Genomic DNA, 72,089 nt, shown 5'->3' on the forward strand with positions numbered 1-72,089 from the left:
ATTAGGAAAATGAGACAGGTGTATTCTTAATGAAAACATTTGTGTGCTGGGTTTTGGGTAATACATGCTACATGCTACAAACAAGAATGCTGTTTTGTGGTAAAAGGAAAGCTAACTAATCACATGGCTTGCAAAACTTTTCCACATTTTGTCACCTTTCAACTACAAACTTAAATGTATTTTATTTAGATTTTAAGTGATAGACAAACACAAAGCATTGCTGGAAAGTGAATCTCCTTCCCAGTCTCAACAGGTTTTCTTCCAGGATTGAGGTATTTAGCTCCATCCATCTTCACATTAACTCTGTCTAGCTTCTCTGTCCCTGCTGAAGAAAAGCCTCTCTACACCATGATGCTGCCATCACCATGTTTCACAGTGGGATGTGTGTTCAGGGTGATGAGCAGTGTTACTTTTCCTTTCCATATAGTGCATTGCATTTATGCCAGAAAATTCAACATTGGTCTCATCTGACCACAGAACACATATTTGTTGCAACTGCAAACAGCAAGTCATATGTTTCTTTTAACAGTGGATTTCTTCTTGACACTCTTCCATAAAGGCCATATTTGTGGAGCGCATGACTTATTATAGTTGTCCTGTATACACATTCTCCCACCTGAGTTATGGATTTCTGCAGCTCCTCCAGAGTGACCATGGGTCTCTTGGATGTTCTTCTGACCAGTGTTCCCCTTGCTTGATCTGTCAGTTGTCAGTGAATGGCCATGACTTGGTAGGTTTGCAGGTGTAGAATACTTTTTCTAGTTTTGGATGATGGATTGTACAGTGCTCTTTGGGATGCTCAAAGCTTGGGATATGTTTTTATAACCTAACCCTGCTTTAAACTTCACAACTTTATCTCTGACCTGTCTGGTGAGGTCCTTAGTCTTCATGATGCTGTTTGTTCGCTAGTGTTCTCTAACAAACCACTGAGGTCTTCACAGAGCAGACTAAATTACACACAGCTGGACAGCTGGACCCCAATAACTCATAAAGTGACTTGTGGAGGAAGTTGATTGCACTGGATTTTATTTAGGTTTTTGAGTAAAGAGAGCTGAATATTTTTACACATTACATTTTGTTTTTGATAAACAAATTTGAGAACCATGTATCATTTTCATTCCACTTCTCACTTATGCAATACTTTGTGTTTGTCTATCACTTAAAATCTCAATAAAATACATTTGTGGTTATAAGGTGACAAAATGTGGAAAAGTTCAAGGGATATGAATACTTTTGCAAGCCACTGTATATAGATTCACACTGTTTCGCTTTAATAAGCTCCAGTAACTTCTTTTAAAATATATATTTTTAAATTTCTACATTAATAGAAATACCTGTTTATATATATATATATATATATATATATATATATATATATAAACACTTCACTTCCAGGTAGATCCATTCTTCTGTATGAACACTGAGGACAAATGTAATCCTAAAGAGACCACAGACTCACACGCGTTACATGTTTACATTAGTAAGCATGTATGAATCCTGAATTTGAACAGTGTCAAGATGTTTCTAAACAGTGATTTCAATCTTTTGTACAATTATCTTTTTTTTTTTAAAGTTTGAACAGTAACTTAAATGTTAAACGTTCATTCAATTTAAGCAAATATTTTAAACAGTGATCCAAAAGAACCATTGAGAACTAATAAAAAATAAAGTGTTTTAAAACTGCTGAAATATTTCATTTTTACAGCGGTTTTCTAAATCCAGACCATATATTCAGTCAGGCATATATATATATATATATATATATATATATATATATATATATATATATATATATATATATATATATATATATATATATATATATATATATACACTACCGTTCAAAAGTTTGGGGTCACTCAAACAATTTTGTGTTTTCCATGAAAAGTCACACTTATTCACCACCATACGTTGTGAAATGAATAGAAAATAGAGTCAAGACATTGCCAAGGTTAGAAATAATGATTTGTATTTGAAATAACATTGTTTTTACATCAAACTTTGCTTTCATCAAAGAATCCTCCATTTGCAGCAATTACCGCATTGCACACCTTTGGCATTCTAGCTGTTAATTTGTTGAGGTAAGCTGGAGAAATTGCACCCCACGCTTCTAGAAGCAGCTCCCACAAGTTGGATTGGTTGGATGGGCACTTCTGGTGTACCATACGGTCAAGCTGCTCCCACAACAGCTCAATGGGGTTCAGATCTGGTGACTGCGCTGGCCACTCCATTACCAATAGAATACCAGCTGCCTGCTTCTGCTGTAAATAGTTCTTGCACAATTCAGAGGTGTGTTTAGGGTCATTGTCCTGTTGTAGGACGAAATTGGCTCAGATCAGGCGCTATCCACTGGGTATGGCATGGCGTTGCAAAATGGAGTGATAGCCTTCCTTATTCAGAATCCCTTTTACCCTGTACAAATCTCCCACCTTACCAGCACCAAAGCAACCCCAGACCATCACATTACCTCCACCATGCTTAACAGATGGCGTCAGGCATTCTTCCAGCTTCTATTCATTTGTTCTGCGTCTCACAAACGTTCTTCTTTGTGATCCAAACACCTCAAACTTGGATTCATCCGTCCACAACACTTTTTTCCAGTCTTCCTCTGTCCAATGTCTGTGTTCTTTTGCCCATCTTAATCTTTTTCTTTTATTAGCCAGTCTCAGATATGGCTTTTTCTTTGCCACTCTGCCCTGAAGCCCAAAATCCCGCAGCCGCCTCTTCACTGTAGATGTTGACACTGGTGTTTTGCGGGTACTATTTAATGAAGATGCCAGTTGGGGACCTGTGAGGCGTCTGTTTCTCAAACTAGAGACTCTAATGTACTTATCTTCTTGCTTAGTTTTGCAACGCGGCCTCCCACTTCTTTTTCTACTCTGGTTAGAGCCTGTTTGTGCTGTCCTCTGAAGGGAGTAGTACACACCGTTGTAGGAAATCTTCAATTTCTTAGCAATTTCTCGCATGGAATAGCCTTCATTTCTAAGAACAAGAATAGACTGTCGAGTTTCAGATGAAGTTCTCTTTTTCTGGCCATTTTGAGCGTTTAATTGACCCCACAAATGTGATGCTCCAGAAACTCAATCTGCTCAAAGGAAGGTCAGTTTTGTAGCTTCTGTAATGAGCTAGACTGTTTTCAGGTGTGTGAACATGATTGCACAAGGGTTTTCTAATCATCAATTAGCCTTCTGAGCCAATGAGCAAACACATTGTACCATTAGAACACTGGAGTGATAGTTGCTGGAAATGGGCCTCTATACACCTACAGTGCCCTCCATAATTATTGGCACCCCTGGTTAAGATGTGTTCTTTAGCTTCTCATAAATTGAGTTTTGTAATAAACTAATAAACTAATAAAATAATATAGGACCACGATGGGAAAAAAAAGTAAAGTCCAACCTTTAACTCAAGTAAATTTTAAGGGGGAAATAAAATCCCTGACTAAGAAATAATTATTCTTCATAAAATCACCTGTTCCACAATTATTGGCACCCCTAACAATTCTTAGGAAATAAATTTAATAAAAGTATTTCTGTCACTTCTACAGTATACGAAGTTGATCAGAGTATGTAGGAACATTTAATTAGTAATTCACAACTTCCTGTTTCCCTGGGGTATAAATATGACGTGACACAGAGGCCATTTATCTTCAACATGGGAAAGACAAAGGAACATACCATTCAAGTGAGGCAGATGTGTGTTGACCTTCACAAGTCAGGCAATGGCTACAAGAAAATCGCTACTCGCCTACACCTGTCCATATCTACTGTCAGAGGAATTATTAAGAAGTTTAAAACAACTGGAACAGTGGTAAACAAGCCTGGACGAGGACGCAAGTTTATTTTGCCACCACGCACAGTGAGGAGGATGATAAGAGAAATAAAAAGTTCTCCAAAGCTCACTGTTACAGAATTGCAACAAATGGTAGCTTCTTGGGGTCACAAAGTCTCCAAAACAACCATCAGGCGCTATCTACATGCCAACAAGCTGTTTGGGAGGCATGCACGGAAGAAACCATTTCTCACTCACAATCATAAACGCAAACGTTTGGAGTTTGCTAAGCGGTACTGGGACTTCAACTGGGACCGTGTGCTTTGGTCAGATGAAACAAAGATAGAGCTTTTTGGCAACAAATGCTCTAAGTGGGTCTGGCGTAACACAAGAGCTGAGTATGCAGAAAAGCACCTCATGCCCACTGTGAAATACGGCAGGGGATCAGTGATGCTGTGGGCCTGTTTCTCTTCTAAAGGCCCTGGTAACCTTGTTAGGGTGCATGGCATCATGAATGCTCTAAAATACCAGGACATTTTAAAACAAAATCTGGTGGCTTCTGCCCGAAAGCTGAAGATGGGTCGTCACTGGGTCTTTCAGCAAGATAATGACCCTAAACATGTGGCCAAATCTACACAGAAATGGTTCACCGCACACAGAATCAAGCTCCTCCCATGGCCATCTCAGTCCCCAGACCTCAACCCCATTGAAAACCTGTGGGGTGAGCTGAAGAGGAGAGTGCAGAGGAGAGGACCCAGGTCGATGGATGATTTAGAGAGAATGTGCAAAGAGGAATGGTCAAAGATCCCTCTTTCTGTATTCTCCCATCTTGTGAAACATTACAGGAGAAGATTAGGTGCTGTTTTGTTGACAAAAGGGGGTTGTACAAAGTATTAACATCAGGGGTGCTAATAATTGTGGCACACATGATTTGATGTTAAATAATTATTTCTTAATGTGGGATTTTTTTCCTACTGAATAAATTCACTTGAGTTAAAGGTTGTATTTTACTCTTTTTTTCCATCGTGGTCCTATATTATTTTGAACAAAACTCAATTTATGAGAAGCTAAAGAACACATCTTAACCAGGGGTGCCAATAATTATGGAGGGCACTGTATGTAGATATTGCACCAAAACCAGACATTTGCAGCTAGAATAGTCATTTACCACATTAGCAATGTACAGAGTGTATTTGTCTAAAGTTAAGACTAGTTTAAAGTTATCTTCATTGAAAAGTACAGTGCTTTTCCTTCAAAAATAAGGATGTTTCAATGTGACCCCAAACTTTTGAACGGTAGTGTGTATATATATATATATATATATATATATATATATATATATATATATGCAGATTTAGAAGTTTCATCACTGCTTGTAAAGTCCCAGCCATAATTATTTTAAACAGTGATGTGAAACTTTTAAACAGCGATTTGATTACTTTGAAAAATAATAAAAATGTAAAAAAAAAAAAAGATTTAAAACTTTATATATTACAATTTATGGTGTGTATATGGCTTTTTTGATATAATGAACATATGATAGCCTGTTTCTTTCTTTTTCCTCAGGTCTTGTACTTAAAATCTGTTTTAGTATGTATTTTATTCTTCTTCTTTTTATTTAACTTTAATGTAATTTCAAACTCTTTACACTGAGCTCCATGGAAGTACAGTAAGTATTTGTGCACACCATGAAGCAACCAGCTAGTGAGCAGAAGTAATACATTTTTGCAGACAAAACAAAGTAAAAGTTACTTAAAAAGTGTAGTATCAAAGCTCCTATACTTTGTTACCCCCCATCCTTGGCAGAATGTACTAAATTTTGAGTACAACATTTCTGTTTACTGCCTTACTCTAATGAAAGGCCTATTTAATGTTCTTCAGGAACGTCAGCTAGCACATGTAGAGTTTATTGACAGTTATTTTTGCTGTGGCTAAGTAGAGGTTAACTTTAGTCTGTTATGAGGCACATTACCCATGAATTAATACCATTAAGTGTACAAATGATACAGAATAGAAGAGTCTGTTTAAAGATAAGAGGTTTCTTGAATAGGAAGATATGTACATTCAAGTTTAGTTTGATGTCTGGAATTTCTGTCATTCAGCATTGGATCACTTTTTTTTTACTAAGAAACAGTTATCAACTCATCCTGCATGGCTACTTCAGGGCAGTGAAGAGCAGGATGTAGTAACAGCATGTAGAGCATCCTTTTTTATGTCACTTACACAGTTGCAGTGGTATCAGTGTTGGTCTTTGCAGCGCTCAGTGCTATCCTTCAACCTTTGTAGGAAGTTAAACAACAAAACACTTTTTTTGAAGTAATGTTTTATATGATTGGTTCTTAGACATAAAGATCATACTTACATATTCAAGCACAGGGATGACTGCACCATGTCACACTTCTGAGGGTTCTTTGTTTTGCTGTATCATTTCCCCAAACTTTAGCTATACACTAGTTGACTGTGTGTGGATTTATTTCTGCAACATGTGTAAAAACTACAATTTGTTTTTACACATTTTAGGCTAAACTATTTTGAGCATTGTAAATTATATTGTACAATATTTTAAAGAATTTTGAATGTAATAGCATTCTGTGACTCAATTTGTTTCTCTTGGGTTACACGATTACTAGTAAAATATTTATACCTTTATACCTCAGCATAAGGATGTATTTAATTGATTTGTGGAAATCAGCTTCACAAATACACCATTAGTGATTTTGCAAACACCCTCACCACCAGCAAAACACTAAAGTACTTATCTGTTAATAAGATACAGTGAGGGATAACAAATGAGTGACTGAATGTTACTTTCCAAAGAATTGTGTAGACATATACAGAAACTATCAGTACAGGTCCATTATAATATTTTGAAAAATAACTTGAATTAGTCTCTTTCTTTCTGAAACACAAATTTGGTACAGGTTTACTATTGTTGTACTAAAATCTATAACAATAGTACTGGATCTTGCAATAGAAGCCTTTACTATACCCTAAATTATAATGACTTTTTACACATTAATAAAAACTCTCCTTTCATGTCGATAAGGCAAGTGCCACTGGTGACAACACAACCACAAAGCATGATAGGTCCACCCCCGTGTTTCACAGTTGGCAAGATGTTCTTTTCATGAAAAGTAAAGTTGTTTTTTTTTAAATGCACCTTTGCAAATTGTGCGATAGTTTTTTTTACTTTAATCATTGATTATTTTTAATGTATCTGACTTGTCTAGATGTTTTCAGACAAAAACGAAACATTTAGAGTATAAATCACAAAATGCGCTTTTTTCATGAAGATTCTGTTTGAGCAAGCACCACTTACCACTGTTACCTCAGCTAAAACTTCCTGAAAGTCTTTGACACTCATATGGGAGGTTTGATTTGCCTTTATTACCAGAATATGAACAGTTCCCCTTCTGAGAGCTTTCTTGGTTTCTCTTCTTAATTCCTGAACTGAATATGATTTCTTAATGTGATTCTGCACTACAACCACACACTATTTTGTTCTTGTTTTTCTATCTGGACACTGATTACTCTTCCCATTTTTATGTGACACTGATGATTTAGATTTTTCTTTTTTCCTGGTATGAAAGACAATTATTACATCACATAATTACTTGCTAAAAATAAGCTGAAGGGGGTGTTACTACTTCTGGTGGTAAAATGGCTAAATGTGTCATTTGGATATAGGTTCCATTAAGCAGGTGCTGTAGAAGATCACCTTTACCACAATATTATTCCCTAATTTCTCCACTTTTGGATTTAGTAGCTGATGTACCCAATTTACACACACACACACACACACTTACACACACACACAATAAATGCATGTGATATATAATAATTTTACACCATTATTAGATTAATAAAATATGTTTGTTTTTTTGTGGTAAACAAGTGTTTTATTACACATAGTGTTATTATGTTTTTTGGAAACTTTGGGAACTTATGTAATCAAAAATAAATGCTTCCAACTCTTTATGACACAAAACAAAAGAATTCATAACAATCCTTTCTTTTTATGTCTATGTATGTTTGTAAAAGTCAGAAATCAGTGATTTACCATGCATGTTCAGTATTTCGCATCACCAGGTCCATGCATGAAACCCAGAACAGAAGGGGAGACTTGAGTGATTACTGAACCACAGCACTGTTGTGACTGCAGAGACAAGAGCTCTTCAGCAGTCTGACCTGGGAAAACTTCCAGCACCCAAGTGCGCAGACCGAATGATTGACTGATTGTTTCATCCTTCCTTTACAAAGCAAGCCCTATTTAAAAAGAATTAGTCAGATGTGATTAGCATTTTAGGCCAGAAAATAAAGAGCAGAACAGCATACCTGCTACTGCAAAAGTTGGAGCATGTAAAATAGGCCTATCTCTAAAAATCAACTATGTGGTCTGAACTGTATGTTTTTTGTTTTTATTAAACTTCTACGTTCATTATGTTTAAAATGTATCTGTTGAAAATTAAAAACCTTGTGAGATTGTAAATCTCCTCTTGGGTGATGATTCGTGAGAAAGAAAAGTATTATTATTATTATTATTATTATTATTACTACTATCACTGCTTATCATTTAAAATTATCTAACATTACCAATATCATGTTGAAAGCTTAATGTTAAAGGAACAATAAGACCCTTCCTATATTCTTGGGTGCAGAAAAATAAGCAAAACTTGCTGCACAGAACAGAGTTGCTGCGTTTTAAATGATCAGTGTGACAAGAGCGCCACCTCACTCAGTAAAGGCGTTCTAACTGCGTGTTTACTTCTTTACTTCTCATATGTAGACAATCATCATGAAAAGCTTTCCCTACTGTAACCATACCCCAATGAGGCTCAAGTATAAACACAAACTGTGTGCGTAGGCTGTTTTAGTAGGACCATCGGGTACTATGAAAAGATTCTCCAAGCAATTCCCTTACAGCAGGAAAAACATTAAAATATGTGCAAATATTGTTTTTGAAGTAAGTGATATTTCTTTCCACGTGCCAATTGCGCCTCTCTGTGGATCTTCACTGCTAAGGTTCTATCCACCTCCACCTCACATTCTCCTCCTCAGTCATTGACACGGCCTTTACTCATTATAAATTTAACTTGGGTAACATTTTAACCCTAAAACTCATTCACCACTAAAGTACATTGTTCTCACTTAAATAGGCGCTGAAGACACGTTTTTGGCCTGAAAAAAAACCACAAGTCAGTCAATAAAAAGAACCGTACTTTGAGTGGCGTTGGGCCAGATCTCTCTTTGTGAAAGGCTTTGTCGCCATCTTGTGGTTCTTTACTTGATCATCTTCACAACCATAGAGGCCCACTGCAGCAGTGTGTTCAATCTCTCCTTCATGACGGTGGGGGAATCTAATCTGAATCTTCTGAGAGGCAATAAAAGACTAGATTACTTCCTTTAAATAAAAGTCCCTCTTATTATGGCACTGAGAACCCTCGTTATTTGGAGATGTTCACGATAAAAATGATTTATGCTGAGGTTCAAATGGGCACGATTACGGAGATCCATGGACTCCCAAGTGCACATTTCCTGAAAAATTCTATTTTGAGGCATGAAATGTTATTATCCACGGGGTAGTTGAGCTCATTCTCGATATTATTTGCTTGAATATTATGTGACTTTTTTTTTTTTTTTTTTTTTTTTTTTTTTTTTTACAAATTCGCTCTCAAATACTCTGTAAGCGAAACCAATTTCAGATAAATGAAATGTTTCCTAAGAGAAGACACGGAGGAGCTGGGCTGTTTTGTCCTTTACAATTGTGGTCGGTGATTCTCTAAATCAGACCTGTGCGCTGCCAGCTTACTTCAGAAAGTGTGTCTTTTTAATGACTACGTTAGATATTTCTAAAATAAATATATATAATGTGTGTGTACATTTATTTTCCTTACTCATTTTCATTTTCATTAATAAATCGGAAAACTTTGGTCATTTACTTTAAAGCGAGAGTGTTTTCGTTTATTTGACCACAAATTAAAAAAAATAATTTGATTGGTATCGATTTCGGACTCATTTGTGATTTCATAATTTTTATTTCGAATTACAATAAATGTAAATGAATCGTGAAAAACGAATAAGTTCGATCTCTATTTTCTTCTATGTCCTAGTATTAGTATTAATCCGAAAACTAAATTAAGATCAGGATCTAAAAGTAATTTCTTATTTTAAAATGTATCGTCTCGTTTACAATAGCGATTATCTGCGAGGACACATAAAAAGCCATACCATTTTGGCATCTTAAATAGTTGTGCAGCAGTTTCGCCACAGACTTTACAGGACAGACAATAATTATTCTCTTCCAACAAGCATAAAAGCGAGGGTAGAGAGAGGGAGAGAGAGAGGAAAGAAGGAAAGGCAATGAGAGAACTGTTGTTAGCACTGCTATATCAAGGAAGAAGGACTCCCTGTTATCTGTGAATGGGTCTGCCTCTTTCCAGAATAGATATAGCACGAATTTTTAATTCGTTTTTCTTTGAGAGACAACAATGCTGCATTTGAAAGCTGGACACAATTTGGGTTTTGTGAAGGATCCCTTTCTCTCCTCGTGGGCCCAGCTGTCCATATGGAATAGGACGTGTACAACAAGGACCACAATGGCACCAACAGACAGGCTCACAAAAAACCAAGGGTGTATCTCCCTGATTCGGGATGCACTGGCCGAGATAAAGGGACTGAATAGCACCAAGAAACTCTGAGAGAGACACGCACACAGAGAGACTCTCGCTCTATCTCTCGCACTCTCTCTCACTAGCCAACAAAGAATACACTCCCCGTGTTAAAATGCACGCCTCTAACACCCACAACCATCGACCCTATGCCATTGTGCTCGTTTTGTGTTGGATACAGTATATTGTGTAAAGATAGACTTCTCTATCACACTGCGTCACGCTGTCGATTATTAAAGCATATCAGCATTTCATACACTAATGCATAACCTAATAAATATATTTTTGCAAGCAAACTGTAGACTTTGCCAATAAAAAAACCTCTATAAAATCACATTTTGCCCTTGAACTTCGAAAACTGATTAAAACAATATAAATTGCGTTTTTTTTATCGAAATAAAAATTACAACACAAGTACATTTGTTTATCGCATTACTAATCACTCACTGATCATAATATTATGTTCACAAATTCAGATATATTCAGCTAGATTTAATTCTCTCTGTGGGCATATGCCAAAATAATAATAAAAAAGAGATAAAAATAAAAATAAATATGACTAAAATACAGCAACCTACTCATCGTAGTCATAGATTAAACTTTGTCTATCCGGATTAGGTCTGCTCCCCCGAGATGGAGTTCTGTAAATAATTAGCACCGTGTGTCAATTCTGAAGTTTGTTTAATGATAGTGGGGTCGCTTCAACATCTGTTGTTATTTGCGGGGGAAACACGAGCAATTTAAGATATTGCGAAGCGCAGTCCGTTGTACTACATATATAAATCTCTGTTGGGATAGGGACATTTCTATTGCACGGTCGATTTCTGCGTTTACCTTCTAAGTTTCTCTTTAGTCTACTCTAAACTGCCGGTCCAAAAACACGCACTGACAAAAATTACATGTGTACGTTATAAAAGCAGCATTTTTTTCCAGCCGTAATTCGTGTTAACCCTGCATTAAACACACTAAATCGAAATGAGGTATATAAGCAGACTGGCATGGACCCCTAAATGTGGCATTTTAGCATCCGACTTGTGGAGCACTCACTCCCGGACCTTGAAAAGACGAGAGCAGTCGAATGAAAGGCTGCTTAGCTGAAGAAGCTCTTATATTAAGTGAGTGGATTTTTACCCCCATCTCACAAAGTGACTATAGGCTTCTTATTCCTGAAGTGATCATACAGATAAATTCGGAAAATAGAATGCAGTTAATGCAGCTGATGAATGCAAAGCCGGAAAAATTAATCTAACAACGTTTGTGTTAAATAGCTTTATAACCATCGCATTATTTTAAAACTCATGCAGAGTTCTCTTCTGTGAAAATGTAAAAATCCAAATAAAACTGCCAGTATTTTGCCACATTCTCAGTCCGCCCTCCCCGTTAACACCAGACGCAATTCCAAGCGAAATTTCTGAAACACAGCATTTTATTAAAAGTCTTATAAAAATTGGGGTATTCTTTCATCAACGCGCTTTGCAACTGCTATCAACATATTTCTGAGGGATATTTATCTACAACTGCTGATCCATTTTTTCCCTGCCCTAAATATTGGGTGAACTATATCTTTATGACTAGCTGAGCGGCCAAATATATCTGCATTGCATACAGTTACCACATATATTTACAGAAAAAATAAAACAATTAAAATAAACTAAAAGTTGCCAATGTTTTATTCATGGCTATAAATATATTTGGAGAGAAAAAAAAACAAGAAATAAAATTCTATAATTATAAAGTGGTCTTGAACGTGCTTATAACACGAGGGACAAAAAAACATTTCTACAACACACAAACATATTTTACAAAATATCACAAGAGCTTTAACATTCTTAGATCTGGGGGATAGACTGGACCTGGTTTTCTGGACGAAAACATGTAAACACGGCGCACACATCAGCCCCGAAAATAAAACGGTGACAATGGGTCAAGTTGCGAAACCAGAAAGTCCTTTTCTTTTCTTTTTTCACTTTTTTCTCGTTTTTTCCTATTGTTGCTGTTGTTTTGTTTTGGAAAACTCCCTAACGAGGTCTTTAAAATGCAGCCCTGGCAGAGTCCATAACGGCTCACCAAGTCCACTGCTGCGTTTGCACCAGGTGGTGCGCCGTGGGGAACTGCGGCGTGGTGGCGGCGCTGTAATGTGCATTGTACTGCATGTGCTGGAGAGACTGGGCGCTGTACGCCGAGAAGGGGATGCCAGCCTGAAAGGTGGCCGCCAAGTCCTGAGCTTTTAGCGTGTGGCACGGCTTGCCATCCCTGACTAACACAGGTACGGCCACCCGCCGGGGGGAGGGTAGGTGGGTCACCTCCATACCTTTCTCCGCGCGAGCCCTCTTCATTTTGTACCGGTGGTTCTGGAACCAGATTTTCACTTGGGTTGGCGTCAGGCGGATCAGACTGGCGAGGTGCTCCCTCTCGGGGGCCGAGAGGTACCGCTGCTGCCTGAATCGGCGCTCGAGTTCGTACGTCTGCGCCTTGGAAAAGAGCACCCTCCTTTTTCGCTTCTTACCAGAGTCGCTGCCGCTGCTCGAAGTTTCCTTGTCGTTGTCAGGAGACTCGTCCGCGGAGGGCTCCGGGGACTTTGCAGAAGAGTCTTGGGAACTTGCGGAGAGCCCGTGCACTGTGTAGTGAAACAACGGAGGAAAAGTTAATAAAATAACTATATAGACTAATATATAGATGACTATCATGTGCATTTACATTGTTGCGCATTTTTCTAAAACGTAATTTAATTCAAACTTCTCTCAGAACCATACATACATATGAATATCAATATTGCACTTTTTTAAACGACTATAAATAATAAAATTAGCTTTTGAACTGGTATAACTCATAAAAAACATATTCCAAAAAAACTCTTTCGATTCATTATCCAATAAAAGGCCAATATGTATCAGCAGACAAAAGGCATATAGCCAGCAAAGACAAAGTAATCCCTCTATATACTAAACACTTAAAATAAACCCTACTTCAACACTTTATTTATTTACAATAATGTATAAAATGAAAAATATGGAGCTAACACACAGAACATGCATCGGCGGAAGCTTGTTCGCAAACACACCTAAGAAAAGGGTTACGCCTTTAAGACAAGAGCAACAGTGAAAACGGACAGAGACTGCCTGACACAGAGAGTGCAAAAGCAGGAATTACATATAGCTGTTAAACAATTAAAACCGCTAATTAAACAAGTTGCTGGTCTTCTTACAAAAAGTGGTGCAAGATATTCACCTTAGGGCTCTTAAACAGTACTTACATGAGTATTGGATGCTGTCTGTAGTTGCAAGCCACCTGGTGTAAGGATTGTCAGTGTTATCATAAAAAGGGGTCTTTAAAGGCAGGTTTTGGACGTTCTCTAGCGGACTTTGCACCAGCACTCCGGGTGTTTTTGCTGCCTCTGAGCCCTCCGTATCCTCCTCAGTCCCAGTGATAGATCCTTCCTCATCGTTAGTGTCAGGGAGGTCCAAAATGTCCTTCACTGAAAAGCCCGTCTTTGTGTTGGTCAACGACATGTTCTGGGGCAGTGGATGCAGGGAACGCAGTAAAGTTGCTGCACCAGTTTGACAATCCTCTGTTCCAAAAAACAGAAACACAGAAAAAAGACAAGAAAGGTGGTGAAAAAAGAGCCGTTTTCAGCGCAAAGCACAGAGCAGGCGACTCATGGAACTCGATCGATGAGCATTGCCTAAAAAGTAGCGGAGGAATCAGGTCTGTAAGTCCAGTAAGAATGCCAACGAGACTGGAGAGCTATGTCTGCTTCATGGATACTGTGCTAGCGCTGGGTGTTACGGGGAAATAAGCCATTACCGGACTGATCGGTCCATATAAGGTTGGTCTCAACACATGAACCTGCAGTGAAAAAGCATTAAAAACGCAAAAGGTTGGCCACGTGTGGGCGGGTCTTGGGAGTCAAGTGGATGAAGACAGTGTTTGCCGATGTGAAATTGTGGGTTTTGGGGAGATCCGAGCCTATACCATTGGTGCTTCAGAACATGATGAGTGGTATAACGTGTCAATTAATTACAAAGATGGGGAGGGCCTTTTTACACCCTATTTACATACAAAGGACCTCCAAGTAGCTTTACACACCACACGGACTAACTTGAAAGCGCATTTTAGCAAACAACCACTACTGTTTAGGTTTAGCGTAAATAATCGTAACATATTCCTTTGTGAACTGTAATACGTTGAAACATAACCAGCGGGGCAGTTCAGCAAATATATTGTTGTTTCGGCTGTTTTTCGTGATTCTCTTCCAAACGATCAAGCTTCAGATGGCAATAGGATAATTTATGTAAACCTTTTAGGTAAATATTTTAGCTCGAGATTAGAATGAAAGAGCTTACACTGGACATAATTAAGTCATCAAATACCAATGCAGCACAACGCGCAGAGAAATAATAATAATAATAATAATAATAATAATAATAATAATAATAATTATTATTATTATTATTATTATTATTATTTTTATTATTATTATTTTCTGACGACTGACACTTCAACTACATTATTCAAATTATTGTCTTGTATTGTAAATGTAAAATAAAATGCCACATACAAAAATACCCCCCCCCCCCCCCCCCCCAAACGTCACAAAAAAGAATACACAGCTCAGGTTGAACTGCGTAAAAGACGTTATTATCTAATCCGACGGGCTCTAAAGGACCAAGCTAAATCATTCTTATTTTTTATTTTTGTTCTTAAACTTCCCTTCGTCCCCGCGCTTCCAGAACAGCAGAGCATTATTGTTGATCAGTGTCCTTTCCTCCCGGTTTTACCCCTCCCGTCTCTCTTTTCTTCTCGCCTGTGTGCCTCCTATCTAGTATGTGATGTGGGTGACAATGTTGCACGTTTTTAGCCAGTCCTCTGCTCATCCTGGGTGGTCGAACCCGGGCAAACACAAATACAAACCGATTGCTAAGCTGCAGACAATGGAGGAAATGTAGACAAATGTCCGGCTCCTGTTGGAAGCCTTTGTGCGGCCGCAGTTTTTGCATTTATTTAAGGGCCGAAATAATAGATGATTGACGCCCTTGTACAATACTCCCTAACTGTTTGGAATAAATCTGAGGTTGTTCCTAGTTGTCATGGCATTCAACTGCATTCAATGGACTATCTCTTCATTCATTTCTGAGCCCCTCCACAATATTAAGGAAAGTCCTTCATATCTCCCTCTCTCTCTCTCTCTTTCTCTCTCTCTTACACACACACACACACACACACACACACACAGATCCAATGGTTAAAATAAAATACAATAATAATAATAATAATAATAATAATAATAATAATAATAATAAAAGTTATATATATATATATATATATATATATATATATATATATATATATATATATATATATATATATATATATATATATATATATATATAAGATTTGTAATCCATATAAACCAATTTTTTCATAAAACTTAGGGATTTTTACGGAACAATAGCTGTATTTTTCTAAGTCCACACGGTTTGTCCTATAATCAGTTACCTGAAATGTGAATGCTTTACCAGAGTTTTGCTCGGAATTAATCACGCAGCGACATATGCAGGACAATAGCAGCATTGAACCGGTCGGGCCTGGAGCAAAGTCGAACACTGAGAACTCTGGCAAGGTCACTCCTAGCACATCTAAAACCAGGCAGGTCTACTGGAGCAATATATCCAATACATAAAGACATCCTGAACTGTGCGTGTGTGGGGCGGGGGGAAATAATAACAATATGATAATGCACACGTTGCATTCCACGAATCGACAAAAAACGCTATTGTCAGTTTCACTAGCTGCAATTATTTGTTAATGTAATGCAACCATGTACAGTTCTAGGAATAAAATAAAAAATAAAAATCTAACCGTATAACATCAGCTATATTTCAGAAAAGCCAAGTGCATGTGTATGGCGAGTTCAAACAACAGCGCTGTGCTGTACTGCACTGCACTCCGCGGCCGCAGCCGAACAACTGAACCGAGGATTGGACTAGTGGAGGTAAATGTGCACAGGCTAAGTGGCCATACTTCACTTCAAGAGCCATCTCCTTCTGTTTACCTGTTTACTTTCGCAGGTAGCTCAAACAGGCCACACGCCTTCCTCCCCGCGGCTCCGGGAACATATACCCTCACAGAGCAGCTGCAGCTCAGTTAACTAGTTCGACTCGTGTAAATCCCGATGAGTGGTTTCAACAATGTTTATATGGCGCCTGCTCTCCAAACATCCCACCACTTAGGGTCAACGCTGACCGGTCTTTCCTGCACCACGCGCACAAGAGGATGATGAGGCTGTAAAGAAAATGCTTTATTTACATCTGGAAGTGCGTAGTCTGGTCTATATATATATATATATATATATATATATATATATATATATATATATATATATATATATATATATATATATATATATATATAATTTCTAAATACTGCAATATCACATTTCCCATGTTTAATTATTAATCATTATTAGTGGAGTTGTTTCACCATTACAATTACAAATATGGGCAAGTGTGTGTGTGTGTGTATGTATGTGTGTGTGTGTGTGCGTGTGTGTGTGAGAAAGAGAGACAGAGAGAGAGAGAAGAGAGGAAGAGGGAAGGTTGAAGGACAGATAGTTATTGTAGCCAAATGCAAATAAATACGCCTACCACGCATGGCAAACGTTTGGCGCTTACATTTAGTAGTTGAAGATGAGGAGAAGAAACACATGCTAAGAAACCGGTCCTGCGTGCTTTGGATAATATTACTGCCAGCTAAACTTAGAGCATTTAATTTATTATATTGCAGCGTTGTGGTAAATTGTGTTAAAATTACACAATCACATGGCTTTCATATTATAAGAAGAGTTTCGTATAATTTCAAACAAACAATATGTAAATGCAAATAAAACAAATACATTTTATAAGGATGTATGCATGTGGACTTGCAGTGTAACGGTATGGGCTTATCTATTAATACAGGAGGTTACAATGCGAAACAGAGAGAAATAAGGGTCGTTTAATGCTGCTCACTAATTAATTCCTCACAACAACGAAAATGTCAAAATAATTTACAGATAATTCGCATCAACTCTGTTCGAATTTTGAAGAAACTATTGTTGATGAATGGGAAATGGGGAAAGGGCTTTTATATATTTGATTAAATAGTAAATCCTCAGACTGAATGCATTTAGTACGCCGGAGGAAAAGTCTGTAATGCCGTTGATCTTTTTTTCCTTTAATCGCTGTAGTTCAGTCCGTTCCGACGCCTTGGGCGAGCATTTAGGCTTTGATAATATAACCTCGTTTTCCCCTTTAGGTGCTCATGACAAATGTATAAACTGACAAGAGCGATTTCTCGCGCCTTCTTCTCTGATTAAAAGGCCGTCAGTGCAGAATGGCCGGTGGTTTGTGGAACTAAGCCATTGCCCCAGGAAAACAGCCCGCGGCACAAATCATTTGCCGTGGTTTGATTCTCCAAATCCAGGCACCTTCGGCTAAAAGGCAAACAGTGTGCCTTTATTCGTCTCAAACCGCCTAATGATTAAACGTGTAGCAACGAGATTAACGCCGTGCCCATGGCCTGGGGAGATGGCTTCATTTGTTCAACTACCAGTTTATTTGTAACGGTGAATTTCATGGCACTAAATGCGCTTTCTTGGCACCTTTATCGGCGCCGCCGAAACAAATTGGTTTAAGGATTATCATTTTAATCACTGCCGTTTTCAATATCGTAATGTGAAAAAAATGATACATTAGGGTTTCTCCAGCCTACTTGAATTAATTAGAGTTTTTCGAAGCGTAAAGTTCCCCCCCAAAAAAAACATCTCATAATGTGGAATTTTTAACTCAAACAAGCCACCAATCTATACCAAGCAGTGAATATTTTCCTCTGCAAAAGATTGCCATAAAGAGTGGGGTGGACAGTTGTGGTGCTTTGAGTGGTTTAAATCCGACGGATCTGTGGTGCTCTAGCGAACTCTACTGACATAACTGCGTATTGTCCTGTAAAGAAAATCAAGAAACAAAGTCTCCTTACGGGGGTTAGTTGCAAGATGCTCAACCCTGTGTGAAAAAAAACATCAACCTTCTACTAATACCAGCAACAACAACAACGTTAATAAAATAATAATAATTATGATACTGATATGAGCTGTACATCTAATTATTAATAGTCCACATAAATATAGGTTATGCATTGAACATATTAGGCATAGTATCACAAGACGCACGCTCGGTGCGTTTTGCTGCTTTAAAAAGTTACACTATATCTAAATTAATTTAATAGGAAATATGTCAAACACACACACACACACCTGTAAATCGCAGTCATGTACACAAACACAGGGGGGGGGGGGGGCATATGGAAGGAGGTCGACTGATAAAGGTAAATGTGCTCACCTGGCGTCTGACGGAAGAAGGTAAGTGGTGTAGCTTGTGTTAAGACACTGAGCAGTTAATGAAATATCTCCAAATGGAAGTCAGGAGTGCACGCACCGATAAGCCTGATGTGCTTTATATACCAGGGAGCAAGTGCTCCTCTTCTGATTTTGCCCAAGTGCGTTTGCATAGCTGGAGAAGTGGCTCTGCCTTAGCTGCCTCGCTAACATTGCACGATGTTTGTTTTCCCCCTGCAATGACGTGAGGCAAAATATTGGCCATATGTTCATCGGCAATAAATTGGTCAGGAAAGCAAACACGACTGTCTCCTAACTGGGCTTTTAGCTGATTCGACTCAACTCGTAGCGTACAAGAACTAATATCTACTATTTCTGCGTGAGACTCTCGAATCTAGTTGCCTTTGATTTTTTTACTCGCAAGCAAATTATTATTTCAAATACAAACAAAACCTTAAATTTATCCACCTTCTATAAACCATTACGCTACCACAGAGAGGATCTCTTACAAATCGCTTGGTTACCATGGGGTTGCGCAGTCAAAAGACCAGATGTTGCATGTTTTTTGGGAGACGGCACGGTTTTCCTGAGACGTCCCTAAATGAATGATATATATTTTAAACAGAGTGAAGGTGTTCAGAATGAAGTTTTGTAAGAAACAAAACTACTAAAAAACAATAACAGTGCCAAAAAATAACAAATAGTTATAATACTTTCATTTTATAAACAACATCATCCCATTTGCTTTTCTTAAAATAATATAAAATCATTAATATATAATGATGTAACAATGCGTTCGGAATCACGTTTTTAGGTAATGCCAAGAAAAGTAAATTGCTTTCAGTCATTTATGTCTAATATGAACGGGAAGTTATTCGTCATGTGTTTGTTTTAATTTTTCGTTTAAATGGATATGATTATTATTTAAATGTATAGAAATATAAAACATCTATATATATTTTCCTTTACATGGCAGCGGTCGCCTTTCAGTGATTCACGCTGCCGACGGCTTCGTAAGGGAGAAAACATGAATAAAAGGGCCTATAAATAGGCCTACTCTACCAACACTATTAGGGTCACCAGAAACTACTCCTCGAAAAGAAATTCTAAAATTATGCATTTATATATATAATTGTTTGTTTTCTCTAATATTGAACTAGTAGAGTATAATACTCATCAGCAATTCTCTGTACCGATGTGATAACTGAGTAGAACAACCTGAATCGATTATTTTATTGTGGGCAGCTTGGAATCCCAACACGATAATGAAGGTGTTGCCAAGTAATGTGGTGACCAGCGTCAATAAATGAGGAATACATTACTGATTTTTGTAAGTGAAGAATGAGGAATGCATTACCGAGTTTCTGTGGGTCTCCACTTAACTGATAAAAGACCAAGATTAGCCCGATGCTTGCTCTCTTTAAGAGCATTGCCGAGGCCTACCCAACACAAATAAAAATTGGCCTCATTACAGCATTCAAATTCCACATTAACCTAAAGTAGCTGGTAAGAACTGCAATGTATTCATGCAGTTCCTAGTCAGTACAAAAATCCCTTCCACTCACCCCAGCATGTGAATCCTCTTGTGATGTGGGAGTTCCATTAAAGCCACTCAGAGGGCCAACTAAAAGACCTTCAGAGCGAGGATGGGGAAGATAGACCCTTGCGGTCAAGCTATTAGAACTCATCCCTGCCCAAAGCCTGATGACTGAGACACTTCAGATGAACTGGACGAGCGCATAGAGCACACAGAGCACATAAAGACACCAATGGCGTGCCATTCTTCAATCTATCAGTTCAAGTTTCGATATATCAGCCACTCAAAGAAGGACACTCGTGAGGAAGGAATGCTCCTCCATACACAAATGCAACTGAGAGCTTTGTGCATTCTCATCCAAGGGTGCACTTTGGAGAAAAATGTTTAATTAACACCCGGGCACCCTTGTGCATTTTTAGTGCAAAAGAGACTCCTGATCTAGGGACTTGTTCACTCCTTACTTTTTTTGGATAGAGTGATGGTCACTGCACTCCACTTAAAAGGCACCATTTTACTTCACACACTGAAACACATTTCATGAAATCTCTGCTTAATGGTGCCTCAAGATGTCAGGTCACATAAATAAGGAATCTGCAGCACGTATAGGCACTAGAGTGATGATTCAAACAGAAAAGCTTGATTCTCTGTGAACCAGACAAAAGTGGTGTTTAAAAAGCGAGTCTGATGCTGGGAGATCAGCCATGCTGGATGGGGCCAAGCCCAAAGAGAACTCTTCATCTACCGCATCCCAGTGAGGTGATCATGGGAATGCCTCTAAAATTAGGGGTGTTTATCAATGCTAAAGTATTTTCTTGTTGTAAGAAAGAACTTAGCAACCAAGCTTTCACAGGAAAGCAAAAATAAGATTATTCACTTCTTCCAACTGCTGCCTAAGTGTGCATGATTGCAAACATCACAAACATGCTTCCTAAGCCTCAATACATATTTCTTCTTTTAGTTCTTTCCCTAATCCTTCTGTCCAAGAATATGTATCTAAGAAGTGAAACCAATGACTCCTGAAAGCTCCAACAGCAACTTTTATTCAGTCAAACCACTATTCTTAAGGATGCTGGAGGTCAAATAAGAATCATTTTGAGTTTGTGGAACAAGGTTTTTACAAGAGCCATCAGAATTTCATAATCAGACAGTTCCACTATTCGCTCTGAACATCACTGTACAGCCGTTGTAAAAGAAGGTTACACTGAATGAATTGAACTCCCAGTGCTATAGAATATTACTGTACAATAGACTGTACAATACGCTGTCACAGCTTTAAAAATGATGTGACATGCAATGAGCCAATATAAAGCCAATGATTTTGAACCACAGCAGTGCAGAAAAGTGCAACAAAGAATTTGTTATTGAGTGCTGAGAGGAAAATGTAATTGTTCTTTTAGTGGTGTACATAAAAATGTAAACTGACCAAAACAACTAAAAAGAAGGCAAATAGCTGGCATCTGTCATGATTGTACCATTTGCTGATGATGTGTGATTGAAGATGGGGAGGGGGAATCAATCCATTGGTAAGCATCTATAGATAAAGGCTACACCAGTAATTATGTGTCTTGCAATCACCCTCAAGGAGCTCAATTTTGATGTGTTCTTCTAACAGCAATGTGGAAATCAAAGCTAAACAGCAGTTTATGCACACAAAGCAAAAATGAATGGACTAAATGACACTGGTACAACTGAAGAAGCAAGTTTCAAGGTCATTTTACTTGTTTAACTGTGTGTTAAGAAGGGACCACTGTACATACCTTTACTTTTATGGTATCTTTATTTTATAAGAAATAACAAATTAATGTGTACATTTGCCACCCATGTATTACTTTTAGCTAACTCATGACATGCTGAACCACTTCTTTAGGAATCATTAAGAATTCTACTGTATGTTTCATACCACTTTACTTGGCTCATTGTTATATGTCTACCATACCTTGGAACAGTCTGTTGATCTGTAAAGCTGCAGTATTTCCCCATGAGAGCTGCTGGAGTCAGTGACGCGGCTTCTTTTGGCATGTTGCACAGCAAACCAACGGAAAAGCTCCAGACTCCAGATTCACAAACAGAGCTGTTCCTCTCCATTTGTCCGAACTGGTCCATCCCAGACACTCTCACCAGCCCTCCAGACTGCAAGCGGTCACTCCGGCAGTTAGATATTACTGCTCTTGATGTCCAGACAGTTAGATTTCCTGAAGATGCCATAGTTGTAGAGGTTACGTTTCAGCATGCCACGGCCTAAAACAACAAAGTCAGAGTAATTATATTTCAAGCTTAAATGAAAAAGCACTGTAGCGGAGGCACAAAAAGAAGACGTTAAGTAGCCATCCTTCACACCATCAAAGTGTAACAAGAGCTTTTCCCCCATTTCAAAAGCAGCTTTCATTTTGTTTCACTGACTTGTACGTCAGATGTTCTTGAATATATAAATCTTTTTTAAAAGTCTTTTAAAGCAAAAGACCAAATGCCTTTTCTTGACAGTATTTAGACCCAAAAGATGCAACAAGTCAATAAAAACAGTGATAGATATATTTTTATAAATATATCACAATCTAAGATTGTCAAAGAGTTATGCCAATTTAAGAGAGTACATAATTAATCTAAGGGCCAAATCATTCATTGCTTGAGAATCTTATAGTAAAAAGTCTCTAATAATCCTTGCCTGGTAATGAACACTTTCTCTGCATAGTTGTATTGAATATGGAATAGTTGTTTTTAGTTTAGAATATCTCTCTCTTCAGCACAGATTCCTCATACCGTAAACACATTTTAAAACTACAATCCAACTTTGCAATGTCTTAATATGTAATGTCTTAAAATGTGGAACATGACCTTAAAATGGTATGATTTATTAAAATGCACATAATGTCTCCAATGTGGTGTGTGAGTGTGTATTAGTGTGGGAGGGTACACATATCTGTGTTTGTGGCTCAGCTTGGGTTTGCTTGTTAGGCAGCCAGAGTGTACTCTCTTTTGAATCAAGGATGGGCTCGTGTTCTCCAGGTACGAGGGCCATACAAAGGGAAGAGACCAGGGTATTAAGACGGTTGTAAGACTCACCTTGAACTACACATCACCCCAGAAAGACACGCATTACCCATCTGTTTTTTCTGAAGCCCTTTAATTAAAACATCCAAAATAAAAGCAGAGAAGAAGAGCTACAAATTCAATTTGCCTTCTACAGATGGGCAGACATATTTCAAGATAATTGTGCAGTAAATATACTCTTTATACTCAGCCTATGATGGCAATTAGCATGTTTTGTTGAGAGGTGAAAACTTTCCTGTAAAGCGGTCAAGATGACTATTTGCAATAACAGAAGTCATTTGTGGAGGTAATCAAATTTGCTGCCCATTCTTCAACACTGAAAGGGTGCTTTTATAAGGTTATATTGAAGACTAAAATTGCAAAGGACCTATGAAGAACTCATCTTTAAGCAACCTTAATTGGCCCTCTCTCTTTATTTTAAAGCATATAAACACGACTCCACAATGAAGGCCAAATACCTCATCCAAATTTGCTATTCAGCATGCTGCAAAACACACTTTAGACTCTATTAGTAGAATGAAAAATAGTAATAGTAAAGGCTTTTGGGTACTTGTATCTCACTATCTCTCCATGACACAATTTAACCACTGCAATATTTACAAAACAAACTCTTAGTAAATATTATGATCCTATAATTGTGCATTGTGTGACTATTAGACATAGACTTAATAGACTTATATTTTATCACTTGCATGACCCTTCAACCTCTCTTTTAAAGTATTCCTGGGGGCCTGGGTAGTGTAGATCTATCATTGGAAGTAATCCCACGGCCAGCTACATGGCCTTGCTTTCTGGGTGGAATTGAGTTGAATTGAATCTTTCTTCATAACTTTCCACATTGTTAACCAGTGTGAAAATCTGTTAGTTGACGTTAGTTGACGTAACAGAACTGCCAGTTAGCGCACTACTGCACTTATTTTGTATAATTGGGAGGGAAATTTGGGTTAAGATGGGCAAAGCAAAGGATAAAGATCCACTGAGTCCTACACATATATAGACAATCCCAGGTATGAAGATGTGTGCTGTACTGGGTAAATCTTTCACTTAAACACATTGATAATTGCCTCCGGGGTTTGATGTTTGTATACTTTTAGGGTTTAAACTTGCAAATAAAAAATATCTCACTATATAAAAAAGTTTGAACAAATTTTCAGCTCTCTGAATTCTCAGATCATGATTAATTAAGGATCATTTTTATCTATCGTCAGTACATGCATACTTTAAAATAAGCACTATAATAAATATTGTTGTTAAATAAATGTTTTTTTTTTAAAGTGACTCTTGCTTTAGGATTTGGATTACCATAGAGACCTTTCCAGGGCGGTCTTCTGGGTTCTCTTCTTTGCTGCCATCTAGTGGTTGTAGGCTCCCTGAGCTCAGGGCCCAGTGCTCAGTCAAAGTACTGTTTCTCAGTAGAAGTATTAAATGCAGCACCATGTCTGTCAGGTAATTATTTCCTTTATTCACAGGCCACAAAAAGACACTTTCTCAATGGCTGCCACGTAATGGGCCATTATTTAAATAAATGGGGGGTAATGGCATGGGGTTGGCGACCCCCTTAGTGCGATGGGCCTCTCCATATGGGCACACCTGCCGAGACAAGGTAACATTTATCACTGACACCTTCTAGGGCACTGAAAGAAAAGGGAGCCAAAATGGCTGCGAAGGTCAGGGCTGTTGGGCCATGTTGGGCCAGTCGCATCCTAAATTCAGCCATTTGCTAAAGCCACACTCTTGTGGTTGCCAGGCTACAGCCTAATAAACGTGGCAAAGCATGGCATCAGGGAAAACAGAGGTAAGATGTTGACTTTGAGATAAGTACCTCTTGAAATGAAACACCACAATCACATCACATTCTAAGCAAAATGTTCAGAGGTGAACTTCAAATGGCCTGCAACCCAGAGGAGGGAAAAATATCTTTGTGTTTTGCAACTCTCTCAGACACCCACATTTGCATAGTAGTTAGGTTTGTTAAGGGCAATTAATTACTAATGTTTTAATTACAGTACATCAATAGGATAATATCATTCTTGCTGGTTTTGGTTCATTTCTCTAGTGCATGAAAGTGCGAGTGTGTGCTTGATGCTGGAGCACTCGGATGTCTCCTTATTAATTTAAACAAAAAGATAATTATATGTTCTCTTGCTAAACGTTGGTGTGGTAAGTACTTAGAAAGTCATTGCTGAAATGGTAGCTGGCAAGTATATGGCCCTTCATAGCTAATGCAGCAGCCCCCTTCATCACTACTGTGTACAGTGGGTTTTGGTTGCCTCTCCCTCCCCTTCCCTCACTCTGGTGTAGGGTCAGAGGTCATGAAAATTGTTTTGGTGGCACTTATAGCTGATAATTGTATAGGACTTACGTAGTTGGCTCATTTAGAATACTGCTCACACCAACAGAAAAAGAGAGCATGTGACTGTAAAAATACTTAAAGTAGTGCCATGTAAAGCTGGCAGAAAGACGAAAGTTGAAAACTCACTGAAAGGGCCAATTAAAGGTATGCTTTTAGCTTCTAATTACATAGACCACTGTAGTGACCTTTCCAGAAAAAGTCTATTTCTGCTTTTTTTGTTATGATATGAAAATTTCAGACTATCAGTTCATTAAATCACTAAAGACGGAGTTCCATATATTTAAACTCAGTTGTTGAGGATCAATGGGAGTCAAAACCATACCCCAATGCGTGCTTTAAAATGTATTTTTTGCAAGCTTAGTGCAACTTCACATTCTGACTAGAGAGGTCTCTTCATTTCTAGAACTTATGGACAGTCACTTTATAAATATTCTGCCTGGCCAATAGAACCTCCCAATGGATAATTACTGCATGGGTGATTGTGCTTCAGCTAGCAACAAGTTATTTAACCTTAACTGATGTAGTAAGTAGCCTCTTATTTCTTTACTACAAAGACGTGGAAAAGATAATAGTTTGTCTCAGAAGGGTCAAATTACTGGCATGCATCAAGCGGAGAAAACATCTAAAGAGATTGCTTAACTACTAAAACAAGGTTAAGAACTAAAAAAAAAAAGAACTTAAAGGTAAAAGGACAGTGGGAAAACATTATATTTGAGAAAGGAATGTGGTGAAGAAAAAATCTGTTTTTCTCCGATAGCAGAAAAACAACACTAGAACTCAGGCATGTTTAAAAGTGAAAGTAAGAGCATTTATACTTGCAGAATGTAAAGAGAACTTATTAGCATTATGCATTTTGCGATAAACAGCTGTGTAGCCTTTAGAAAATTACTTCAGTGAAGCTAACTGTCAAAATTGGCTTTAATTTGCTAAGGACTGTAAAGACTGGACTTTGGATCAATGGAAGTAAGTCAGGTGGTCTAATGAATCCATATTTACCTTGTTCCAGAGTAATGGGCACATCCGGGTAAGAAAAGGGAAAGCTAAAGTGATGCACCCATCATCCGCGTACAAACTGTAGGGGCAGTGCTATGATCTGGGGTTGTTACAGTTGCACCACAACCACCATCCATTTCATTAAAGAATAAAAGAATACTGTTACCACCATAATTCACTCTGTAAACAGTTGTTTAGTGTTAGGTTTGTGCTACAGATATTTTGAACCTTTGCTAAACATGAAGCCATGAAGACTTTTTCAAGTCACATAAGATATATATGAAGTTATTACTGGCATCTGTGATAAAAATTATTTTACAGTAAACATTTTTTTATGATTTGTAGTACCACTGTTCTAAGTGAATAGTGGCTATAAGCTTCCTCTCACTATTGAAAAGTCATCTGCGTCTGTGTCTGAGACACTTATGTACAATTTACTACACTGTAAAAGTTTGTTCTATCATTAATATTCTGACATAGTGCACTAGACTTTTTTTTTACATTTTTGTTTCTAAATCAAATCTAGGTAATTAAAACTGAATGTTACATATTTATTTCTCCTCATTGGTTGCAACCACACAATCTTTACGACATAAATACTACTATACTACCTTCAAGACGTATATAGATTCCTCAGTGCTGATTTATGGAATATAAGGATGGGACAGGTGTGTAAGCATATTTGAGAAAGAAAGATTAAAAGAGGTGTAAGGTATTCAAACAGGGTTCATAAGTTGGTGGCCTAACTGAATCTTTCCCACAGTTAGCCTCCACAGCTATCACCTGGTCCAGGGGCCAGTGAAAGAGATGGGTGATGTCACCCCCAGGGTGTATTGATTGACCAAAGAGATGCAATTAAGGGGACGAAAACACACAAAGTAAAATGCTGTGTACATAGAAAGAGGCCGTGGACAATAGGCAGGGCAAGGCCCATTCAGGACCCCACTCCTCAAGCACTGGCCAGGGGCTTCTACAAGGACTAAGAGGGTTGCTGAGAGGGGGCTGTGGGTGGGATGAGGAAGGCTTGTGTTGGGAGAGGAGTACGAGTGTCCTGGAAAGAGGACACTGGGTGTTGCTAGGATGTAGCAGACATATAGGGCCCAACTCTTGTTCTAAGCAACAATCGAGGTGTCAAGCAATTATTGTGGATGGCTCAAGGGATGGTTAATGGGGGTTGCGAGAAATATGCTGCCTCTTCACATGGAACAGCAAACACACGGGCACACTAAAACGATCCCTTTTAAGACATAGAAAATACTTCTATTGATACTTTATAATTGTATATTTATATTTTAAAATCTGCTAAGCAGATCTTAGCAAACTATAGAAATAAAAATAATGATTTCAGCTCAAGCTCTATATTCATTCATGTTGTATGCTTCACACTAAGCTTCTTACTTTAGGTGTCAATCCTGACTGAGTAGAAACAGTCCTTTAACACACCTTACCCTTCTCAGCAGTAATTACCTTTTAACCAAGGTGCTGCCACCTGGCATTCTCAACACTGAGGAACACAGCACTGTCAACCTCTGGCTCTCTGTCTTTAATCTATCCTTCTTCAAGGTTACACAGGGTCTCTTTCACTTCAGGCAGGGTCACTCACCCTCCAAGTCCCCTCTATCCACCCAGACTCAACCGCTGGCTTCGGCTCACAATGCTGCCATCCTCATCTGCCGCCCAGGTGTCACGGAAAAAGTGGTCCTCCTCTCTTGTTTCTTCATCAAACAGCCCTGCATTAGCATTTTCTCATTAGTCAGGGACTTTTATCATTCAAATTTGTAGATTATCACATGTCCTACCAATGAACACAGGTTGCCCTTGACAACAAAACAGTAGAGAGTGTGGCAGACACAGGGCTCTGTACAGAACTGGAGCTGCCTGATGTGATCCAGCACCAAATGTTCTACTGCTGAGTAAAGTTTACAATAAAGATTTCTAAATGATTCCTGGCTTGGATGTTCTTGGATGGATTATATTGAACCTTTACATTATATGTTTGCTCTATTAAAGTAAAGTTTCTTCTTACTCAAAACCTCATTTACAACTTTGTTTTTATGAACAATTGTCTTTATTGAATAAAAAGGGATCTCCTATGACTTCTCCCATGTCTTTTTTGTATGTCCAAGATGAGGTTTAAAGAGAAAACTATGAAGTATTCAATGTGCATATGATAAAAGCTCTATATGCATGGTCTTACTCAAAATTTAATTTGTGCACTGCACTTACAATCCACCCCACCCCGCCATTCACATAAGCACATAAGATCATGGTGCTTAGTTCAAAGTATAAGATGAAACCCCAAGCTTATAGAGAAGTCTGTGACAAGCACTGAGGACAGGGCCAGCCATTGATTGATGGCCTAGTGGATATCGCCATCTCATTAAATCACATGAACGGGGTCCAGCCTTCACACACAGTCATACATCAAGAGTGGCTGTAGGAGAGAAATGTGCCTATAGCTCTAGCATTCTTCATCCTTTATTGTTTTTCATGTATATATATATATATATATATATATATATATATATATATATATATACTTTTATTAAGCAGGAATACTCACTTCAAAATGAATAGCACATTATTAAGTCTTCTAGTGGCTCTTGGGGGATTTTTTATCAGGGGTTTGTATCAGCGTGCAATTCATCTCCAGCCATTCTTCACAGGGAATATGTTTTATATGAGGCCCCATTTATCATCGCCTGTCAGCTCTTAAACGTAGCATTATTCGCTCTAGAGTTATAAATTGGAATCATTAAACAGTTTTTCATTTAATCTGATGCAATAACGGCCTCGCCTTTATTGGCTTGTGAAAAGAAAATAGTAAATACAATTGTCTGTCAAGATGAGCTGAGATAGCGGCTGCTCCCTCGCTTTGCCTCCAGTGTGCAACCGAAATGAAATTAGGAGGCGCAGAAAGTAGTAGGATCAGTGTCACACGATTTGCTTGACTTTCAGAGTGGAGGGGAGGGTGGGGGCACGCGAGCAGCGCAGCGACACCTGCGTGAACCCTATCACACCTACACGATTTCTGGGCCTTTTTTTCATCGACTGAGTTACATCAATCAGACGAGTCTTTTCAAGCTCGAAAGATGGATTTAACGCGCGACCACAATAAAACCGCACAAAGCCTGCCATCACTGAACTCAATTAGATGTGCAACAAAACCGCCTTGTTGTGTGACGAACCCCCGTCCCAAAAGCACTGACCTAACACGCAGCAAACTACCAGCTAATGTAAAGAACTGGAAATAGCCGGATAGATCTGTGCCCCTGGCAATGACCCATCAAAGGAAGTACAGCAAGCCTCTGGAGTTCAGTCTCTTCAATATCTCCACTGTGGCGGATGAGAATTCACCTGAAGCGGGGTGTTATGCCTTTCATCGAGAGGACGAGGAGACTCGATTTACTCGCCAGAGACTATCGCTGTCATCGCTCTGATGGAGATTTTCTATTTCCAGCAGTTTCTCTCACTGTTTCACACTAGCGACCTCAACAGCTCCTCAACAAACAAACACTTTCTAAACCCAACATTAAGGAACCTTGACGCCAAAAAAGAGACTTTTTGAGAGGAATAGATTTGTTTTCGTCACCAATCCAGAGTTTTAAAAAAAGGCCAGGACCCATCTGCACTTCTGAATTAGATCTCATCTTTCACTCAGGCAGAGCTTAGTTCCTGGTGCAGATGAATGGAGAAAGACTGCCACCTTCTGGCTTAACAGCGCCTTGGAGTTGAAAATCAGAACATATACAGCTCTGAATAAATTACCACTTCAGTTTTCAGATTTTGCTATATATATGCATATGTTTGAGCAAAATGAACATGATGATGTTTCATTCTATAAACTTCAGACAACATTTCTCCTCCACCAGTCTTACACACTGCTTTTGGATAACTTTATGCCACTCCTTGTGCAAACATTTAGGCAGTTCAGCTTGGTTTGATGGCTTGTGATCATCCATCTTCCTCTTGATTATATTCCAGAGTTTTTCAATTTGGTAAAATCAAAGAAACTCATAATTTCTAAGTGGTCTCATTTTTTTCCAGGAACTTCATTTTCCGGACATTCAATTGTATACTGTATATGTTTATTATCTTAATGTTGTAGTATAGAGCCTTGATCAGTAGGTCTATACACCCAAGCTTTGCACCCAGCTATAACATCACAAGTAGAAAAGGAAAGCTATTATTACAGTGACTGTAAGACATATACACTATATAAAATACTGTATATGCCCAATGCTATTAACACATGAACAATGTAATACACAAACAAATGTTTTTTTTTTATTATTTAAAAAACATATATTAGAAACATAGCTTAGGAATTTTGATATTATGTCAGTATCAGGCAATAATTGCTTTTTTAAGAATCATAGGTTGATATGGCATATATTTTTAACAGATTTAGCCTGACAAATTTATTGTTTGCTGAAAAAGGACCAAGCATCACTGGCTACACTACTACAATTGGTTGACACTGGCCAAAATGAATTGAGTTGAGTTTGTCTATAGTTTTTATATTAGTTATACAGTAGAACCAGGGTGTTTATGTAAATGTGTAATATCTGATATCGGCATTTGCCCAGGATTTCCACATTGGTTCATCCCTAATTTAGCTTACAGTGCCGAAAAGTGCTAGGGCAGAGTCAAGACCAAGACATATTAGGTTAAGCTTAAAACTTTTAGCAGGAGAATCTGAGACAAGTTCAGTAGTGTCTGAAATTAAGACAATAAGACCAATACCATATTAAAATAAAAATAAGTGCCCAAATGGTGCCCAATTATGTTGTTGTGCCTGGTGTCATGTGCCTTGTTAGCGTTACAAAGTTTCATGTGTGAACAGGAAGCAGGACTGTTAAATGTGATGCACTGGGTACAATTCCCTGGCAAATAAATCTCTGAGAATGTCATTCATTCATTCATTCATTCATTCATTCATCATCTATACCTGCTTTATCATTCAGGGTTATAAGTGGGCTGGAACCTATCCCAGCCGGCATCAGGCAGAAGGCAGTATACACCCTGGACAGGCCGCTAGTCCATCGCAGGGCAGACAGACAGGCACACAAATACAAACACACACACTCACACCTTGTGGGAAATTTCATCCAATATCCAATTTGCCTGAACATGCACTCTTTGGACTGTGGGAGGAAACAGGAGCACCCAGAGGAAACCCAAGCAGTCATGAGGAGAACATTCAAACTCCACACAGAAAGACCTGGGCCACCCCAGCCGGGAATCGGGCCACCGAGGCCACCTTGCTGTAAGGTGACAGCACTACCCACTGCGCCACTGTGCCCAACTCTGAGGATGTGAGAAATTAAATTATTTCTCTCCATAAAGATGGCCTAGGCCTATAAGAAGATTGCTAACACCCTAAATTGAGATACAGCACAATGGGCCAAGGTTATATGAGTGCTGCCAGCATTGCTACAAATATGGGAGGTCAGCCTGTCAGTGCTCAGACCGTACATCACACACAGCATCAAATCTGTATGCATGGCTGTCATACCAGAAGGCAGCTTCTTCTGAACCTCCCTGAAAACAACTTTTGCAACTTGGGATGTCTGAATGTGTCTTGCTCACAGTCAAGCATAGTAATGGTAGCATCATGATCTGGGGCTATAAGTGCTGCCTGCACCTGAAAACAGTTTCCAACATGATAATCACCCCAAACACGCATTCAAGATAACAACTGCCTTACTGAGAAAGATAAAGATAAAGATGATGGACATGTATCCAGACCTAAACCCAGTTAAGCATCCGTGGGGTGTCTTCAAGCAGAATGTGGAGGAGGGCAAGGTGTCTAACGTCTACTAGCTCCCTGTTTTCTGGATGTTCTTTTAACTTTTTTATTTAACGTTTTTAAAAACATTCTGGTTGCTGCAACATCATTGTTTTCAGACATCATTGTTTTTCAGAACATTCCTGCAACAATATTTCTGTAATATAAACTTCCTAGAACCCTTTCAAAACTTTGCTAAATGTTCTTATAACATTCTCTGTTAGCTGGGATACAAGCTGTACACTGACTGTACCCAGTAGCCATATTTAGCCATAAAATAACAATAAAAATATCTGTGTACAGTAAGGTCTGCACAAAACACAAATATTAAATACATTTTGCATTAGATTCAAAATCTCAATGGTGTGCATGATGGTTTGCTGACACCTAGCTGTACTATACACAGTAGTTGTTATGGCTGTATGTAATGCAGCTGAAATACTATTGACGTTTTAAATATATTCAAATGAACTAGTAAAAAGATTTAGCAATTTATCCAAAACCTAAATGTGTGCATGTTTTTTGACACCTACATGTGTTATACAGGTGTTTTAATGTTGTTTATGTTATGGCTATTGAATTTTAAAAATATATATGTAAAAAGCAGTACTATTATGCACAGCTGTTTTTGCTATTTCCGGTATTCACACAAAATGGGCGGTTCTTAAATGTTACCTTTAAGGTGATTAAACACTGAGCGCGGTATGGCGCGCCGCTTTCCGATCTGCTGGACGTTGGGCAGTTGTGGTTGTGTTGTGCTACTGCTGACGCCGAGCTTCTCCTGCTAATAATAGGCGGGGTTTTTAAACCTCGTCACATCTGCGACCGGTGTTTTGTAGTTTTGAGTCACTGCAGTCCTTGTACAACTTTCTCTTTCTCTCAACCTCAGAATAAAGCTCTGATTCTGCTCCTCCTTCTGTTCTGTAGGGTGTAGGGAACTGTGGTACAGCTCTGGATGTCCACTATTCATTAATATTAGTATCTCGTCGCGTGAGTCACGTCATGCGTGTTCTGCTGCGGTACCGCTCGCCGCGAGGTCAAAGTTGAACCATGTTGACTTTGGCCGCGGTGAGCGTTAGCGCGGTGGAGGCGTGGTTATGGGCGGGGAAACGCACCGTGTGTTAAAGCACCTTTAACAGCAAGAGAAAAGGGGTGGGTCCTCACGCCACCAGGGAGCCCTCGAAAGCATCAATATATAATATTTATATTTTAAATAACGATGAATAATACAAATAAAATGGTATTACACAAGTAAAGGTGATTTTATGTTATTTTTATTGTTGGTACACCAATACTACGTTAATTAATTCCTGCTTTTACCCGTTTCCACTGTTGGGTAAATTCTTGGATGGTGGATAACTAACTAATTTGAAAAATTAAGTGAGTGCAAAGCCATTCATTTTATCCCTCTGGAGCAGAGGAAAGAAAAAAGAAGAAGCTGACAGAAGAGAATAAACAGCGAGACAAGGTAGATTTACATGTCCAATATTTTGTTATCTTTAACAAAGCCTTCGATTCATGTTCTGTTTATGTTCTGGTTAGGTTAGCTGGCTAGCTAACAAAATACGCCAAGTAGCTAACATTAGATAGGCTTTCAAATACAATGGAAATGCAACCTTTTAAAACAGTAGTTGAGGTGCATTAAAGATATCAGGATTCTTCAGTATTTATTAATTCAACTTAAACCCTATGTTCTAGATTAACGAGGCCGTTGTGGTAGATAATAATGGGCGACGTTAATTTAAGTTGGTAACTGAAAACATTTAGGATAGAAGGTAGCCTGACAGTACGTGCATGGACCTATCAGCAGGATGTATTTTATTATACAAAGACTGTAACCTTGTAAGCTGTTTGGCGTGTTTAATATTTAGCCTTATTGTTGACTTAATGTTGTGATATACTCAAAATTTGCCTCAGTTTACAAGAGTTGAGGGGTTGTTAAATTAGGCTATATTCAGGTTTATTTACCAAAGGTCTTTCAGTCAGGTTCACAGAACAAGAATGACACAGAAAAATAGAAACCACAGCTGTCAAATGTCTTGTCTGCTGATGCTACTTTAAAATAGTTAAATGCCACACTTATACACCACTCTGTATTTAAAAGTGTTTTAATATATTTAAAATTAACTGGTACATTTTTGAGAGTTTTTTAAAACAACTGTAAGGTTAAAATCAACAGTCAGAATGAAATCTGTGGTAGTATGGGGGCCCCAAATAAAATTCTGCTTAGGGCCCCATAAAGGCTTGGGCTGGTCCTGGATGCCCTTGATGCAATGTTAAATAAAGGTTGTTTTAAGGTTGCCCTTTCTTTCATCAACTAAATATGTACTGGTGCTGATTGATGAAGAACAAAAAGGGGATAGATGTGCCTCTAAATATTTATGTACGAAATGCATTCCCAAGAGCTATGACCCTAATTTTTAGTTATGTTTCTTACATTTAGTTTAGATTCATTTTATAACAGACAGTACAAAGTCAAGATATTGTTGTTAATTTACATTCATTCTCAAGTGCATGAGTGGTACAACTGTTATTTTGTTAATTTTTTTAAAAATTTTTTTTATATGTCTTAAGAGCAAGAGTATGTGATTTTTATTTAAACATTTCAACACATTTACTATTAGGCACAGGTTAGGACTGCAGGCAGGCCAGTCTACTACCTGCACCGGCATCTTCCTCTTTGCCGTCATAGCTTTGTAATGTATGCAGCGTGTGGTTTTAATCAATTTAATTTAATTTACAGTCTGTAATGAAATAAACTATTATGGACTTTTTTCTGATAAATACTAGTTACGTTTTAAACCCCTATCTAAATATTAATAATGCAAGCACGTTAATATTTCAGCTTTAGTCATATTTTAGCTTGGAGCCCATTTCTTCTTTCTGAACAATCTACTGATGACTTATATTTATGACATTCTCTAGTGTCTGCGATTAATTGGTGACCTGTCGAGGGTGTTGGGATTGGCTGGGATTGGCACTGGTTCCCCCGCAACCCGAAATGGATTAAATGATTGACAGTGAGTAAGTGAGTAAATTCTAGTGTTCAGGCACAGAGAAGTGCCTTAGTAAACCACCACAAACGTAATGTTGTAGGAAGTAATTCCTACAACATTAAATAAATAGCTCTGGATACACAGCATGAGGGTCAAGCAGTGAAGACAATTTTGTAAATTGCCAACTGCAAAAACTGCCTGATGAAGAGGCCTACACATTGAATTGCAAAATATAATAAAAGAAAAATCACTCTTTCCAGTTACATTCAATGTTCAGTTAACTTGTATCATGATGACAATGATTAATACATTAAATCAGCTGATTTATTAATTAAAGCCTTTTGATATATCTAAAAACTGTACATCTTTACACAACAGTACTCAACAGTACTCAACTAGCAGGGGTGCACAATAAATGTGCTACTTTCACTTCTGTCCAGATGATGGCGCTTTTGTGCAAGAAACGGTGAAATGAATAAAGTGAAATGCATCAGTTTATTGATAACAAAGGATTAAATGCTATTAAATATCATAAGATAACATATTTCCAAAACTAGTTCAGATAATTGTTGCCTAGCAATTTACTGAAATAAAATTTCTGCATCTGCTTATACATTCCCATCTAGTAAAAAAAAAAAAAAAAAAAATGTTTAAAAATATAAATATGAGGTGATAGTCAGATATTTCATAGTTAATTTAAAATGTTTAATATTACACTGTTGAGTATTAATGGCTGGTGCATGTTAAGCATTCTGTAATATGGCTAACCTTGAACTCTGTCTAAATGTCAATATCAACAAACAATGCACATGAATAAAATAGGGAACAAAGTGAGTGAGTTTTTAATAAGAGGGAACAGATGAATGTCCAACTTACTGTCACTAAAACAGTTCTAAATAATAGAAGAGGATAGAATAGTAAAGAGCTTTGTGGATGTGCTAGATGACCCTTTGTAGATGTTTTTTTATGCTGTTCACTTTTTATCTTTAAAACCTGGTTCTAAAAATATATGACAAGTTCAGTTTGTCTTATCTACAGCATCACACAGATCTTATTTCTCTCGTGAGAACTTGATATGCCAGTGGCGATATGGGCTCATACTCTTTAACACTAAAGATACCAAACATATTTATTGTCGAATTTCCATGGGACAATTTTTTTAGTTTCTTACATTTATAAAAAATGGATTGGTTTTTAGAATCACTTTTGTAAATATGAGATGTGATTGCAAAATCTGGCACACACTGGTTCAGTATCAAATAAATAGGTACAATAAACAGATATACTTATCCAAGTCACTAACTATTTAGTAATCTTTATTGTTAAACTGTATTTAGGCCAGTAATATGTAATTTAACAGTATTGTGTCCATTTCTCTTAAGACCCTATAAAGCTAAACAAATAAAACATCTCAGTGGACTTGCTTAAGCTTGCTTTGGCTCTAATCCAAAGGGAAAAAGAAAGCAAGAGAAAAGTAAGGTTACTAATACAACGATTCATCTTCAGAGCAGAAGCAGACAGTGACAAATTCATGCCTACCTTTAAGTCAAACATGTTACCTTAAGAATGCTAATAATGTCATGGTTGATCTAGCCTTCAGAGACAGCATGTATTATTTTCAACCTGTTTAGCAAGTTCCATAAGAGCTTCATCCACACATCAAGCTTTCACACCTAGAGAACTTTTGGAAAATGGGGATTTTTTTTTTGTCCTCACACAACTGAGATGAAACACATCCATTAAGCCATAAAACTGTTGTCACAAATATAAACTTTGTTTTTATAACTAAACTAGATTTACCTTTAGAACCAACATGTAGTACACACTCCTAAATAAAGCCTTTATTATTATAATACATATCTGAGTGCAGAGATGAATGCATTTTAAAACTACTTAAAACAATACTTAAAAATGTTCAAATATTGTATTGGTTTAACACAAGTACACTAACAACTCACACACATCATGTTCCTGTTTATATTTCTCTTCAGTCAAACATTTGTATTATTAACTATCATTATATTATACATTCTGATTATAATAATACAACAGATTGTGTAAGAAAACTTCAACTTTAAATCTTCACACAAGAAAATAAATCACATAAACAATCAGTATTGCAGATGTGTAGTAGATTAGGAAAATATGACTCAAATTGTATGAATTCTTTAGTGTGTTAAAAATCCTATAGCAAAGTATACTAATCTTCTTTAGGCCACATTGTCTGGTTGTGAATGTCAGTGTAGGTAGTAAGCAAATTGTGTGAAAGTTTCTTTAACCTGTTAAACAGTTTTTCACACTTGCAAAAATGCATTCATTCCAGCTTCTTTCTGTTTAAAGAAATGAAATGGCATTGTATTAATATATTTAGGAGATTTTATTTAGAGCAGGGCTCTACTGATGACATCAACTGATGCCATACATTTTTCTATGGTGCAATCTATTGTAACACCTTCTCCAAAAAACGGTTACACTTAAAAATTGGTCTGTAGTCAAGTGATTTTGTTCCACCAACTGTGGCACTTTTGTAGGGTTTAATGTAACCACCTAAAACTAGGACTGAGCATCTTTAGTACAGAAGAACACATTTGGTTCTATGAAGTAAAACAAACTGACAAAAAGCTTTAAACTGATGAGACCTCTTGCATCAAGTCATTCTTAAGTTCTTTATATTTAAGAATCTAATTTGCAGAAATGCTATTTATAAAACCAAAAGTGGCTTGTTTATTGCATTACACAAATAACACATTGTAGCACCTTAAGTTTAGATAAAACTGTTTTTATCTTTAACCATAGTAACAAAGATTTTTTTTTCAAGAAGCTGCATATCCTTTGGTGTTAGTATTACAGCTCAAGCCATTTAACTAGTAAGCCTAGTGTCATAACTCTTTGATGAGGAGATGATAAGGTATGATTTGTCATGAGATAATTAATGTAATTTTCCTTGTGTCATGTTTCACACAAACAGTGTGAATCTTTTAATTATAGTATACGATTAGTCTCATTCCTTCCACTGCTGTGCACACTGGTATAATTGTTTGTAGCCAATACAGGGATCTGTAAAAGCCCCGTCATTACTACAAGCTTTTATTTCATAAGGTGTATAATGAATTCCTTATGCATTACTATTTAGAATTTAGCAAGCCCTGGTGCCTTTATGGTCAGAAATGGCAAACACTTTCAAATACCTTCCTAGCGTTAGGTATTCCTTAATTTAGTACAAATGTATGGAAAAATGTATATCTTAATTGCAGGATCATTTATTTAATTTATCTTTTGTACTTTTTAATTATTTTTTTACGTTTATATACATATATAGTCATATCTTTATATATATATAATATATATATATATATATATATATATATATATACAAAGATATGACTCATTGAATTCTTTTATTGGGTCAGTTTGGAATTAGATAGAATTATGAATTGGATGGAAGGCTATAGACATGATGGCATATGCACTGGCTGAATAAGAAATTGGGAGGCCACCATTTTTGGCAGGCCACCAATGTGAATAAAAATTGTCTCAATGTTTTGCATGTTTAACTTTAAAGTTTAAATAAAAGAAAATTATAGAGGACTGAAAATCAAGCCCTTTTGCATTTTATGTATTAAAATGGTTCTAGTACAAATTTACACAAACACTCGATCAAGACATCGGACCTCTTCCATTTTAAACTTAATAAACAGGTGCTTTTTCATGACAAATCTCCTTTAGACGTAGTGATTTAAAGAATATTTACATAATATAATTTATTCTAATCAAATGAATGACCAAATGTATTTCCTACAACCAAATAAAATACAAAAATGTTAAGGATACTTTATTTGTAGCATCAGTAATATTTTTATACAGACACAGGAATTTTATTGAAAAGGTCAGATATATGTATTGTTTGCTGTATAACAATAAAGGAAGCCGTGCCCTTCCTATATACTTTATTCATCCACTCACTTACATTTACCTGCATGAAAATAAAAAACCCTACAGCTAGCAATTAGGATGCTAGGGCCTTTATGGTCCTATCAACATTTAACAATAAAACAACAAGATCCTACACCTTACAATTAAATTTACCGTGGCTGTTCAGCAACATTTATCTTTACTACACAAACAGTTGCTGTGGTGGTGTTTTGCTGAATTAAGCCCTTTGACAGCAGTGAAGTCTGGCATGCCAACCTCTATACTACTATCCAAACATAAACTATTTATATGCACCACCATAATGCACTTTCAAACACACTCTGCCCTGTCCTTCTTAGACACTACCGCTGACTAGATCTTTCAGCTACTTCTGACAATTCTTTCATGGCTGCCCTCAACTCATGACTTCTGAATCTGAACTCCAACAGAAAAGACACCAGCAGAAACTTGATACGATTAGCATTTAGCTTGCTAGCATAACTAGCATAGCTCTTATCAGGTGATTCTCCTTCTCTCCTATCTTATCTACTGCCCTGGTCTTTCTTTAGAGGCTGCATTTGCACACCATACATCATATTTCTGCTTTAAAATAAGCTAGTAAAAAATCAATTAAATTAAAAAAAATAATATTTTGTCTGTTGACATGGACTTGCTGATTGCTGATTTTTTTTAATCACCTGACCCTGGTCCTCTCCTTCTATTTTGCACCTGTTCTATTACATCTCTATGCACCAATGCTCTCTTCGCTGCTTTTACTGCCGCCAGTATTTTATCAATAATACCAAAATGTCTGTATCTGCCTTCACACATAGGAATTTGATTATCAGTATTACATTGATCATCAGTATTTCTCTCCCAAACCATGCCACATGACTCAGTAGTTGGCCTTTGCACCTCAGTAGTTGAAATCTTACAATGGACACTTTACTTAAGGCAACAAACGAAACTACAGACAACAGTTTATTTATTTTTTTAATGCTGTTAATGGACTTATTATTGAACAGATTTTTTTCTTTCCCAGCTCTTATTCTAGTGCTGGGTGAAATATGTTACAAGCAAGGAACACACAAAATATGTAAACGTTATAGTCTTACACAGATTACAGTGGTCCTATTCATTGTGTTAGTTAGTTAATTTGCTTGTGCTTAGTTTAATTACTTGTGTGTGTGTGTGTGTGTGTGTGTGTGTGTGAGAGAGAGAGAGAGAGAGAGAGAGAGAGAGAGAGAGAGCGAGAGAGAGAGATAGAGAAAGGGAGAGGAGGGTATCAAGTTCAATCCAGCAAGTCTAAATTTTTCCATGGCCTTCCTGTTCCTACTTGACGAAAGCATGTTTAATTCTGCTACCAGCATGATGGGAGATTTTCACATTCACAACATGATCATTTTTCGAAGACTGGAAACTCCCTTGTACTGATATCTCTGTGCCACTCTCATGCATTTAACAGTGTTTTGTGCTAAGGATTTGGAAACGCATTAGAGCATCCCTTTCAGAGGGGACGATTGATCTAAGATGTCAAAGTAAAGAGAGGTTATTTCCATTTAAACAGTATAAACGGGAAAGAAAAAGATTAAATATTATTTTCATACTGTTCATGTCAGAAAAAAAATCCTATGCATTTTACAAACTACAGTAAATGGATATTTATATAAATATATATCCAGACGAGTAAAGTTTGATGAATTCATGTGAAACTGCATAAACAAGTCGACATTATGCAGATATGTGATTTAACTCATGCAGCTTTCACCAAATTGTCGAAATGACAGACGACTAGCAGCACAGGTTTGTGGGTTTTTCAGGAAGTCAGTAGCCCTCTCATACGAAGCATGGGAGCAAGGTCCTTGTTGATCACCCAAAACAAACCAACTGCTCGCCCCAGCTGGCACATTCACAAGGGCAGAAATAAGGGATGGTATTTACAGATGCCTGGCAGCTGAGTGGAAATGAGGTAGGAGAATTTAGCATCCCAGATTTGGCTGTAGATTTAGAAAAAAATATAAGCTCAATATCAAAAATGTGTGTTCTCTAAATGTCTTCATTCCTGTTCATGTCTATCTTCATGGATGAACAGCTCTGTCAAGCTATGTGCCATGCCAACTCAGCCGTGAGCACTCAACAGTACTGGTGCATTAATAAATCACATCATTTTTTATTTGTATACTTCTGTTAATCAAACACTGCACAATTCCCAGCTTCAGGAAAAATTTATTGAAGCAATAAATCAAACACAGTCTCATGTGGCAAAATTAACCTAGCAATTTCTTTTACATAGTTAAGTGTAAAGAGCTGTAATTGCCTTGGTAATGTTGCTGTTTATTACTATTTATGTGTAAAGAAATTTGAATGTTGTGAGAAAAAAGTAGTTATATTTTTCCACCACTGCTGTATTTTACAGGGAGTACATGAATGTTGTGACATCAATGCTCAATTTTTCTGTTGAATTTCAGTGTCAGGAATGGACTGTTATCCTGGTCACACTGACAGATACAGAATTTGGCTTCTGCAAGAAGACACAAGGTTTTCATAAGCTCATTAATCTTGAAAGGCTAAGCTGTCACAAGCATACACTACCCCTATGCCTGACATAAAAAAGGCATGTCTAAGACCTTGATTTTGGGTTGGCGGAAAATGATATCACACTGCCTCTCCCCACAGTGGACCTTGAATTCTACAGTGAAGCAACTAAAACTTCATGATGTCCATACGGATAACACACATCCCTCCATCCAGACATCCTGCCAAAACTTCACTGGCCATTTTCAAAATACCAATACCAAGACATTAACTGTTCTCAAATCAAAAGAAAATTACACATAAAATATACTCTTCTTTTTGTGTAGTAACGGTATAACTGTAATTATATATTTATGTTACAAGCGAGTAACACATTTGGTCCGAATGTTACTATAACTAGAACGACAGTGGGCTAACTGGAAGGTTAGGAAGTAAAAGTGTTACTTTACTTCTGCTGAGTAGAGACAACTGAATAAAGTTTAATTGAGTAAAATGCACTTGAATTTTAGATATTTTAATTGCATGCATCAAAAGGCTTAATCTTTAAGACATTTGTAATACAAAGTATATTGATTAAAGAAAGACTTTAGCAGTTAGCACCAGGTGAAGTAGTCCAAGATTACACTTGGAAAAACATGTTAATACTTGCAAAAAGATTAATAGGTAGTTAAAAATGTGTGAGAGTTTATACGTGTTTTATTCTGTTCAGAGAGAATGTTGGAACACCAAATCAAAAATGAATATTTAAAACATTCCTTTTGATCACTTCTTGTAATTACCCCAACAGACAAAAAATATGATTTTTGCGAATACACTATCAGCATGATAAAAAAAAAAAACTTGAAATAAGTACTAAATGATATTAGCTTGAAATGTTAATTGGTAAGATGATGCTTCTTGGCTACACAAATTCAGTGTGGGTCTGGTATAAAAAAATGATTGCCATGCAGAAAAAAAACAAAATCAGATGTGACTTATGATGTTGGATGTATACTTCTGCTGTTTGCTTCCAAAATGCCTGGGAACCATATGATGCATGACATCATAGGATCTGTTTCAGTCTAAGAATAAGAGATGTGTGTTCTTTCTCTTATCTCGTGTCAGCTTCAGCACCTTCTAGTGGTGATGTCTGTGCATATAAGAAAGGGCTGTACTGAACTTAAATAATGAGATGATTCTTTACTTGTACACTGTTCGTAAGAATCATAGTCATTGGCAACTTCTGCCAACATATTAAAATGCTGTTTTTGACTTGGGAGAAAAGGCAAATACATTTAATAGTTACATAGTAAATGTATTGATCTCATTTGATCTGATCTGATTTGTTAAAAAAAATAATTTAGAAAGTTGAGTTGTGTGGGTTTGTAGAGAAATGTACTGACTTTTAACAAAATCTCTATTTGCTTCAAAATCTACTAAAAGATTGCATTGAAAAATTAAGATGTTAAAAGGTCCTTCAAAAAAAGGAATCTTTAAAAAGTGGGGTTTATACAATTATCAAAAATCTAAATAAGTCACTTCATCTTACTATCTCACTATACTGGTTGCAATACACATGAATTAAGAGACATTTTGGACATATACTGAAGATAAAGATGTCTAAATCCAGAGTTTGTTAGCAACATAGACCTTTGATCATAGATCTCTAGCATCAAAACTACAGAAGAAAACTTAAATTAAAAATGACTCAGCTAATAGTCTGCATCTGGGCTATGTGGTAAATTATTTCATTATCATTTTCATCAATAGTCATTTAAATGAACTGGACTCTGCTATCACTAATATATTGAACAAATCTAACTCCTCATGTTACTATATGATGGTACATTTAACATCAAACCTTTGCTTGCATCTTTCCAATATATTTATATGTTGATTTTGATGCAGTATATCATGGCTGTGGGCCATAAAACTATGATCTGTTCTAAAGAAGGATACAATCTTCACATGACTATCATGGATTTGTAATTGTGTGAGACAATGGTGCTTTGAATTATCTCAAGACTTTCTATTGAGTAGTGGCATAACCGTCAAGCTGGCTTGTCCAGTTTTGCACTAGGCATGTTATGCCTGTATTTTTGTATTGTATACATCATAACTTCTAAAAAAAAAAAAAAAAAAAAGAGTCAATGAACAACCGGTTATCATTGTAAAGCTTGGCCACAATTTCAACCTCATTACAGGGTACTAACAAACAAACTGTATGTGATCCATTTTAAAGGAAGCTTTGCGCAGAAGAAGCAAAAAATGTGAGAATATAAAAAATAAGTGTGTGTGTGTGTGGCATCGAGTTGGCATGCATACCACAAGGCTCCAATATCTTTCTTCTTACATTTTTTTTTTTTGCATTAGCACTATTAACTTGACTACAAACTGTCAACTATATCCACAAAAACTGCTACTGGCCTTATTACAATAATTCAAAAAGGGTACAATCATTCTACTACAATGTAAACAAAGACCAAGTGTTAGATAGCTAATTTGTTGTCACTATAAATTCATGTCACTTTCCAACAACATTATATCTGCATTTGACAAAAAAACTTATCTTATGATCACATAGCTATAACAGCTGTTTGTATTTTCTGCACTCTGTCTAATATTTTGTTTTGTCTTTTTTCTGGCTCAATTAACCTCAACTCTTCTTGATTCCACCAATGTGTGTGTTTGAAACAATATTTTCTTGATTCATAATTTGTGGTTATGTATCTATATACAAAAGTGTTACCTTAAAATAAAAGCTCAAAACACAGTACAAATATGCTTTTAAAACTGCTCGTAGATATATCCACAGATGATGACACATTTTAGTGTTTTGTTGTGCTTGTTATTTAGTATACAAAACCTTTACAAGCTAATTTAAATATATATAGATCATAAAACTTATTTTAAGTTCACAGCTTTAATGTAATATTTAAATAAAATGTGATAATTACAGCAGTCAAAATAAAATATATTACACAAAACAAAAGTACAGAGAAGATAATAGGTAATAGGGGTGGTGGGGGTAGCAGTAGCACAAGCTGGCTAAAAAAGCTGAAATTGTGTACAAAAAATGTAAACATAACACTGAAGAAACTAGTATATTTAAAATTACGTTTTAAATGAACATATAGCTACAAATAATTTATGTATGGATGCTACATAGTGATAAAATTTGCAACATAAAAAAAATATTGATGCTTACTTTAAAACAAATGTAAAAAAAAAATGCATAATTCTACCACACAACAGTCTGCCTCTAATAACAATCTTTTTTTTATCTTTCTCTTAGTAGATGAATATAAAGACCATTTATCCCCAATACCAATCACCTAAACCATCTTTTTCTATTTATCTGCCATCCGATACTTATTTTTAGAAATAATAGCTTTTTTGGTTATTTTTATAAAGGGCAGATATTAGGCTTGTGTACATTATGCAGAAGCAAATTTAAAGTGATGAAACGATGCTGATGAGCTGATGCCTAAGCTTTTTAAACTGTCACCTGGCCTAACCACTTGTCTGTATGTTATGCTGGCTTACTTACCATTAGTTTGCTTTGCTCAGTCTAATCTCTCCAGTGTACATTTTACAATACATTTAATATGGTGGCAGATCGCAAAACTCTAGAAAGAAAACGTAAAGAAAACCTTGCTTAAGCTGTGACTGGAAGAAGACAACAACAGTTTATGTACAAAATATTCATCTGTTCATTTCTACTAGCACACTGGAAGTTAAATGATACACTGTGAACACATGTGGACACTAGCCAGACTGCAGTTTATTGCCTTTTGTCTTCTGTGCCAAACACAAATGCCTGCATATGCACAATTGATAGACTGTCCTTGTAATGAAGCAATGGTTCTAAGATAGTACTCACAGCCCTAAGATAGTGCTCACAGTCTATTAATTTTAATAATGTAACCAATGTCGTCATCAATAACCACTCTCAGGCAAAAATAATTATTTTCGTCTACTGCCCTTCCAGTTTTCCATTGGATAGATATTGTTTAAAGATCATAAGCAATTAACTGCTTAACAAGCTGCCAGCCTCCCTTTAAATGCAGAGAAAATGGGCTTTAAACATTAACCACCTTTAAGTGTCATCCAATTACTTAATTTTATCAATATATTACGTAAATTTAAAAATGCCATAGTGATTGAATATTGGTTAGGGATAGTCAACTTTGTTTAATAAAGAATGTAAATATCGTTTCTTTGAGTGCATTCGTTTACTAGTGCTGACGAGCTTTTGGCAAGCTTGAAAAGGAATTTAAAGGATGCCCCATTTGTTGTTGTTGATATTGCTAAAGCTAACACTTCAATCGTCACCATAATAGCAGCTAAAATAATTGTATACGAAAGCACCTTTAAGATGAGGGGATGCTATTGTATGTTTTGCAGGTAACATTTGGTTTTATGTTCCACACGTTGATCCTATAGGCAGTTTAAAGCACGCGATCCACCCGGCTTGGCCTAACAATTCCCATACAGGGCAGTGAGATCACACAACTCACAAACACTAAATCAAAACCGCAGGCATAACGGGTCTTCAATAAAACACAGTGGACCATCAGGAGAAATAGGAAAAGTGAACCCACATCACATAGAAAATATTCTATATTCATCTGCAACGAACACGTTTACCTCAGTAATGTAAAAAAATCTTAACACATTACGGCATTTTGTTGATTATGTTTTATGTAAGCTCTTGAAATAGTTTTGTTTGTTTGTTTTGTGTGTGCTCTGTGATTTTATCCACCCAACCAAAATATTCTCATCGGTAGCTGTGTGCGCGCGTTTGTGAGCGTTTGTGAATATGTCTGCTCGTGTCGATATTAACAGCAGACAGTAAGACATGAAACATACACCTGGGTAATTGCTCAGCTCCATTGATCGCTGATGGCGGAACGGTTTCCATATATAAATTTATGATTCGGTTACTGTCTCCTTTAAAACAAAGTAAAGCCGCATGAAAACGTACACAGATAACATACTTTAGAGTCTTTACACTGTCCTCTAACAAAGTATCTCCGAACAACAGACAGATATTCACGGTTTGTGATAAACTGTTACAAGATTGCCTCACGTACCGTAAATGATTAATGATTAATTATTATTTATTTAGAACAGTCGTCAAACGATACAAAACCTATGGCTATTTCAAAATTTCAAACTCTATTAAACCACGTTTCCAGTCCATTGCTGCATTTGTGCAGGTGTAACCGTATCACCATCATCTCTTGGCTTTTCAGTCCGATCACGATGCGATCCACTGGGACACAAGTCCCGCGTCTATTAAATGTGTTCCCTTTAAGTTGAGATAAAGTACTCTCTTGAGCAAAGGTCAGTCGCTAAAACATTGGAAAGAGAACTGTTATATGATCCAGGCAAGCAGGATATTATTGAGATGACTCAGGCTGGTAGAAAAAGGCCATAACTTTTAATGTAACTTCAATTACATTTTAAATGTTATAACAAATGTAAACAATATGAAAAATGTGTTGAGAGTAATGTGATTTCGGCTCTTAAAGGCTTGCGATGATAGGAAACAAAAAGTACATAATTTATTTTTTGTTTAAATGGACAACTGAACCAAAGCTGAGATATATATATCTCAGCTTTGGTTCAGTATATATATATATATATATATATATATATATATATATATATATATATATATATATATATATATATATATATATAAGCTTTGGTTCAGTAGTCGATTTTTAAAAATGTTAAATTATGTAATTATGTACTTTACTCCACATGTCGGTATGCAATATATATTCTAAATATATATGTAAATAGGCTTTTACACAATAAATCTAGATTATTTCCACGCAAATTAAATCGAAAGTTGTCATAAGGCAGATTTACTGAACCCGGTTCGAGCTCATTTGAGCAAGCCAAAGCCGACAATGGCAAGAAAAAAAAAACTCCCTCAGTTCGAGAGGAAGAAACCTTCCAAAACTCAAAAGCGGCCAAAAGCACAAAAATGTTTTTAAATATATTATTATTATTTATATATAGCACAGCAGATTCCGTTAAGTCTGTTACATGTTTAGTCAAAAATATTTTTAATCCTCCAAGGTGTAAACGTACATATTTGCTTTGTCCTGTCTTGTTTTTTTTCTTACATATGTCATTAGTTCAACTTTATTATCATAACATCGGCTGTTTATCAAGAAACAGAATTTTCTTTAGTGTTTTCTTGCCCTTTACTGTATGAAACCGTTTCTTTTTAAGCCACCTAATAATAGAGAGCGTAATACGCATATTTCTGTGCGGTACAGTACTAAGAGATTATCTAGCCTTCCCCCAGCCGAGTACTTTCCCGTATTCGTTTATAAAAGTTAATATAGACTTTATATATGGAATTTAGAGGCTTACCCGAACATCTGCACCAGTCAGGCTTCAGGCTGTCTGCTCGATCGCTGTGTATCTATTTTTTCACAGTATATTAGTGGTCCTTTATCTCCATGTCTTCACGGTGAATCCATGGATTTGGACCGAAGTGCAATTCCCATTTCACCCAGACGAGGGAGACTGATGTCGCTCTAGCAATTCTAGTCACACACGTTTTCGGTTGCCTGTCACACTGGATGGCCAAAGTTACAGCTACCTTTTAGTTCCCATTCATTTTGAGCGTTTAGAGCAGACAAATTGATACTGGATCACAGGATTATGTATACAAGAATATATAGGACGATAAAATCTGGCTCAAGTGAAAGATTGTTTAAACCTATAGTAGGCTTCCAATTTTACCACTGTGACTAACATTGTTTTATTTATGCTATTCCCATGTATTAGACTCGCGTTTTGAAGCGTTGACCTGATGTTTTCCATGTGTGAAAGATTTCTTGTTAGCTACAGTCACGTAGGATAGTGACACTGCTCCTTATTACCAATGGGTCGACTGTTAACTTTTACAAGTGACATTTTGCGAGCTAATAAACTATACCTTCTTTCCATCCTCAGGAAACGCAGAGAACATGCTGTGATAATGTAGCCTCTTGGAATTTAGGCAATACCTTATACAGGTTTAGTGCTCCTAACGGCAAAGGTGTCGATTGCATTAGGCCTGTCCAAGAGAGCCTTTGCACTTTATAGGAACAGAGAAAGTATGCAATTTCCAAGATGTGTTTATTTGGGAACATGACATCTATTGCGTGAAACATGTTACCTTTGTCTTTAAAAATATGCAAACACGAATTTGTAGTGTAAATGCTTAACAAATAAACCAAGATGAACAACTTTGCATATAATTGTAATTTTCTGCAGGCTAAATTAAAATACTATTAATAAATACATTTGCGTAGTAGTTTAAGCAAATGCATGTATTTTATTAAATATATATCAAATTATTAAAACGGTATGTTCACAAGGAACTGTATAAATTAATTATTCTAATTCTAATATAACAATGACAACTCTGGGCAGATGTATTGTTCATGGTTCTATCAGTTCTCTTATGCATGTGTAATGCCTTTCTGTCGTAGACTACAAGCTTCTTTACCACAGACCGCCGTGCCACTTTCAGGTGTGATGATTTCATAATGATTGATCTTGCGTTATGTGGCAGATGTTAGGTCCATGTTCACGTTCACTCCCTTTAATCTGAATTAGTCCGTTTAAAAGGTTAAATTACGCATACCGGATGGCTCCTTAGCGGGGCAGCCTATCGGAACACGCGAGGACCAATGAAATGAGCGCACAGCTCGTAGCGTAACTGGAGATATTGACGTGGAGGACGCCTCAAATTAATCCGAGCAAACCTCAGCCTGTGGGAATCGCATTTAACGAATGAAAAGCTGTCTGACCGCTTCGTTCAAGGAAACTTTGGCATTTTTTCTTCTAGAGAAGCAGATCGACGATCTGGGGATATTTTAACCCACTTTTCGAGCGCTGCACATTGCATGCAACGGAGGCAGCGCGTTCAGCCATTGAAGGAGAAAGGGTTTCAAGGAAAGCATCACGAAACCACGGACAAATGGGTGAGCCGTCGTCCACATCATGCATGCTTCAGTGTCAGGGAGTTGGAAGAAGCTGATTGCGTTAGATTTAACATGCATGTATAACGCTAGAAGTCAAAGTATTCTATTCTTGGACAGTCGTGCACATGCAAGTACCATTAACTAGTTGCTCTTGCATACTAAAGCACGTACACTGTGCATGCTTGTAGCAAGCAAAAGACCAATGAAGTTGCACACATGTAGGTTAAAATGTGCACGTATGATGTTGGAACGCATTACATAAAGGTAAAAAAAAGTCACACCTAGGCTTATAGCTTTTGTAAAGTGTGCTTAGCATCGCCATTTTATTTTAGCTCGTAATCTGAAGTGCTGATTAGCGGATTCGAGTTTCAAACGGTGTTTTATCCACTGCAATCCAGCTTTTCTGTGTTCTTTTCCTCCAGAGCAAACTTACGGGGAGGTGAACCAGTTAGGAGGGGTTTTTGTGAACGGACGACCTCTGCCCAACGCTATACGGCTGAGAATAGTGGAGTTAGCCCAGCTTGGGATCCGACCTTGTGACATCAGTAGACAGCTTCGCGTTTCCCATGGCTGCGTGAGCAAGATCCTTGCGAGATACAATGAAACCGGGTCGATATTACCCGGCGCTATTGGAGGGAGTAAACCGCGAGTTACAACGCCCAACGTGGTGAAAAGCATACGGGAATACAAACAAGGAGATCCAGGGATTTTCGCTTGGGAGATTCGGGACCGACTTCTAGCAGATGGAGTATGTGACAAATACAACGTGCCCTCGGTCAGCTCCATCAGTCGGATTTTACGGAACAAAATTGGAAATCTCTCTCAGCCCAGCCAGTACGAAAGTGGCAAGCAAGCACCGCCACAGCCGAGTCTTTCTTACAACCATTTATACCCGTACTCTTACCCCAATGCAATGTCCCCTTCCGGGACCAAAATGTGCAGCACCCCCGGTGTCCCAGTCACCGGCGGCCATGTGAGTTTATCCCGCGGCTGGCCTTCAGCACACACGGTCAGCAATATACTTGGCATCCGAGCTTTCATGGACCCCTCAGGTGAGAACAGTTGGCATTATACTTTTTAGACAATAATCTGTTGCATAATTGACTGCAGAACTACTCTATATGTGGGGCCTACTAAACTATAACTTTAAAATAGCATACAGAAATGTATAAAATATATTTTGTAAAGTATATATCGTAGAAATACATCAGTAGAAAAAAGTGGAAAATATTTGTTTATAATTTTATTTTTCATTTATCTAGCGCAATAACACGGTCGTGTAGGCCTCAGTTTCTAGGCCACTCTTCCACAAACAACAAAAACAAGCAGGAACTAGCCTGCAAGTCTTTACTTGTATTTCGATAATTTAGATAAGCGTCTATTTTTGGAAAAGAAAACTGGTAAAGAAACTTATGTAAGAACTTTACACTTACATTGCATTTTAAGTAAAATACAATTTATAAAGTTTATATATATATATATATATATATATATATATATATATATATATATATATATATATATATATATATATATAGAGAGAGAGAGAGAGAGAGAGAGAGAGAGAAAGAGAGAGAAAGAGAAAGAGGTGCTCTTTAATATTAATTAATAATGTTCTAAAACATTGTATTCGTTATAATTTCGATTTTTACAAATTTAAATTTTTTTGTGGCTTTCTTTCATTTGAAACACATTAAAGTGTCCTGTTTAAAATGTTTAAATGTATGTTTTTTTACCCAGCTATTGCTGGCGCTGAAGGATACGCACCAAAAATGGAGGACTGGGGTAGTGTGAATAGAGCCACATTTTCCTCCACGCACGGAGTGAACGGGTTAGACAAATCGTCTATTGACTCGGACATAAAGTACCCTCAGGTAATAAAGTTTTACAAATACAGTGTAATTAGACTGAATATTAACCATTTTAACCATGACACTTTTCAGGTTTAGAATGGTTTGTCTTAGAATCATTGAAAATATGTCTGTGTTTCTCTCTGTTTTCTTAGCCTTCATCCACTCTATCTAGTTACGTTCCGCCATGCGCCTATTCACCTTCGAACCAGTATGGGGTTTATAGTGGCGCAGCAGGTAGCTATGTGAGCCCTGGGCCCCACTGGCAGGCGCAAGGGGCAAGTCTTTCCCACCCAAGCAGTGGGATGGCCATCCACTCGGGAGACATTCATTCTTCCATGCCCTTCAAACACGCTGCACGAGAAGGTAGGCACCATCTTATTTGATAAACACACACTTTGTATTGACTATACCGCAGTGTTGTTCTATTTACTTTCCTCTTGTGAATTCCACGTCAAAATATTATTATTATTATTATTATTATTATTATTTTTTATTTTATTTTATTTATTTTTTTTTTTTTCCAAAATTCATAAAAGTGTGTGTAAGCTTGGACGTGGCAGCACCAGTCCCCTCATGCAAACGGGCTTATTTTTATCTGATACTTCAACAATGTTTGTTACTGGTTTTAGCTGAAATTTACATCACATTATTACAGCAGACAATATTTGTCGCTATTATGCAAATTTATTTTGTTTTAAATTTGTATTAATAGTTATGTATTTATCATTAATTACTACTATGTTGCTAATTGTTCTTTTTATATGAGAGAATAGTAAACCTTTACTACACCTTTACATATGTTTTGCTTGCGTGTAAAGGTGTCTGGAGACAGCGATGCTCGATTGAAACAGTAAACATAACTGTTACTTAGAAAAGCTTTATGCTGCTTGCACAAGATTTGGTGAGGAGTGGAAAAGTTCATGTCAGGTCAGCTTGCGCTTTGGCTTATGTCATATGAACTAACTGAGAGTGACATTATAAAAATATTATTGTGTATGACTAAAAGGGTTTTATTGATGATTAATTACTTTTTGCTTGTTTGATGGATTGGGCATAAAGCCTTCCACAATTAAGTAAATCAGCACGTTAAATACTTAGTAAGACATTGAATAAACTTTCTCAAATAGAAGTGCCTAAAATAAGACCGTCATATATATATATATATATATATATATATATATATATATATATATATATATATATATATATATATATATATATATATATATATGTGTGTGTATATGTGTATATGTGTGTGTGTTGCTGTCACGTAAAACGCTTCTTTATATCTTCCTTTTGCATTTTTTTTACTTTTTTTGCACAATTTGAGTCAGTTTTTCTTCACAAATTCTGAATGGAGCTGATAAAAACTAAAACTACTTTTGATTTGTATTTTGATTTTTCATTTTTGCGGCATTGAGGATATTTATTTTTTATACACACATTTCTTAATTCCCTGGCCATTTTTACAACAGGCACATGGTTTCATTTGACTCATAATCTCTCTAAAGGAAGGTTATATGCAGTTGCTGCAGAAATATAATTACAACTTGCTTGTTCTCTTAATATGTCTTCTCTATATACTTCCCAGGAGACCGAAAACCACCGAGTCCTCTAAGCAAACACGAGGCTCTGAACAGCATCCACGGACTCAGTCTTCCTACCTCATCCTCATAGCCCCGGAAGCACACAGCTCAGTCTCCTAAAGCTAGCAGCGCATTTATCTGAGCGCATTTCAAGAACTCAGACTGTAAGTTAAAACGCTCATCTTCCTCACAGCGCCCTGCCCTGGTCACACTCTGGCCCAGCCATCTGTGACCCAGTTCCCTGAACCCCAGCAAAGCTTCTCATCTGCAGTACTTTTTTCTCCAGAAACAAAATGAATGTAATGTTGCTCTTATGTCGCGCTGTGCTGGTTGGTTTGTCTTTTGTTCCGCTATTTATGAAAATGACTGCATTGCGAATGCAATACGATGTTTGCCCCTGTTGAGAGTCTGCATAACTTGGCAATGTTAATGGTTATATCTCCTCAGCAAATTCTTTGCAAAAATGAATAAAATACTGCAATACGTTAATCACACTCAAATATGTGAACAAAGTAATTAATTGTAAATGTTAAATATTAAAAATTCTTTAGTTATATATTTTTATAAATTCATTTGTAAATATGCTGAATAAAGGCATGGTATAAGTACACTTTTGTAGTCCACGTCATTTTTGTGTTCGATTATAAGCAAGAGCAACTCATGTAGACTCTTGTAGACATTTTGAACTTATGCGTTCTGCTTTGCTGGATATTATCAAGTCCGGAATTACCACTGCCCCCGGCTTGGTGGTATCCCAGTGTAACTTACTACAACCACAATTAGCTGCAAAAGAGCAGTTAAAATTCAGGGTGCCTTTTCTTTTTCAGCAACAAAAAACAGTTGAATGCAATATGGCGTGTGGAAAAACGCGTGGGTGAGTGGGCGATAGGGCTATTTTGCTTTCCTCTCATGTGCTCTACCATGTTTAATGGTGCTTAGCAGCGTTTGGCGCCTTATGTGATGCTATCGTTGTTTATACTGGACAAGAGCCAGAGAGGCGGTCCAATATCGGATATCGACAGGAGTTTAATGAACGCCTCTGATTCTGGTTTCTCGGGATTGTTTTGGGAGACCACCGTCGGATACTGTTTCTCCCACAGCTTCTTCGATGTTGGTATATCAGGACTGTTATTGTAGACTTCTATTTGCCCACCAGTATGGAAAAAATGCTTAACAAATCTTGCCTGTATTTTTTTTATATACTTAAAGAGATTAGGCTAATTAATATCTATTATTTTTTCCAATTTCTTTCTTATTGTTTTAAATTATTTTAATTACTTCACATGTTCTTTTTAAATTATTTTTTTTATAAATACTGATACTCACGTTTGGACAGCAGCTAATGTATTTGGACACAGTTAGCATTTGCTGCTAAGTTAGTATTTGAAGCGTTACCTGGTGTAAACATAAAATGCGGGTGTTGGTAGTAAACCCGTTGGATGCACGTGCTTGTGTTCCACTTGTGCCGACTGCATCATTTCCCACAACTTGCTGGTGTCACATTAACCTGTGCCTTTCTTTGTTCTAGGCTTATGATGTATGGCAGTACTAGCAGATTTGTAGGAGTAGACCAAACTGCATCGAATTGTTCGGTCGGATATTTTGTATTAAATCCACAGATAAAATACTTTTTTTTTTGCTTGCACAGCTAAAGGAGTAGGCTTTCTAAAGTAATATTTTTTTTGTGGTTAAAATGTACAGGCCTTAAAAAACAGGAAAATAGGAACAACAGCAATAAAACATGCGTTAATACGGACAAACATAAAATGGTTGTGTTTTTGATATGCCCTTAACAGATCAGGTTTTGCTGAATTACAGTATATTTAAAGATTGGTATTTTAATGTTTGTTTTACCCACAAGCAATAATGGCAATAAAGGACCGAAAAGTTGCTATTGTGAATGATGTTATTGTAAATATGTAAATGTTTTTAGGGTGGTGATTTGTATTTTCTAGATTTTTTTTTCAAATAGCTTATATCCAACTTTGTCTTTGTCTTGTACTACGTAGTCGACTAGTCAAAGAATTATTATTATTATTATTATTATTATTATTATTATTATTATTATTATTATTATTAGGATTGTTCGATGCAAACGAATTATGCCCCGTTTACACAAATAAATAAGAAAAACACAAAGTAACTGCGTAGTAAGCATTGCATGGACATATTTCAGTCATGTTGAAGTAAAAAAGGACCAAAAGTAATTTAAATTAAATTACTGTATTATGTATTCAGCGCTGGAATTTACATGGCAAAAAACACATTTCATTGAAATATTTTCTGACAGTTTCTAAATATTTATTGTAGTAATCAAATACTCTTTCTGTTTTCTGTTGTCTAAATAGTTAGCACATTTATTAAATATTTTATATAACACAATTGAATTTTACATTTATTTTACGTGTTTAAATCATGCCAGTTATTATTATTATTAGTAGTAGTTATTATTATTATTATTATTATTATTATTATTATTATTATTATTATTATTATTATTATTATTATTATTATTATACGTTGTTATTTGTAGCCAAATTTAATCTAGTCTAATAATAAAAAAAAATAATACTTTCATATGTTAAAAGTATTTCATATGTTTACCAATATGCCATTCTTTAAATGCCGCGTTATAATAAAATGTTAAGCACAGGTTAATGCCCTGAAATACATTTCAGTTTTTGAGCATTGTTTATAAGCTGGACGTTTATACATTACTTTCATAATATGTTTTTTAGCACAAGTTTCTAATGTCTTTGCGTAGTTAGAGATGTAGATACCAGTTTGCTGGCTGCGCTGTCAATTCAGGTTTTTTTGTTGGTTGGAAAAACTGGGAGATACTTTCTCTTAGTGTTGAATATAACTTTTTCATGATTAGACATAGCTGGGAAATGTTATTTATTTTGGATTTAAAAGAACTGGGAGATATTATTAGGGTTATTCTGAAACGGAAGGTTTTCAATTACGGTTAGAAAAAAAACGAAAATATGTTCTTTTAAGGTTATTTGCATCTAATTAATTTATTTTAATGGAGGGTTTCATGGAGATTATTCATTAAGTAAAGTAAGAATTGTATATAGTACCACTCAATTACATGGTGTTTTGAAGCTTACACCCCTTGGTTTATTTTTGTAGTTAAATAAAATAGCTATGGGTTATCTATAGACTTAAACGTCACATGACTCATTTAAGTATTTTGTTACTGTCGTGAACTGCAAATTTTTCCTGTTGTTTTTCCTATGGGGGCGTGTGAGATGTAAGGGCGGTGTAAGAGGTAACCAGAGGCTTTAGGGAGGAAGGAACGCAATTTTGAATTAACACGCTTTCTCTCAATATACACATTCGTGTTACTGAGGAAGGAATTACATAATTTTAAATGACATTCACCCTGTTGTGAAAAAAAACTTCCGCTCAGTGTAAGAAATTAATTGAAGTCAGGAAGTCTTTCCTGGCCCTCCGTGTCTTCTTAGAAATATACGTGACTTGGGCATGAAGACTTGACCATATAATGTTCCAGGTTACGTTACCAATCTTTTCGTACAATTTTAGAACAAATTTCTGAAAATTTACAAAAAGCATGCTAGATCTCAAAAAGATCAACGAGTTTTAACTCTTTGTTGACTCCGCCTCTTACATGAAAACACACGGACAGTCGAAAACTGAAACACCATATATTTTTTTCATTAATATACCACAAAAAAATATATTAGGTTTAAAATATATTCGCAAAAAAAAAAATACACTGACCAATTATCCTCATGGCATATCAAACACGCACATAATCTTACATGCTTTAGTCCAAAAGAATGTCTAACCGGAAGCATTGTTAGCTTTACACTAGGGTATTTATTTGGGTAAATAACTAATCAGTCCATTTTAATAAGAAGATTAAGAAGGCTAATTTGTAGCCGTTTTTTAGCAAATAATACAATTATTAATTTAGCACTGCCAATAAAAGGGAAACGTCTTTTATTAAATGGTTCTATTTAAATAGTTACATCAACAAAAATCCCTTGAATTTAAACAAGGTTATTATTTGTTTCATGTAAACGAAATTATTTTATGGCTGGACTTAAATAAAACAAAATTTAGACTATATTTAATATATATATATATTTATATATATATATTATCTATATTTATATTTTGTGAGGCTAGAGTGCTACACACAATAATCTAGTACATTCGATATATTGGCACTGGATGTAGAGTATGCCATGCTTTAGGTTTTCTCAAGTAAATAATTATTTTTATGATAATTATTGTTTGATAATTATTTTATATTTGTGTTTTTAAACATAAAGTATGTGTTGCCACCATGGAACCTGCGGGTCAGTGAGTTTTGTAAAGGAAAATTAGCGGCCTCTATGTTTTAAATGTTGAACTGCAGGTAAAATTCAGATTAAACCAAACTAATATAATTGAGTGAATTGATCAGAAAATAAATATACATAGAAACATGTTTACCTTACTGTATTATTTAACTGAAGCGGTTATTCCCTATGCTCCTAGACTGTAAATGTGCACTAACGATGGGGATTTTAAAGTTATAAATAAACTAAGAACAAATTAATTCAATGTTTAAACTCTCACGTCAGACCTATGGTGTTCATGTGCACTTTGGTGTTGCATCAATACACGATTTCCAACGTCTTTTTATGTACAGGCATGTAGCGCTTAAAGTTGGCATACTTTCAGCACGTGTTCCGTACGTCATGTCGCTAAGACCATTGTAAAAATACGACACATTTGAGACACTATCAATAACAAACGTGTCGGATTTTGCAAAGCATGAGGCAGTACATGTAAAACTGTCATTATAATTTCGTATTATATTCTTGCAATACTAACTTATTGTCATATACTTTAAGTTAAAGTAGTTTTCAAATATTTATGTAAATCTAAGCGTAGTTGATCATCATCTAATAAATATTTAGACAAAGTAAAAAAGAACATTCCCAAAAACAACGGCAATAACTCCCTGTAGATTAATGTCTTTCATAGTTATAGTTTAATTTGAGCCTGTTCCTTTTTACCGATCTGCTTTAATTCACACATAATGGTAACTTGTTATGCACGTATTTTCTGCTAGGTTGCATTACGGACTGTCTGTATTAAATCAGCTAAATCTTATTTATTAATTTGTTGCATGAGAAACCAGGGCCGTCTCTAGAAGTTTATGAATAGGTTAGAAAGCTTGAATGTAGTAGGTCCACATTTTTTTACATTAAAACACTGTTTAAAATACTATTTTGAGTTTTTTCCAGCAAATTTGTATTGCGTTCTGAACTACTACTAACGAAAGAAATAGATACAAGCAACGGTACTTGCAATACCATATCGAATACTGAGAATATAGACCCGAACAATCAAATTTACATGTGTTCTATAGTTGCATTCGTTTTATATAACCTGAAGGACAACACTCTTTATTTTAAATGCATTATTTTTTTTTTGTATGTGTGATGAATATGAACTGGTGACCCAATTCTGCTGGTAATGTTCGCCAGGAGAGTATACTCTAGCTGAAACGGCCTCATGTGCTCAGGCTGGACCATTCTGCTAACTCCATCTGTACAACCAGATTTAACTTTATTCTGAGAGGAAGTTTACTGTCAATCGCTTTTTGTCGAATTAGTAGACTGTACAGGGTCTCCGATCGACAACAAAAAGCTTCTGAATTTACAATAAGAAACACATATGTGTCTCCTTTCATTCTCGCCCCGCCCCCTACAGGCACAGGTGAATAAAAGGCTAACATTGACTGACAGCAATGTATAGCCAATCAAATATAACCCCGTAAATGTTTCTCTCTGACACTGATATGCGTATGCGCACATACAGATGGTCTTGTCAGTATAGGGAAGTTTAGTTAATAGAATAGGACTCTCTGGAGCTCTCTGGATGTACATGACCTTTGGTATTATGGGTAATGCTAGGCTGAAAAAATACATATGCATTTTTAAATGCATAAAAAAAATTATAAGATGGTAAATTATCCACTTTCTCTCTCCTATCTGTGCAGCACACACAGTAACGCGTTGGTGAAAGTTGTGATTGTCGGTTGTATGGAAGTATTTTTCTACTTTATTCTGAATTATTATTATTACTAAAGTAAATAATCTGACGTTTTGTATGAGAGAAGCTAGCTGTTATGCCATTGTTAGGCCTCTGTTGACGAGCTGCTAGACTAGTACTGTCTACAGAGAAGGAGCAGGTATCAATACATTTATCTATATATTGTTTTTTCAGTGTAAATGGATTAAACTTGGCCTACAATTGCCACAATGTTCTTTCACCCTATATATCTAGAGCCTATCATTAAAGTGTTTGCATTGGCCAGCTTTAAATATGTGTTTGGGCTTCAGGTTGCTCTTCCTAATCAGATACAGGAATGTCAGTGGAACTGGAAATATTTTCTCTATTCGTGTACAACATTTGTGGCCTTGATCAAATCTGCAAGCAAGTCACTGGGTGCTAATGCAACATGTCAGATATTGCAAATCAGCATGTAATTGTAGAGATTTCTGCAATAATCCATCCCATGCAGCTTAAATACCTTAATTCAGATTCAGATGCAAATTTTGCAGTAGAGGTTGACCACCTGGATGTTTGACAACAAATAATTTAACTTGGCACTAACCACAGTGCCTCCATAAATGGTTTCACCAAGACTGAAGTCTTAAAGACTTCTGTCACTGAAGATGACCCTCTGCCATTGTGCCATTGTGATGATTGTCTGGCATGATACTATTTGGTGAAGTTGATGTAGAACCATTTTTGGGGGAAAAATCTAAATACACATTATGTTAAAATAATCTAATTAGTGAATTGTTCTACTTTAAGGTACACCAATTGCTTAGTTAAGTATGTAATTGTTTAACATTGTGCAATCTCCGCATAACAGCATCTCTCTCATCACCAAATAAAAGCATCTCTCTCATCATCAAATCTATGGGGATGCTCTGAAATAACTGGACATCAGATTGAGGTTATAATGCCCAAATGCATTGGGCTGTGCAGCAGAGGAAGTGTATTCACTTGACCTCACCATCCTCACTAATACTGTATTGACTTAATGCTGTTCAGTCTTCACAGCAATGTTCCAACACTGAATGTATAGCCTTGTAATAAGAGGAGCAGTTGTTACAAAAAAATTTTTGTCTCTATTTTTCTAATTACAAATTTATTTGTAACAGTAATAAACACAATAAAGTATACGCTTAGAAAAGTTCATAACTGCAATACAGAGATATAGTAGTCATGCAATGAATTCTCCTCTAGTGTTGTAGTTTGTGATCATATGTCATTCTTTCCTACCTTTTAAAGCACAATTGTGATGGAAGAATGGGTTTTAACAAGACTACACAGAATAAAGCTGGAGAAGTGTTGGTCAGCTGCAGTCTAATGTGTATTTCATTCTCTGTGCATTTAAACATGTTCTTCATGTTAACTAAATGACTTACGCAAGGAAAATATTTTTGGTTGCGGTGGTGTTTCTAAAGTCTGTTGGGCCTTGGGAAAAATTGATATGTGAAAACTAACTGTTTGTGCAAATAATCTGACACAACACAGAATCATGAAATATTCATTTTTTAATTTTAATAGTTCGGCTTCTTCATATTTAGAATTTAAGTTGCTGTTGCAGGACGCGTAAGTTGTGTTCCTGAGGAAAGCTAATAAGGTTGTTTTTTTATAATGAAATAAACATTTTAAGTATCATAAAACCCACTAAGCCTACTGATATGGAAAACACAACAAAACACACAGACACACACCGCATTGCAAAACACAGCAATGTGAAGGTACCTACTGTACATTCCCTAAGGACAATGAATGTTTTGCTCTTGAAGGCCATTTTAGAGCTGCAAGCTTAAACAGATACTGATGGTGATGAAACAAAACATATCTGCTAAGTCAAACAATGGGAAAAGGCATGCCTTTGCAGCTTCAGAAGCGGACATCAGTGCTTATTGTTTTGGAGTGTGAAAGATTTGTCACTGTCTCCTGTGTGTAAAGAAAAGAACATTTGAGTCTGTAGAGACAAGAGTTCATCTTGTATCTGACGAATCATTTAAAATATTTAGGGGGATGGGATTTTAGAATGATTTACTGACTTTGTGTTCAGCATATATTTATATGCTTTCTGCCAACTTATAACAAGCTAAGCTATTTCTCTGTTCATAGTGTTTTCACACCTGAAAGCCTGGACCACAGTCTGCCCTAAGGTTCATGTTTTTTTTTTTTTTTTTAAACATAGTATACGTTTAGTCCGGTTAGTTTTGCACTAGTTTTTGAGCACACTAGACAATTTTGCTTTGTCCTGTCATCATCATCTATGTGGGCTGCGTCTCACTATACTGCAGACTAATTGTCAGTTCTGTGAGATGCCCTTCCAGATGTTGTGCCAAATTCTGTCCCCCTTTCAGAATTTGACTCTCTTTCACAGACACATACGTTACACAGGGTAATTAGTGTAAAAGATTGAGAACCCTCAGATTATTTTTTTTCTGGTCATAAATGAGGGTTAATCTAAGGTTATGGTAGATACAGGTGTCGCTAGTGGAAGCATTCATACTGCTGCATGACGTGTGTTCGAGTGCATCTAAGGAGGATTTGGGTTTGGCGCACACATGCTATTTTCTTCAAACCAAAAATAAATAAATAAATAAATAAATAAATAAATAAATAAATAAATAGAAATTCAGTCATATCTATTAAAAGTAAGCCTGTCAAATGAATGTGTTAATTTGGATGAATTAATTACAAAAAACATGAACACTGATTAATTGCCTTCCTTGTTACACTTTGACCCGGTGCAACAATTCCAGTCATCAAAGCAAACAGCAGAAATTACTCTAATCTAATCTTACCAGCCCATAATTCTGATATAAAACTGTGATTAATTTATTTTGAAAAGCAGTTAGCATTAGGGCTAACATGCTCCAATGCTACTGCTGAGTTTGTCTGTTTGTTAGCATTGAGCCGATAGAGAAAAATACTTCTTAGGAAAAAGTGATGTATGTGATTAATTTAGATTTAGAATTAATCACATAGCATGTAATTTATTTACATTATTTACATAACATTTTAATTCCTTGACAGCAATAATAAAACAAGTAGTAAAAAAACATGGTGGTTTTCAATGTGTTGTACTTTTATCTACCTCAAGTCTGGTTTGGTATGTATTCTGAGATGCTTTTTGATCACTGCAGTCACTGAGAGAGGTTATTTATAATTGCAGTAACATTTCTTTTTGCTAAAACCAGTTTTATTTAGGATGGTTTAGGTTGTTTCAGTTCGCAGAACTGCGAAATACTATGTGTAGAAGAAAAATGTAAACTCTGGAGTGTGTTGTCCTGAAAATACTGTGAGATCAGCAGTATACAAACAACCTTTTACACGCAATTAGATTTGCCACTTTCTGTTATAAATATGACCGTTTCTGAAAGAGATTTTATTTTTTGCTTTTTATGCTTTTTTTTTTACACAGCATTTGGTGGTATATGTAATGTATCATTAATGTACCATTAATGTACCATTGCTCAAAAAATCTGAACTTTGGAAAGAAACTAACTAAGTGATAGTGATTACACATTACATTGGTTTCTGAGCTTTACCTTTTCTTCTGCACCTGGAAAGACATGTCTGCACTTATTTGTCATCGCTATGTTTGAAATTGCCAGATATTTCTCTATTTACAATTTGACCACTTAGCTAAAGATCACGACTGATTGTTGGAGACATAATTACTTAATTGTTTATTCTGTAACTTTACAGCTGGACTGTATGTAGGACTGTATATACAGAATGTATAAAGACAGTGTGCATACTAAATCAGTTAATTCCTAGGTCCCTATGTTAAATTCATATGACCTTTAGCTATTAGTTTCCTTATTTTTGATTTTGATGTATTTTTATTTTGATGTAGGAAAAAAGACTTGGTATTGCACTTATTTGATAAGTCTTAAAATGCAGGAAGTCTAAAAATAAGGATTTTTTTCATTCATATAAGTAACTTGTATATTTTAATCTATTGGACACTATCTATTTATTGGTCAGTATGCTTGCAGCCCTGCTTTCATGACTGCAGTAAAGCTGAGGGCTGAACTGCTGAGGATAATAAATGACTCTCTCTCTTGTTTCAACTTGCCATGGCAGCTCACCACATCAACCAGGTCTTTTGAAAGCTGAGGCGGACAGACAAGACAATGACATTCATCTTCTCCAATTAAAACATAGAATTTTACGACCTCTCTGACTTCCCCATCCCCTTCTGTGGCCTCCCCGACACTGATCCATGCACGGATTTATTTTGCAGATGAGGTCTATGTGGCCATATACGTATGTGCAATAACCACCAGTTCCATTTAATTGCAGTGCCTGTATTCTGATTATTACATTCAGATGACTAAAGCAGCATGAAATTATGTTTGCATACCCAATTGAAACGGTTCCTTTTAGTGCACAGCCATCAGAATGTTTCGGTGAACTAGAATTACACCCACTGTTTCTGTGTCATATTAGCAGTGGGTATGTAAATAGCTGAAAATTGTCATGTTTTGAGTGTCCAACTTGCACACAAAACTTTTCCAAAAATGTCCTACTGAGAGACAGACAGAAAGAATGTTCTTGGTCTGTGTCAGTGGCTTTAGATGTAATGACTTCTATCTGTGTGGTACAGATATCTTGGGAACAGACTAGGCAGTAAGATGAGCAAGATTCCCCTCAATTTTCAGACTCAAGGGAATTAATCTTCTGCTTGGATGCCCATCTGTGATTTATTTGAGTGCTGAAATATGTACTGTGCTCCATGCTGCCTTATACATGGCTGTTATTACTATTGAGCTGTGTGGCATGGGATTTCACTGGCTCTGTCAAGTAAATTTTTGGCTCTAGTTCTTATGAGGTGATAATAGGATGATGACTTCCCTCAGAAATATGCTCTTGTGGTTAGCCACTGTACTGTCCATTGGTTTGGAGATGGAATTTATATAGTTTAGAAGCGAGTTTTCTCTATTCATGCAGTGAAGACACACAAAGGTGCACAAATAATTAGATGCTTTTGTATAAAGAAGGCTAAATCCTCAAAATATGTTGAAATCTTAATTTTACAATATTAGATATCATAATATCACACTCATTCCTATCTTTAAAAAACACTCATTCATTATGTTTCCACTAAGAACCATGTTTTAATAAATGTATAAATAATCCTTAATTGACCCATAACTTATTAATTAATCAGGATGTGCCATTGGATATTAAGAAATGATGCAAAGTTTAAGCACTAGCATCTCTTGGTGACAGTCTATCATGTTTATCCTTAAATTGTCTGTTACAGTAGAGAAATCTGCCTCTGATCCCCCCTACTGCCCTTGGTTGTCAGGTACGGAATACAATAGCAGGCAGACGCAGCCTTCTGCAACCTCATCATATTTCTTTATATTCATCCTTCTTTATATGTAGTCCAGAAGGACTACAAGACTTATGTCGAGCTGGCTAATTTTCTATTGAACCATTAAGCACTAAGGTTTGCTAACCTAACCTAGTTATTTTATCATAAGCTCTAATATGGATGGATATTTTAAGCCTTTTTAAAAGTGCTCACCTTCATACACCCTCATAACTATCAGTTACAAAGGAGGAGCAGATGGGCCGTGGCTTTTTTTTATCTTGGCAGCAACCAGCAGTGACAAAAATAAAAAAAATATGAAGTTTGACACAATATAGACTTAATTTAGAGGCAAATCTCTCTAGTGTTTTAGAAATTGGACTGCGGTAACGATTCACATGCTAGCTTTGTACATATTGTTCCTTTAATTGACAATCAAGCATTACATTTTGTGAAGGTTCTTTATTGTGTAAATTCTTTAAAAACTATATACTGCCCTTATCCTAGAAAATAATAAAGATGCTTTCACTTCCTCTAAGGTTGTGGTAAAATTAATTTTCATGATAAAAAACACATTAAGGGTAATTTTGTAGTTTAATTCTAAAGACAACATAACACTAGGCTTTACATAGCACTTTTTACATGCACCATAAACCTGATCATTTGCATGATGAATAACATAAAAAACAACATTTTTTCCATTTTCTCCTCAATTTACATGACCAATTACCCAACCCTCACATTAGGACTCCCCCTATCACTAGTAATACCCCAACTCCCGGAGGGTGAAGACTAGCGCGTGCCTCCACCAATACAAGTCAGACACAGCCTCTTTTCCAACTGCTGCTATACCCACCCATACGTGTGAATGAGTACATTTTCCTGTAGTGTGACAGGATTTAATTCAGTCTGCAGCAGCGCACCATATCTGTTAGTGGTAGTTAAAAATCTGATGTAGCATTGAGCAATTCTGTGACAACAGTCTGCCACTGAACATATTTCTCTGCTTCTTGATGACAGTGTGCAGTGTCCATTGCTTATGAAAGAAAAATGTTTTAGTCCAGTGCTGCTTCACACAGTCTCATGAGGTGTGCCGTCGGTCAGCATCACACACTGTAATCTACAAGTGAGGTAATTTGGTGATCCAGGTCACCAAGCAAGGGTCAACATGCGTCTTAAGCAGCTTGTCTCAGAGCAGAAGGGGTGGTTAGTGTTAAAGGCAGTGGAGCAGCACTCCCCCTGTCCAGATGGGATTAGCTCCCTTGGAGGATGTAGAGAATAGCATCTTCAACACGTACAGTTTCGATGATACAAATCCCTTCATAGTGCACTCAACAAATGATGTTATAGATGTTTGAGAATTCTTTCTATTTTATTGACATACTGAAAACCGAACCAGACACATGCAGCACATACGTTTTGACTAAACTTGTTACAGACTGATTTGTCATGTCTGTGTCCAGACCTCCAGGCACTGTCTGAGGGAGCTGTGGTATGTACATGCAAGACAAACGCTGTCTGCAAGGATGAAATACCATGTACAGTGAGTCGTAGAATGATTCTTCTTACTATTGAGTCACTGAACCATTGAACATACAAAACAGCGTTGAAAAGAGTTGACAGACAGACAAAAGCGAGCTATCGTTAATCAATTTCTTGACAACTTATCACTCCCTTAATGTATGCTGTGTTGACAAGATAAGCATAGTCAAGCATCCAGTCTATATCTTCTTTTTAAGTTCAGCAAACCTGATTGCTTCAACTTTAATTTCAAATCATAAAAAAACATTAATAAATATGTTAGAACATAAGGGTCATGTTCAAGTTAGCTAACAGAGTAATTCATTGGTTTTATAACAGCTTGTCATACATATAGATTGTGGGGAGTGATCTAACTTTGATTCACACAGCCTGTTCTTTAGTCTTCTGCACACATGGCTTTGCAGGTCTTTGAAGAGCAGTAAGTGTGGTCAGCTGTGGAGAAGCGCACCGCTCCTCTTATCCGCTCGAGTTACTGAGCCCAATTTGCCTCTCTATCTCACCCCTTCCACTCTACTTTAGCTTGAAAACTGCCTGCCAGTTTAGCGTGATATAAACAGAGTGACAAGGTCAGGCAAGGAGACTCAACTACAACATACAAGTTACAGAACCTGCTGACGTTTAAGCCTAAATTTTCTTATCAGGGTTTCTTATGTTCTAGCTTACAGCCAATTTAGGAGCATTACTTACAATTAAATTTAACAAGAAAATGATAAAAATAACCGTAAAACTCTATAAACACATCACAACTTTCCCACAACAAAGTCCCATACTAACAGCCTTTCCAATATTTAAATTCATTCAGGATTGAATATACTGTTTTGTTTTTAAATATCAATAATCTACCTAATAACCATCATGTATATCATGTAGTCAAACCATTTGAAAGTTATGCTTTATACTACTACTTATATCACTTTAATTAGTCTTAGCAACTTCCAAGTGCAGTAGGCAAACCTTTATAGATACAGTAAATGTTAAATATATCATATATTCAGCAGAGACAAGTTATTTTTCTGGTGTTCATAAAATCAGTAAATAAAGAAATACACAAAAGAGTTGAAAAGAATGACCGGTTTTGCCCTCTATAGATATTCCTGTGATATATATTTTATATATATATTTGATATATGTATATAGGATTAGGAAACTTCAAACTGTTAGGACCTACATTTTATTTATTTATTATATTTTCAAATGTAAGGACCTGTAATGTAAAGGTAATTTACCAATTATAAGGCTCCTCATAGAATCTCACAGCAACATTCTAAAACAATTAGATACGTTTAGATATCCCTATTAATACCCTTGTTTTTGAAGAAACTTTGAAATGTTGGACATTTGAGTAACATTACCAAACATTACCATGTAAATCCCTATAAACTTACACCAATTACAGTATAATTTGTCTTTTTAATTTAAATTAAAATTCATCTTCATTAAGTATGTGTCACACTTTCTACTACGTTTGTAACCATAGCATACAAAACATATTGGCTATGGTGATTTATGCATAGCATTAGTTAGCATTTCGTCAGAATACCCTACTAAAAAAAATCCAGCTAAAGACCAGCTGGTCATCCATAAAAAAAAACATGCCATATATTGATAGGCTAGCTTTTTTTTCTGAATCAAGTGCTGGCCTTGGGCCGGATTTTTTTTAATCAGAGTAGGGTGTTTTATGTTTTGTAATCTTATGTGCCTATTGATAGCGATAGGAAATATAATTTTACTTTTGTACAGTTTACTATTTACAAATCTAAATGAAATGCAGGGGTTACAATTTGTTTTTGCTATTTGTTTGCCAATAAATGTGCATGCATTTTTAAGAAATTATTTTTACAAAATTAGCTTTTGTAAATATAGATTTTGACATTAAAAAAACAACCCATCATACCATATGCTTATAGCTTACTACCACGAGTTTCCAGACCAATCTGAAAATCGTACCTTTTTACATGATTGACAACTGAACAAGAATGTGCCTTTCTTGGGTATAAAATAGTCTATGGTTAGTCAACATAGCAGGAGAAACCAACTTAAAAACCATTAACTTCATGGGAAATGGGAATGCCACAGTGTTCAGCCTCAGTTCTGGCCCCACTTTATCTTAAGCTTGCAAATATCTTCCCATTCTTTTTAAGGGGAACAAAGCCATGTGTCAGAAGAGCTTCAGGAAGTGCTTTTAAGCTCCTCTTTTAGTCTGTGACTCAGGTGTCTGTTTTTAGTCTCCAGGTACTATCAGTTTCCGGCCAACAGAGTTCCCGATCCTGAGAGTAAACTCAGAGGCTCACTTTCAAACTGCTCTTCACCTTGTTTTGTTACCCCCAAGAAGCTAAGCAAACAAACACTGGGGGATGGACCCTGTTTGTTAGTTCAGGTTGTCAGCAGGTGACTACTCTCCTTTTACATACCCGCCATGCCATTCTGCTGCACCTGCAAATAAGAAGTGCTTGAGGTTGGAATCCAAGACAGCTTCCAGAGAGATTAATAGATCAAGCCGTAAACTAATTAATAAGGACTGCTGACTAAAGGTGTCTGTTACAATAAATATCTAAGCACAGTCTGTGTTCTAAGTCAATTACACATATAATATTTTTTGCTTATTTTTATATATGTGGTTGAACAGTGGTGGGCATTTGAATTTGCCATGGTAGGTGTTGTTTTTAAAAAGTTATCAGTTCCAATTTTATTATAATAAAATCATGTTTATAAACCTTGTAGTTTCTCTATCCTTCTCTTCATTTTCCTCCCCCACAACAAAAAGTGTTCTCTCTACTTTCATCATATGGAAATAGTAGAGAGGTCAAGTAAATACTACTCCTTGTGGGTGTTGATGGTGGGGATAAAGGAAGATGGATGTCCCTGTTGTCCACATTGCAGGTGCTTGCTTTTATGACCGACTGTCGTCCGCAAGCAGTTTCTCATTAGAAGCTGGAGAGCAGGACAGCCTTCAAGTCTCCTGAATTCATACATTGTGCTTTGGACTATGTAATTTAGGAGACTAATTTTAGGAAGAGGCAAATAAGATTTTATTCAAAGCAGATCTGAGTCAAATGGAGATTCACCGCACTGTGGCCAGACTTCAAACTCAGCTCATTACTCGCCCTTTTTCATGTTCAGACTGCTGCAAATCTTTTTTTCCCAGAAAACACACCACACACACGCTGACTGATAAAGGAATACTACAGAGGTTGAATTTACAAAGGAGTAGCAGGAGTTGGACGGTTTAAAAAAAAAAGTGTATTGCAACAATTACCTTACATAAAAACATCTGCTTACTTGATATAAGGTGCTGTAATATCAATCAAAGCTGTTTCAAACCATTTAGAAAGTTACTGTCAGTGACATTGCTCTGATGGAACCAAGGAATACTTCAGTCTATAAAATATCAACACTGTGGTAAAGTCAAGTGGTAAAGTAGTTAAAGTAAGAAACCAACTATCTGAAATTTAGTGGAAGTTAAAAAAGGGAAGGCATGAACAAGATCACATGAGATCAAAGTAAAAATAATTAAATATCCAATTAAATATATATAACAGACATTTAAATAACCTTCCAAATTGAGATGCCAGAACAGCATCCCACTCATATATAGCTGTTTTTCCTTCAGAAAGTGAAGAGACTAGGATGCAATGTAGCTACATAGAGCAAGATTCTGTGTCTGGATGGATACACAATTCCCCATAAAACATCTGTAAAGAATTAAGGCCCTACTGTTAAAATTCAAATGGAAAACCTTGGCTCTGAGGTCAAACCCGAAACAAGGACTAAGTTACAAGTATCTTCCAAAATTGTAATGTTCTACACCTTCCCTGCAACTTGGTCAACTGGATATTTTGTTGGTTCAGACTTAAATTTTAGGCCCCAAGTTAAGAATATTATACTGATACAAAAATGTCTTAACAGAGTATGCTCAGATATTAAATTATTATATATATATTTTAAAAAAATGATGCTTAACTGTGATACTTTAATTAAAAACTGTTTAATTTTATATAAAAAAGTAAAAAAAATTAATTTTCATGTCTTCATAATGTAAATGGCCACTTAAAAATATAAGCAACAAAACAAAGACGCAAACATAAAAATGTAATAATAATACAATTGTGAATTGTCCGTGCTTTCTTTGTTTCCATTTTATTTCCGTTTGTTTCCGTATGCTATATACAGGAAATACAGAAAGCTAAGCAGATTTGACGTGGTCCAATCACATTGCGGGATGCATTTTGAAAGTCTGATCTTAACAGTGCTTGAATTTGTTGTGTGGTTGGCAACTTGGCAACGGAAAATGACGTGAGAAGTGTCACTGAGTGACACTCAGTCAGATAAGGAGGCCTCTCTGCTTCACTTCCTGTGTATAAGCTGAGAGCATTTAAATTCTCATCGGTAGCATTTTAATCTTTTGGAAATGAGAACGATGATAGCGCTTCTTGTGAACTAACATTTTTTTATGTGCGGTTTGTTCTTTAATTATGTTGCTTCACTGATCTTGTAACAAGAATCACGATTGGTGTTGTAACTGCAGCTCTTGTTGGATATAACTCCGACAGTGTGGAGACAATGGCGTAAGGCGAGGAGCTGAAGGAGATAAGAGCTGGAGGTGGTTGATCTTGCTGTGCCCGGTGCTCCTGAAAGCCCCCTCTCCCGCTCCCCACCTCGATAATGATCTTTAATGAATGGTTTTGTGCAGAGGGAGTGTTGACTGATAGCGATCATGTTAAGGAGGGTAGGGTTCAGCTCTCAAAAACAAATCAGGGCATTCCATCTTAACCATCTGGACGTCTTCCATAATGCCACACACTCGCTGATTACTCTTATAGTAGACCTACACCAAAATCAAACTTGGCACCCGATGAGCATTCTTTCCTCCCTCCTTCTTGTCCTGTGTGCAAGGTGGCCCTTTGCTGAGCTGCACTTTGCGTTCTCAGCATTCTGATCTCAGGTGGAGATATTGCTGTGTGTGAATGTGAGCTACTATGTGTTGTTGAATGTGCATGGGAGCGTACGTACGTGTGTCTGGTTTACACGGCACGTATGTGTGTGTGTGTCTACCCCATAAAAACAGTTCAAGCAAACCCAGCGGCCACTGGAATTAGAAACATGGCCGTGAGGCTGAAATAAGTCCCCCAACTCCTTCTCCCTTCCTTCTGCACGCAAAGCTTATCGTCCACGCTCACTAGAGTAGCCATAATTAGCAGTGCACTATGCTGATATAGTAAATGACGTTTAATAGCCGTTGAGGCAGTTAAGGCCTTCTGTGGTGGCTCGGCCAGTAATTGACATAAAAGGCTTTTCTCTGAAGATGCCGTGCAGACTAACTACAGTCAATCAGACAGCAACCGCCGCCGCCACCGTGTTATGTGTTGAAGAGTAACTAATTATGTCACCTCAATTGATTTAACAAGAAGGAATAAAGGGAAACATTTGCTTGTGGCATGTCTTGCCCTGAGCGGTGCATGAATACAGTAATTACACAAGTCTCAATCTGACAGGTTCGTATTACTGTGATTTCTCATACTGATATGTTGCTTTAGGCAGCACGTACCATATCAGCAGGGTATTCTGCATTGAGTCGTCAGAATGATGTCTTGACATGTTACTTAAATTCATGGAATGATTACAGTATGGTGCAATGTGCAGGACGTTTTATACATTTATAAATTATAATTATAATTAATCAGTTACAAATGAGCTTTAGTAGAACTACTTTTGGATTTTAAAGGAACCGTTTTATAAATCTAAGGATTTACTTGATATAA

At 36.6% G+C, this 72,089-nt stretch overlaps 2 protein-coding genes across 4 annotated transcripts; one reads left to right on the plus strand and one right to left on the minus strand.

The window, feature by feature from the left end:
* Positions 1-12,086: 12,086 nt before the first annotated feature.
* nkx2.2a (NK2 homeobox 2a) lies at positions 12,087-33,552 on the minus strand. Of its 3 annotated transcripts, none has more exons than XM_049464211.1 (4): positions 33,208-33,552; positions 22,284-22,585; positions 13,693-14,007; positions 12,087-13,056 (listed from the first exon to the last, which is right to left on the minus strand). In XM_049464211.1, the coding sequence occupies exons 3-4, from the start codon at positions 13,946-13,948 to the stop codon at positions 12,503-12,505; spliced, it is 810 nt and encodes a 269-aa protein (XP_049320168.1). In that variant the 5' UTR covers positions 13,949-14,007; positions 22,284-22,585; positions 33,208-33,552; the 3' UTR covers positions 12,087-12,502. The 3 variants fall into 3 exon arrangements, with proteins under 3 accessions (XP_049320168.1, XP_049320169.1, XP_049320170.1); XM_049464212.1 differs by lacking the exon at positions 33,208-33,552 and adding an exon at positions 28,345-28,437; XM_049464213.1 differs by lacking the exons at positions 22,284-22,585; positions 33,208-33,552 and adding an exon at positions 18,815-18,896.
* Positions 33,553-49,655: 16,103 nt separating this feature from the next.
* pax1a (paired box 1a) lies at positions 49,656-54,003 on the plus strand. Its single transcript, XM_049464247.1, has 5 exons — positions 49,656-49,954; positions 50,377-51,006; positions 51,695-51,828; positions 51,960-52,170; positions 53,399-54,003. The coding sequence occupies exons 1-5, from the start codon at positions 49,951-49,953 to the stop codon at positions 53,482-53,484; spliced, it is 1,065 nt and encodes a 354-aa protein (XP_049320204.1). The 5' UTR covers positions 49,656-49,950; the 3' UTR covers positions 53,485-54,003.
* The last annotated feature ends 18,086 nt before the right edge of the window (positions 54,004-72,089 follow it).

This window comes from Astyanax mexicanus, chromosome 14 (assembly GCF_023375975.1).
Source record: "Astyanax mexicanus isolate ESR-SI-001 chromosome 14, AstMex3_surface, whole genome shotgun sequence".
NCBI lineage: Eukaryota > Metazoa > Chordata > Actinopteri > Characiformes > Acestrorhamphidae > Astyanax > Astyanax mexicanus.

Coding starts and splice junctions, on each gene's coding strand:
- pax1a (XM_049464247.1), top strand. Junction 51,007..51,694: donor AGCTTTCATGGACCCCTCAG/GTGAGAACAGTT, acceptor TTTTTTACCCAG/CTATTGCTGGCGCTGAAGGA. Junction 51,829..51,959: donor CGGACATAAAGTACCCTCAG/GTAATAAAGTTT, acceptor CTGTTTTCTTAG/CCTTCATCCACTCTATCTAG.
- nkx2.2a (XM_049464211.1), bottom strand. CDS start 13,948: ATGTCGTTGACCAACACAAAGACGGGCTTTTCAGTGAAGGACATTTTG. Junction 13,057..13,692: donor AGACAGCATCCAATACTCAT/GTAAGTACTGTT, acceptor TTCACTACACAG/TGCACGGGCTCTCCGCAAGT.